General features: G+C 41.6%; 2 protein-coding genes across 4 annotated transcripts; both read right to left on the bottom strand.

Moving 5' to 3' along the window:
- Window positions 1-4,875: 4,875 nt before the first annotated feature.
- Window positions 4,876-7,259, bottom strand: LOC106606854 (complement component C1q receptor). The gene has a single exon (XM_014203286.3). It carries the CDS (start codon window positions 6,721-6,723, stop codon window positions 4,981-4,983), a length of 1,743 nt encoding a protein of 580 aa, XP_014058761.1. The 5' UTR covers window positions 6,724-7,259; the 3' UTR covers window positions 4,876-4,980.
- A 21,565-nt stretch (window positions 7,260-28,824) lies between these two features.
- LOC106609151 (calpain-1 catalytic subunit) lies at window positions 28,825-45,461 on the bottom strand. 3 transcript variants are annotated; one of them, XM_082962155.1, is made up of 20 exons: window positions 45,373-45,461; window positions 45,145-45,266; window positions 43,942-44,197; window positions 43,782-43,851; window positions 42,764-42,882; window positions 42,531-42,664; window positions 42,274-42,448; window positions 41,734-41,808; window positions 39,846-39,931; window positions 39,196-39,270; window positions 38,890-39,050; window positions 38,627-38,793; window positions 36,418-38,266; window positions 34,522-34,561; window positions 33,964-34,401; window positions 33,648-33,712; window positions 31,844-31,912; window positions 31,313-31,744; window positions 31,040-31,092; window positions 28,825-29,806 (listed from the first exon to the last, which is right to left on the bottom strand). In XM_082962155.1, the coding sequence occupies exons 3-12, from the start codon at window positions 44,176-44,178 to the stop codon at window positions 38,765-38,767; spliced, it is 1,161 nt and encodes a 386-aa protein (XP_082818281.1). In that variant the 5' UTR covers window positions 44,179-44,197; window positions 45,145-45,266; window positions 45,373-45,461; the 3' UTR covers window positions 28,825-29,806; window positions 31,040-31,092; window positions 31,313-31,744; window positions 31,844-31,912; window positions 33,648-33,712; window positions 33,964-34,401; window positions 34,522-34,561; window positions 36,418-38,266; window positions 38,627-38,764. The 3 variants fall into 3 exon arrangements, with proteins under 3 accessions (XP_082818281.1, XP_082818261.1, XP_082818287.1); XM_082962135.1 differs by having other exon boundaries at window positions 36,418-38,793; XM_082962161.1 differs by having other exon boundaries at window positions 36,418-38,793; window positions 45,145-45,456.
- Window positions 45,462-58,785: the final 13,324 nt, after the last annotated feature.

Genomic DNA, 58,785 nt, shown 5'->3' with positions numbered 1-58,785 from the left:
AGATATTTCTCTCCGAATTAAAACAGGGGCTGCTAGAAGAAGAAGAAGAAGTTTGGAGAAAGCTGAATTCAAATCTCCCCTGTGGGCACTGCTGAAATCAATATCATTGGACAGACTCTTGGGGAACATTCCTCCTTGGGGAGCATTCCTCGGGAAGGTAACACAGGTCTAACATGACATCGGGTTCATGCTTGATTTGTAGAGACCCTACCAAGTATTTTCCACCCCACTTTAGCTGAGACAGATAGTAAGGTTTTTCTCTATCGCCCAACATTCTCAACATTGTATTTTTTATTATTGGTCTTATATGTTTTTAAAACTATATATATATATATATATATATATATATATATATATATATTAATCAATTACTAATTGCATTGTTTAATTAGCACAATAAAAGTGGGTTCTGACTAAAATGCTAAATATTTTGATTCAGTTATTTAAATTACAATGTGTTGAAATGCGGGGTTTTATTTTTATTATTTTATTTGGAAAGTTTCATCATTACCATACAAAAGTTAAATCATAATTGGTGCTGCTGAATCAACTAGCTAATTAAAAATTGGATTGTAGCACACAGTACCTAAAGCTATAGGAAACAAATCATTTTTCTACATGTTTACGCTTAAGTTGCAAAGTATAGACCTCAGTTAGGAAGAGGTAGTTACTCACTACACCTCATTACTCATTCAGGAGCCAGCTAATATCTAGCTAACGTTAGCCAGCTAGCTAGGAGGATTTACAGTTGAAGTCGAAAGTTTACATACACCTTAGCCAAATACATTTAAACTCAGTTTTTCACAATTCCTGACATTTATTCCTAGTAAAAATTCCCTGTCTTAGGTCAGTTAAGATCACCACTTTATTTTAAGAATGTGAAATGTCAGAATAATAGTAGAGAGAATTATTTATTTCAGCTTTTATTTCTTTCATCACATTCCCAGTGGATCAGAAGTTTACACTCAATTAGTATTTGGTAGCATTGCCTTTAAATTGTTTAACTTGGGTCAAATGTTTTGGGTAGCCTTCCACAAGCTTCCCACAATAAGTTGGGTGAATTTTTACCCATTCGTCCTGACAGAGCTGGTGTAACGGAGTTTGTCGGCCTCCTTGCTCGCACACACTTTTTCAGTGCTGCCCACAAATTTTCTATAGGGTTGAGGTCAGGGCTTTGTGATAGCCACTTCAATACCTTGACTTTGTTGTCCTTAAGCCATTTTGCCACAACATTGGAAGTATGCTTGGGGTCATTCTCCATTTGGAAGACCCATTTGCGACCAAGCTTTAACTTCCTGACTGATGTCTTGAGATGTTGCTTCAGTATATCCACATAATTTTCCTACCTCGTTATGCCATCTATTTTGTGAAGTGCACCAGTCCCTCCTGCAGCAAAGCACCCCCACAACATGATGCTGCCACCCCTGTGCTTCATGGTTGGGATGGTGTTCTTCGGCTTGCAAGCATCCCCCTTTTTCCTCCAAACATAATGACGGTCATTATGGCCAAACAGTTCTATTTTTGTTTCATCAGACCAGAGGACATTTCTCCAAAAAGTAAGATTTTTGTCCCCATGTGCAGTTGCAAACCGTAGTCTGGCTTTTTTATGGCAGTTTTGGAGCAGGTTATGTCGATATAGGACTCGTTTTACTGTGGATATGGATACTTCTGTTCCTGTTTCCTCCAGCATCTTCACAAGGTCCTTTGCTGTTGTTCTGGGATTGATTTGCACTTTACGCACCAAAGTACGTTAATCTCTTAGGAGACAGAACACGTCTCCTTCCTGAGCAGTATGATGGCTGCGTGGTCCCATGGTGTTTATACTTGCGTACTATTGTTTGTACAGATGAACGTGGTACCTTCAGGAGTTTGGAAATTTCTCCCAAGGATGAACCAGACTTGTGGAGGTCTACAATTTTTTCTCTGAGGTATTGGTTGATTTCTTTTGATTTTCCCATGATGACAAGCAAAGAGGCACTGAGTTTGAAGGTAGGCCTTGAAATACATCCACAGGTACACCTCCAATTGACTCAAATGATGTCAATTAGCCTATCAGAAGCTTCTAAAGCCATGACATCATTTTCTGTAATTTTCCAAGCTGTTTAAAGGCACAGTCAACTTAGTGTATGTAAACTTCTGACCCACTGGAATTGTGATACATTGAATTATAAGTGAAATAATCTGTCTGTAAACAATTGTTGGAAAAATTGCTTGTGTCATGTACAAAGTAGATGTCCTAACCGACTTGCCAAAACTATAGTTTGTTAACAAGACATTTGTGGAGTGGTTGAAAAACGAGTTTTAATGACTCCAACCTAAGGGTATTTAAACTTCCAACTTCAACTGTAAGTTAGCCTACATTTACATTTACATTTCCTTCACTCTGTGGTCCAACTCATCTCAGACCATCTAAATTGGGTTGAGGTTGGGTGATTGTGGAGGCCAGGTCATCTGATGCAGCACTCCATCGTCTAGGTATGTCCAAACATTTGACTGGTACTGTGTGTTATTTTAAAACCTTACCTTAACTACACTGCTAACCTTATGCCTTACCTTAAATTAAGACCCCAAAACTTTTAAAACATTTTTTATTCATGAATTTTTACGATATAGCCAATATAGCCATTTTGTGGCTGTGGTAACAGTCACACAGTGTGACCGAAACAGAGATCTACACACATGCAAGCGGCATTTCTTACTCAATACAAAATGTGGATTTAATTTCTTTCTAAATAATCTTAGTTTTTTGGCTAACGTCCGTGTCCACCTGCAATTGGACACGGACATTTATAACATAGACTTTTTACTGAATAGAGAACGAAGAAAGTATTGCCAAGAACAGGTTAGTTAATTGGCAATGTTATGGAGCATCACATATTCTGTAGCTAAGCAGTCAGGCACACTGCTGTTTTTAGGAAGGCAAATCATCAAAGTAAATGGACATCATTTCATTGTAAACAATGTAACAGGGGCCGTAGTTAGCATAGGTATGCTAGTAAGTAGCCTTGGCTTGTGGGAGCAGCTCATAGGCTCCTGCCTTATCTCCTGTTTCTGTAGCATGAGGCAGCTTGATGTACAAGTGCACAGCTTAGACAGGATGCTAGCCTATTGCAGGGCCTTTCTCCCAATCTACATTATCTCCTTAATGTTGAGTACCAAGCAGATACTGAGTTGATCTATATATACAGTACCAGTCAAAAGTTTGGACACACCTACTCATTCAAGGGTTTTTCTTTATTTTTACTACTTTCTACATTGTAGAGTAATAGTGAAGACATCAGCACGGTTTAAGTGTGCCTTGAATTCAATTCAATGTTTTTATTTAACTTTTGGAGTTATTATTTATTGTCAATTGCAGATTCCAAGTGACTTCACTTCCTCAAATATTGAAGGCAGAACTTATCACGCGTGGCTCACTGCCACTGGCATTGACCTTTGGCACACAAGGCGTTTTTTGTTTATTTGTATTCATATTTTAGCATGAATATAATTCTAATCATTCATTGATATGCCTACTTTATTAAAATTTGTCAGTGTAATATCATATTAAAATATTAATATAGAATATTATAAACTGGATGGTTTGAGCCCTGAATGCTGATTGTCTGAAAGCCGTACTATATCAGATAGTATACCAGGGGTATGACAAAACATTTTTATTTTTACTGCTATAATTACGTTGGTAACCAGTTTATAATAGCAATAAGGCACCTCGGGTGTTTGTGGTACTGTATATGACCAGTATACCACGTTGTGCATAAGAACATCCCTTAGCCATGGTATATTGGCCATATACCACACCCCCCCACAGCCTTATTGCTCAAATACAACATTGTATCATATAATTTCAAGTAAATTGAAGACTTGAAGTATTCAAGTAAATTAGGCCTACCAAACATTTCAGATGTAATGAATAACATGCCATCTGTGAACATGAAGCAATTCTTATGACTAGCCTGGTCTCATAGACTAGATGTAACGTCGTAAATGTAAATCTGGGTCAGTCAAATTGGTATGACATGTTACGTTTAGTATAGTTACACAAGACAGAAAGTTACTTAAGGCAAAAAAGAAAAGGTGAGTGGTTGGTCTGGTCGTGGTAGATGGGTGGGTGTATAACGTAAATGTCTAGCAACCCAATGGTTGCTTGTTCAAATTTCATGATGGACAACTCTGGCATTTTTGCTAATTAGCAACTTTTCAACTATTTACTACTTTTTTTTAGCTACATTGCAACTACGAATTATGTTAGCTAACCCTAACCCAGGTTAACCTAACCCTCTTGCTAGCGTTAGCCACCTAGCTTTTTTTTATTTAATTAGGCAAGTCAGTTAAGAACAAATTCTTATTTACAATGACGGCCTACCCTGGCCAAACCCAGATGACACTGGGCCAACTGTGCGCCGCCCTATGGGACTCCCAATCACGGCCGGTTGTGATGCAGACTGGATTCCAACAGCTACTGCAGTGACGCCTCTTGCACTGAGATGTAGTGTCTTAGACCACTGAGCCACTAACTTTAGCCGTTGCAAGTTGGAATTCATAACATATCATACTTTTGCAAATTTGTAAGATATTGTACGTTTTTCAAATTCATAACATATTGTATGTTTTGCAAATTCGTAACATATCATAGGAATTGTAATTCATAACATCTCATACAAAATGGATGATTAACATCCACAAATTAATACAGACCATATGAAACATATCATATCATACTAAATGGAGTTTCTCTGATTTATGTACTTACAGAATATTGGGAAATACTCTGAGACCAGGTTGTTATGATGATTAAATACGATTGTAACCTTTATGAATAATCATATAGAACATGTGCCTTTTTTGAAGCACAGTCAAGGATATCAGACATACTTTAAAAAAAACGTTATTTTATTAATTAACACGTTTTATTTATAACTTCGTAGATAATGCAATGTCAGAATTATATTGTTTTTACATTCCCGAGTTGACACTATTTCACGCCGTGCTTTCAAGTGACCCGTCAATTTTTTCTAACTGAGTCTCTATACCAGAAGCCACCCAACAATAACTGTCAGCAGTGGCGATTTTCTTCCTCGCTTCTCTTTTTGAACGACTACATCGAAACATGACAATAGCAGAGGTTACTGCAATTAGAAGAAGTAGTGGAACAAGAGAAGCAATAATGCAAATAAACAACCACGAGCTGAAAAAAGAGCCATTCTGCGTAATCCAACTCGTTCCAGTGGTTTTGCTGGATGGCTCCTCGCGCGTAATGTCGTGCGTAATAGTGTCTTGAGGTGGTCCGTCGGTGAACTGAGGCTCGTTTTGTAATTCAACCTTAGATATGGTTATAGTGTCAATGGTCTTGTCGTGTTGGTCGTTGTCTCTATAAACATTTGATGTCTCAGCAGTGGAAACAACAGTCACATCTCGAATGCAGGTGATTCCATTAGGGTGTAACCGGAAGTGCTGATAGCAAGAACACCTGAAACTACCAATGGTATTAGTGCATTTGTCCTCGCATCGATTACTGAGGCATTCGTCTATATCTATACAAGTATGACCGTCCTCGGACACAGTGAACCCTGCGATGCAATGGCAGGAGAAGGATCCTTCAGAGTTAAGACATATTTGTGGACATCTCGTTTCAGTGCACTCGTCTATATCGTGGCATTTGCCCTCAACCATTGTGTAGCCTTTATTGCACTTACATGTGTAACTACCTTGGGTATTGATGCAACGATCACCGTCGCAGACATTCATTTGGCATTCATCAACATCGATACAACCAAATTGGTCTTTATCCAATTGGAAGCCGCTTGGGCATAGACAGGAGAACCCCGTTGGTCCTGTTACGCATTGGTATTGACATGGAGAACTGTGACAATATTCCATTAAGTCACAAGATACTCTGTCCTGTCCTAACACATAACCGTCCTTGCATCCACAACGAATACCACCGGTGTCGCTATCAAAGCACACATGATCACATCCACCGTTTTTATAGCCACAACTCTGTTTATCCGCGGCGCAAAACGGACCGGGGTCAGTCCAGCCATAGACACCATCCGTTAATTTACAAATAGAAAAGTGGTCATTGCCATTACATCTTATTTCAGCATATGTTCCAAATGGAAACGCAGTCAAGTTGTTATCCCCATTTAATGGATTTTCTGAGAATGGGAGCTTGTAAATCACTTGCTCCCCTCCTGCCAACAACAAAGGTTTACACATTCCCTTGAAGTAGAATTTGCACGCGTAAAAAGCCTTTTCTTTGCAAGATCCATCCGTCCATTTTAATTCATTGCGACCAAATAAAGAATAGTATACCAATACGCAACGCTCTTCTGTGCAGGTGCTGCGAGGTTCCTTTTCCCAGTTGGAATATTCGGAATTTTCACTTCCAGATATCCACTTAAAACCTCTGAGACGCAAGCCCGTTATAATGCAGTCCCCCTTATGTAATTGCAGTCCGATCCAACATTTGTAGTCCAAATTGCGATGTCTTAAGTCGATCTGTGTAAGGATTGATTGAAGCTCTGCTTCCTCAGCTTTGTCTTTAGTTGTTACCAAGTAACCCCCGTTATCTACACATTTCATACGAGCGTCTTCGAAGCTGACTCTCTCCATATGAAAAGTGAAACAGGCATTGGATGTGCACACGGTTACTTCTCCGCCAGTGTCTGCTCCAATGGCTCCCCAGACAGAGATTTGCAGTAAAAGTAGCAAAAGCATCATTCCCACATAGTCCAACAACAACCATTGATTGAAATATTTTATATGCTACATTTATGCCTTATTGGCAAACGGATGACAAACGAGGCACTCTATTCCCTGCCAAAGTACAAAGTGTTGCGACTTTGAATTGTACATTCAAGCTCCTACATCCTGTTTTCTATATAAACCTAAGACGGATCTTTTTTTTTCTCAGTTGTTTTTTGTCTCCTGCTGAAGCAAGTTCCGTTGTGGAAAACCAAAACAATAGCAGCACCGTCATTGTTTTGACTTGTTATCCAGATGGCTCCCGTGCTGAGTAAACGTAACGTCATCTTCCAGCTGAAAAAAAAAACTATCATCGAACTGCATCAAATAATGCAACCAAAAAAATGAAAGCGCAAAAACATGGCATTTAATAATTTCCCGATGTATTCATTCATATGAAAATAACGATTTGTTTGTAATAATTTGTCATATTACATTTCTTTCATTTTCGATAGTCTATAGTTGTTGATTTGGTTATTAATATAGTTATGTGAAACGACTAATCTCATTTAAGTTGAGAGAAATAAGCCTTAATTTACATTCTAAATGGAAAGACAAAAATGGCTTCCCAAAAAGCAATAATAAAAATGAAAAAAATAGGTTCCAATTTGTGAAAGAGAACTGAGCCCTTTCCAGACAACCTTTTCTAACTCATTTAAAACCTCTGCTGATATGAAAGCCCGGAAAAAGCACAATAGTTCATTTCTAAAACAATAGATAGACAGGATGGGGAAGAGATGCTAGGAAGTTCACACCCATGCAGGTTCATGGGTCAGGTTGTGTAAGTACAGCAAGGGGCCATACAGTCAGGCAATTATTGAAGGCTACTGGTGGAAGCTCAGACAGTCTCACCACCATCTTAAACGCTGTTTTTACCCTTGGCAGACAGGATGGCATTTCTTTTTTTGTTATACCCGAATAACAGATTAAAACCAACCACTGACAGATGTGATTTTGTTCTATAATGTCAGTGGTATTAGCTGTCTTGTTATTGTTATGTGTCCATTATTTTATGTGGTTGAGAAAAGTAAATGCTGATATTTGAACTGATTCCCATCTCGTTTATTATAGTCATTTGAGGTAGCTATCTACTACACTCTTAGAGAAAAGGGTTCCAAAGGGGTTCTTCGGCTGACCCCATTGGAGGACATTTTTGGTTCCAGGTAAAAAAACATTTTTTGTTCCAGGTAGAACCATTTTGGGTTACATGTAGAACCCTCTGTGGAAAGGGTTGTACATTGAACCCAAAATGGTTCTACTTGGAACCTAAAGAGTTCTACCTGAAAACAACCATTTTTTTTTCTAAGAGTGTACCATTGGAGTGATCTTGAGCAGGGTCAGTGAATTGTTCTTTAGTTCCTGTGGTATGTAAATAAATGTGGCTGCAGAGCACTTCCTGTGTTTGTTTAAAGAATAGAAGTGGTACAACTTCAATTGCAGGAAATGGCACAAGAGGCCCTTTCAGCTACTCGACAACTCCAGCTCCACAGTGCAGTCCAATGAGTCTCACTGTCCACAATCGTTTTTTCTTAAAAAAAAATACATTTAAAAAAAAACAGGCATGAATGTGACTGTGCTGCCTGTAAACAGTCCACATCAATTCCAAATGTTCTGTAAATAGGCTTCTATTTTTGAAAGACTAACATCAACCCACATTAAAAGATGCGATGTGGACATGTAGTTGCTTTTATGCCAAAGTTTGAGTTGTATGTTGGCTGTATAGTTCATACAATAGATATAATATTAAGCTCTTATCTCTTATTATTAAATGTATCTTATTATCTCATTGATACTGCACTAATCCCCAGTTTTAGGCAAACTGTGGACATGTTCGAGAGCGTCAAAGCCGTGATGTATCTTGGGTAAATTGTGACTGACTGATTGATCTAAACAAAAATATTGAGTGGTTATTTATGATGCAAAGTGATTTGTAGACCAGTCAGTCTCGAATTGCCTTTAAAGTCAGCAGCGATGTCGAATGCATCATTGGTTTGTGATGACATGATGACACTAGCACCACCTTAACGGCAGCTGAAAAGAGAGGCCTACTGTAGGTGTGTATATAGCCCATGTCGACCATCTACTTAAACTAAGGGCCATCGACACTCATAGATAGTGTCCTCAAAGTGAAACACAACATTTTGGAAACAAGGTGCTCCTCAAGTACGGCAAGAAGTAGTTGCAGAGGTAGTTTAACTTCTCTGGGAAAGGGGGGCAGTATTGAGAAGCTTGGATGAAAAGCGTGCCCAAAGTAAAATGCCTGCTACTCAGGCCCAAAAGCTAGAATATGCATATAATTAGTAGATTTGGGTAGAAAACACTCTGAAGTTTCTAAAACTTTTTGAATGATGTCTGTGAGTATAACAGAACTCATATGGCAGGCAAAAACCTGAGAAAAAAATCCAACCAGGAAGTGGGAAAGCTGAGGTTTGTAGTTTTTCAAGTGATTGCCTCTCCAATATACGGTGTCTGTGGGGTCATATTGCACTTCCTAAGGCTTCCACTAGATGTCAACAGTCTTTAGAATGTTGTTTCAGGCTTCTACTGTGAATGGGGAGAGAATAAGAGCTGATTGTATCAGGTGTCTGGAAAATTGGCATGAGCTCAGTTATGCGTGCGGCTGTGAGAGCGAGCTGCCTTTCCTTTCAATTCTAAAGACAAAGGAATTGTCTGGTTGGAATATTATTGAATATTTATGATAAAAACATCCTAAAGATTGATTCTATACATCGTTTGACATGTTTCTACGAACTGTAATGTAACTATTTTGACTTTTTGTCTGGACTAAACTCGTACGCTTAGTGAATTTGGAATGCTGGACTAAACGCGCTAACAAAACGGAGGTATTTGGACATAAAGATTAACTTTATCGAACAAAACAAACATTTATTGTGGAACTGGGATTCCTGGGAGTACATTCCGATGAAGATCATCAAAGGTAAGTGAATATTTATAATGCTATTTCTGACTTTTGTTGACTCCACAACATGGCGGGTATCTGTATGGCTTGTTTTGGTGACTGAGCACTGTACTCAGATTATTGCAAAGTGTGCTTTCGCCGTAAAGCTTTTTTGAAATCTGACCCAGCGGTTCCATTAAGGAGAAGTTTATCTATAATTCTGTACATAACACTTGTATCTTTTATCAAAGTTTATGATGAGTATTTCTGTAAATTGATGTGCTCATTCACCGGCTGTTTTGGAGGCAAAACATTTCTGAACATTACACGCCAATCTAAAATGAGGTTTTTGGATATAAATATGAACTTTATCGAGCAAAACATACATGTATTGTGTAACATGAAGTCCTATGAGTGCCATCTCATGAAGATCATCAAAGGTTAGTGATTCATTTTAGCTGTATTTCTGGTTTTTGTGACGCCTCTCCTTGCTTGGAAAATGGCTGTGTGGTTTTTCTTGTCTAGGTGCTGTCCTAACATAATCTAATGGTATGCTTTCGCCGTAAAGCCTTTTTGAAATTGGACACTGTGGTTGGATTAACGAGAAGTCTATCTTTAAAATGGTGTATAATACTTGTATGTGTGAGAAATTTTAATTATGAGATTTTTGTTGTTTTGAATTTGGCGCTCTGCTATTTCACTGGCTGATAGGCGGGGTGAGACGCTAGCATCCCACATTTCCCAGAGAGGTTTGAACTTAACAACAGAAGCCCATATAACGTTACGCCGTAGGTGTCTGTGGCGATGCCTGCCCACTTGCCCTTCAGCACAGGAATCATGACTCCCAGCACAGCCTGTACAGTTTAACACCCCTGCCTCTTTTTTACCCCCTCTCGTTCTCTTTTCTCCACTTATCCTGCTTTAGGACGCAGAGAAGATGAAGAAGGTAGTACCTGCACGAGGGTGTTGTGGATGACAACAGACAACGGAAAAGATTGGAGACCCAAGCCAGCCGTCCGCCACTAACACACAAGGTGTGCCACAAGATGGCGCCGAAGAGGATGGCTGACATTTTACATGTGTCACGGCTCCTCCTCTGCAGTGCAGGGGTGGTTCCCCCTGCAGGCAGAGGAGGGTCGTTAGTGATTGCAGCTGGTGTGATTGGAGCCACCTGGGCTCAGGGTATTTAACCAACTGCTCCACTGACCTCTCTCTGGTCTGTCTGGTCTGGCTGGTCTGTCTGGTCTGTCGGGTCTGGCTGGTCTGGCTCCTCTGGCTCCTCGCTGAGCTTCTGGCTCGCTGGGCTTGCTCTCTTTCTCCCTGCTCCTCCAGGTATGATCCGGTTTTGTTTGTTCCTTTGTAGCTGTATTTAGTTTCCACTCAGTCATGTTCACACATACATATTCACGCATCCATGCACCTTACATACACCTTACATTATGACATTTCCACACCTCATTCCTTTTTCTTTGTTTATAGTTAATAGTTTTGATTTATAATAAAGAACGTTTTGAATTGGCCTATACCAGTTGTCGATGTCCTCTCATTTTTGCCACAGGCTATGAGCCGGCCTGTGACACATGCCCCTGACCAATTGTGCTATTTTGTTAGTTTTTTTTGCATTGTTTGTAACTTATTTTCGAACTTATTTTGTACATAATGTTGCTGTTACCGTCTCTTATGACGAAAATAACTTCTCACCACGAACTGGAAAACCCTTTTTCCTTTAACGAGTCCGACGAGAAGGATATATGCTCTCCCGGGAACAGGCCCAAATCCATGTCATTTGTGTGAAGAAAAGACGAGAAAATAGGATGCAGATCGGGCTGCCTTCTGATTATCCGTAGGCGAGCGAGTAAACTGCCACTGTCTTCCGTTCTACTTGCTAACATGCAACATGCAATCATTGGAAAATAAACATGCAATCATTGGAAAATAAAATGGATGACCTACGATTATCCTACCAGTGGGACATTAAGAATTGTAATATCTTATGTTTCACCGAGTCGTGGCTGAACGACGACACAGAAAATATAGAGCTGGTGGGATTTTCCATCCACTGGCAAAACAGAGATGCTACATTTGGTAAGAGAAGGGGTGGGGTTGTGTGTCTTTTTGTCAATAACAACTGGTGCGTGATGTCTAATATTAAATAAGTCTTGAGGTATTGCTCGCCTAAGGTAGAGTACCTTATGATAAGCTGTAGACCACGCTATCTACCAAGAGTTCTCATCTATATTATTCATAGCCGTCTATTTACCACCACAGACAGATGCTGGCACTAAGACTGCACTCAACCAGCTGTAGAAGGCCATAAGAAAACAAGAAAATGCTCATCCAGAAGCGGTGCTCCTAGTGGCCAGGTACTCTAATGCAGGCAAACTTAAATCAGTTTTACCAAATTCTTACTAGCATGTCACATGTGCAACCAGAGGAAAAAAACTCCAGACCACCTTTACTCCACACACAGAGATGCATACAATACTCTCCCCCGCTCTCCATTTGGCAAATCTGACCATAATGCTATCCTCCTGATTCCTGCTTACAAGCAAAAACTAAAGCAGGATGTACCAGTGACTCGCTCAATACGGAAGTGGTCAGATGACGCGGATGCTACACTACAGGACTGTTTTGCCAGCCCAGACTGGAATATGTTCCGGGATTCATCCAATGGCATTGAGGAGTATACCACCTCAGTCATCGGCTTCATCAATAAGTGCCTCGACGTCGTCGTCCCCACAGTGACCATACGTACATACACCAACCAGAAGCCATGGATTACAGGCAACATCGGCATCAAGCTAAAGGATAGAGCTGCCGCTTTCAAGGAGCGGGACAATAATAATTATTTTTTTCATTTTAATTTTACCTTTATTTAACTAGGCAAGTCAGTTAAGAACAAATTCTTATTTTCAATGACGGCCTAATAATTCGGACGCTTATAAGAAATCCCGCTATGCCCTCAGACGTACCATCAAACAAGAAAAGCGTCATAACGGGATAAAGATTGAATCCTACTACACCGGCTTTGACGCTCGTCAGATGTGTCAGGGCTTGAAAACTATTATGGCCTACAAACGGTAACCCAGATGCGAGTTGCCCAGTGAGGCAAGCCTACTAGATGAGCTAAATGCCTTTTATGCTTGCTTCAAGGCAACCAACACTGAAGCATGCACGAGAGCACCAGCTGTTCTGGATGACAGTGTGATAACTCTCTCGGTAGCCGATGTGAGCAAGACCTCTAAACAGGTCAACATTCACAATGCCGCAGGGCCAGATGGATTACCAGGACGTGTACTCAAAGCATGCGCGGAGCAACTGCCAAGTGTCTTCACTGACATTTTCAACCTCTCCCTGACTGAGTCTGTAATACCTACATGTTTCAAGTAGACCACCATAGTCCCTGTGCCCAAGGAAGCAAAGGTAACCTGCCTAAATGATTACCGCCCCGTAGCACTCAAGTTAGTAGCCATGAAGTGCTTTGAAAGGCTGGTCATGGCTCACATCAACAGCATCCTGCCGGGTACCCGAGACCCACTCCAATTAGCATTCCTCCCCAACAGATCCACAGATGATGCAATCTCATTCACACTACACACTGCCCTTTCCCACCTGGACAAAAGGAACACCTATTTGACCCTGTTGGTCATCTATGAACATTTGAACATCTTGGCCATGTTCTGTTATAATCTCCACCCGGCACAGCCAGAAGAGGACTGGCCACCCCTCATAGCCTGGTTCCTCTCTAGGTTTTTTCCTAGGTTCTGGCCTTTCTAGGGAGTTTTTCCTAGCCACTGTGCTTCTACACCTGCATTGCTTGCTGTTTGGGGTTTAAGGCTGGGTTTCTGTACAGCACTTTGAGATATCAGCTGATGTAAGAAGGGCTTTATGAATACATTTGATTTGATTTATGTGAGAATGCTGTTCATTGATTACAGCTCAGCGTTCAACACCATAGTGCCCACAAAGCTCAGCACCTCCCTCTGCAACTGGATCCTGGACTTCCTGATGGGCCGCCCCCAGGTGGTAAGGGTAGGCAGCAACACGTCTGCCACGCTGATCCTCAACACTGTGGCCCCTCAGGGGTGTGTGCTTAGTCCCCTCCTGTACTCCCTGTTCACACACGACTGAGTGGCCAAACATGACTCCAACACCATCATTAAGTTTGCTGATGACGCAACAGTGGTAGGCCCGATTACCTACAACAATAAGAAGGAGGAGGGGAGGAGGGAGGAGAACAGAGAGGAGGGGAGGAGGTCAGAGAACTTGCAGTGTGGTGCCAGGACAACAACCACTCCCTCAATGTGAGCAAGACAAATGAGCTGATCGTGGACTACAGGAAAAGGCGGGCCAAATGGGCCCACATTAACATCAATGGGGCTGTAGTGGAGCGGGTCAAGAGTTTCAAGTTCCTTGGTGTTCACATCACCAACGAACTATCCTGGTTCAAACACATCAAGACAGTCGTGAAGAGGGCATGATAAAACCTTTTCCCCCTCAGGAGACCGAAAAGATTTGGCATGGTCCCCAGATCCTTAAAAAGTTCTACAGCTGCACCATCGAGAGCATCCTGACCGGTTGCATCACTGCCTGGTATGGCAACTGCTCGGCAGAGGGTAGTGCATCACTGGGGCCAAGCTTCCTGCTTTCCAGAACCTATATAATAGGCGGTGTCAGAGGAAAGCCCATAACATTTTCAGAGACTCCTGTCACCCAAGTCATAGACAGTTTTTTCTGCTACCGCACGGCAAGCGGTACCGGAGCGCCAAGTCTAGGATCAAAAGGCTCCTTAACAGCTTTTACCCCCAAGCCATAAGACTGCTGAACAATTAACCAAATGGCCACCGGACTATTTACATTGACCCCCCCCCCCCCCCCCCCCCCATTTCTTTTGTACACTGCTGCTACTCTCTGTTTATTATCTATGCATAGTCACTTCACCCCCACCTACATGTACATATTACCTCAACTAACCTGTACCCCTGCACACTATATACCGGTACCCCCTGTATATAGCCTCGTTATTGTTATGTTATTGTGTAATAGTTTTTTTTTTGTACTTTAGTTTATTTGGTAAATATTTTCTTAACTCTTCTTGAACTGCACTGTTGGTTAAGGGCTTGTAAGTAAGCATTTCACGGTAAGGTCTACACATGTTGTATTCGGCGCATGTGACAAGTAAAGTTTGATTTGATTTGAAATGCACAGGCTGGCTGGGCTACCTAGAACTTTTCATTCCAAATTATTGAGTGAAATTAACCTATCAACATAGTGATGACATACTGTGTACTGTGTGAATAACATTAAACTTTTTTTAAAGGATTTTCTTTTGCAATTTAGTAGAAAACAAAAAAACACAGCTGCCAGACATATGAATAGAAGTAGTGCTTAGGCAAGACATGGGACAAGAATAGAACAACAATGACAGTTAAATCAACAGTAAGTGTTCCTAGTCAGTGTTCACAGTCAGTCTCCGTCCAGACGGGGTAGAAACGGACCCCAAATCTTCAGAAATCTGCTGGAGGAGTTAGTCCTTAAAAAAACGTATATTTTCCAAGTTAATGGTGGTAATCATTTCTGCTAGCCATCTAAGGAAGCGAGGGAGGGGTGTGTGTCTTCCATTCTGTGAGGATTTTTTTTTATAGTTGCAGCCACCGTTCCAAACATCAGAGCCTGTTGTTCCTCATAGGCCGATCTTAGAACAGACTCTGAGCAGCCAAAGAGAGCAAGTTCTGCATCAGGTTCAATGGCCCTCTCATATACCTTTGAATACCAATCAAAGATGTTCCTCCAAAAATTATTAAGTAGGAGGCAGAGCCACAAAGTGGGGATACCTGGGGATTAATTATATTTCATTTGGTTTTGGAGAAATGAAGTATATGCATGACTTTGTATTGTATCAATTGATATCTGGCATTGAAGGAACAAAAGTGAATTCTAGACAGGGCTCTGAGATCTCAATATTTAACTCTTTACCCCAGGTGTTCTTGAGATGACAAGTAGAGGAATCTGTATCGTTGGAGAAAAAGGAGACAAACTGTGAGATGGGGTGTTTTGAGTTGGGAGGGCGCTGTAGCAAATCATAAAACAAATGTTATACAGGAGGGTATCAACATTTTTAATTAGCCCTTTGATATAGTGTCTGACTTGTAAATAACAGAGAAAAAAATGTAAATGGGAGAGATTGAATTGATTACAGACTTGACTTCCATATTTAGCCACAGTGGGGCAACCATGTCCAACTTATCAGGGAAACCCAGTTGCCCTGACATTTGCAGCCCAGTAGTAATGCTTAAAGACGGGTAGGCCTAAGCCGACACTTTCCTTGGGCTTTTGCAAGTAGGTTTTACAAATACGATGGTTTTTGTAACCCAAGACAAATGGCAAGTTTGTCGAGTCCAATGTCTTAAAAAATGAAGAGGTAAGAAACATTGGAAGATTCTGGCAAAGATAAAGGAACCTGGGAAGAGAAACCATTTTTACGGCATTAATGCGCCCCATCATAGAAAGAGGCAATATTCTCCAGCTCTCTATGTTTTGTTTAAGTTTTGCAACCAGCTCACTGTAGTTAAGCTTGAAAATGAGCTTTGGATTTCTAGGTATTTTTAGTCCCAGGCAAGTTAAATGGTATCCTCTATAGCTCACTTTAAATGGTATCCTCTCTAGCTCATTTTAAATGGTATCCTCTCTAGGTCACTTTAAATGATATCTTCTCTAGCTCACTTTAAATGGTATCTTCTCTTGCTCACTTTAAATGGTATCCTCTCTTGCTCACTTTAAATGGTATCCTCTCTAGCTCACTTTAAATGGTATCTTCTCTAGCTCACTTTAAATGGTATCTTCTCTAGCTCACATTAAATGGTATCCTCTCTAGCTCACTTTAAATGGTATCTTCTCTAGCTCACTTTAAATGTTATCTTCTCTAGCTCACATTAAATGGTATCCTCTCTTGCTCACTTTAAATGGTATCCTCTCTAGCTCACTTTAAATGGTATCTTCTCTAGCTCACTTTAAATGGTATCTTCTCTAGCTCACATTAAATGGTATCCTCTCTTGCTCACTTTAAATGGTATCCTCTCCTGTATTCTTTCCCGGTTGGAATTCTTTTTTGCCTCAATTATTTATTCTGTTGTGAAATTTGATTTCAATTCTCTTTTGGCACTATCATCAGGTTTTGGCAGATTGATAGAATCAAAGGCTGATACGTCAGAACCAGAATCATTGGATCTGTAAGACTATAACTCTGAGTAAATTTCTTTGAAGCAGTTTGTTTATCTCTTTAGGATTTGTCAGCGAGATGTCCACCCTAGACCTGATTTGATGGATTGTTCTATTAGCCTGTGCACCCTTTAGTTGTCTAGCCAGCAACCTTTCTGGATTGTCCCCTAGTTCAAATTGTTTTTGTCTCAGCTTTAATGGTAGGTTACTGACCTGAGAACTAAGAATAGCATTGTGTTCATATTGTTGTAGTCAACCTGAGAGAGTGAAGTTCTGTATGTCTCCTCCAAAGCTGGGAGGTTTTATTCTATCTCATCCAGTCGCATGCGATTCCCTTTTTTTTAATAGCAGACTGAAATAATATGACCTCTCATAACCACATAAAAGATTCCCATAGTGTAGAATCAGACACCCCTCCTGTTTCATTAGTCTTATGTACCCTTCCGTTTATGGTACCCGGCTTGGCAAGTGGTGAGGGCTTCGACTGTAGAGAGTGGTGTGCACTGTCAATGAAGAGGGGCTTTGGAAAGTTGTCGTCGCCCAGCAGCTTGGGAATAAGCTTGGACACAAACTCTGTGGGTTTCCCTTGTTCTTTGTCCTCCAAAATCCCCACAAGTTTGATGTTCAAGCCTGCAACTCCTGCCTTCTAAATGGAGAACCTTGGCTTAAAATGTGCATAAAATGTGGTGAGTAGTTGACTCGAGAGAAAGACAACAGCTGAACAGTTTTGAACAAATGTACATTTCTTTAAAAATGAAAGAGCAAGAAAAGAGAGAGTTATATTTAGTTGTATTTTTTTAAACTTTCACTTAGGTAGCTAATGCAGCTAGCTAGTTTAGCCTACTCAAACACCTGGCTCAAACAGAGAAGGATGTTATATTAGCTAGCTGGCTATGGCTATGGCTATAATCAACAATGTAGGCTGTGTGTAGCGGTTGGCTTAAAAAGGTTTTTTCGCCTGGTCAGACAGCTGATGTGTTGTGCACTGAATTCCACAAGCAAAGGGAAAAGGTGACAGGAGGAGAGAGCGTAGATGCGAGAAGGAATTCTACAACGAGCAAAATGTTCATGCTGTTTGTATGTAGCTGCTATTAAAGAGAACTATGTTTGTGTCTGATCAGGGGTGTATTCATTCTGCCGATTCTGTTGAAAAACGGTTCATGAACGGAATGAAACGGGAATAAACATATCTGAATTTGTTCAACAGAAATGCTTGTTTGCAACTGTTGGATTAATGGCTACACCCTAGATCAGATAGATGCAGGCAACAGTGTGCAAGGTTGTATTGAATGTGTCACTGTCTGTCACCTTAATTAATTCATCTTTATCTCGACCTGTGCACCTACGTTGTAAACATTAATTCATAGGCTAGGTTGTAGCAACCTCATGATGGGTATAGGGAATATTTTAGTTTCATGTAGTAGCCTAAACCTATCAATGTTACGTTGAGCTGGATGAATGGAATATGAATGACAGTCATCCAATATGCTGTATTAGAAATAAGGCCATGCTCATAAAAAACATCTTAAACAGGTAGCCTAGTGATTAAGAGCGTTGAACCTTTAACCGAAATGTTGCTGGTTCGAATCCCCGAGCCAACTAGGTGAAAAATCTGTAAATGTGCCCATTAGCAAGGCACTTAACCCTAATTGCTCCTGTAAGTCGCCCTAGATAACAACGTCTGCTAAGTGACTGAAATGTAAATGTCACCGATCGCCACTGGTATTCACAGTCCTGCATCAATAATATGTTGTTTTTCCAACTCAATCTGGCAACATGTGCTTGAACACTGCACATTGTTCACTCTGATGCCATCAGGGGTGCCATTAAAATGTTCTTCCCCAGGGCACGGGACTAGTCCAGCCATGCAAGGCAGAAGTCATAGTAAAACTGCTTGTATACTATTTTGATTACACTCTACCATGGAAGGCTGTGGTGATAACAGACATGTCTCACAGCCAAGAGCAATGTGTGGGCGGTGTTTGTGCACACAATATTTTATAGCCTTTTCAGCAATCTCGGTAGCTAGCAGGTGTACAGTACCAGTCAAATGTTTGGACACACCTACTCATTACAGGGGTTTTCTTTATTTTTACTATTTTCTACATTGTAGAATAATAGTGAAGACATCAAAACTATGAAATAACACATGGAAACATGTAGTAACCAAACAAGTGTTAAACAAATCAAAATATATTTTATATTTGAGATTCTTCAAAGTAGCCACCCTTTGCCTTGATGACAGCTTTGCACACTCAAAACACATTGACTCTGTACCAATACCGCCTGTATATAGCCTCGCTACTGTTATTTTACTGCTGCTCTTTAATTATTTGTTATTTTTATTTAAATGTTTTACTTATCTATTTTTTACTTAACTTCTTTTTCTTAACTGCATTGTTGGTTTTTAAGGGCTTGTAAGTAAGCATTTCACTTTAAGGTCTACACCTGTTGTATTCGGCAGCATGTGACAAATATAATTTGATTTGATTAGATTATGTTGGAGAGGCTTCCATTGTTGTTAGATAGGTAACTCTCGATCGACTCTGTAGCAGGGGATGTAAATCCATAACACGTATGTTTTTCCAGCAGCAGATTATGGTCAAAAATGTAAAAAGCTGCAGTGAAATCTAACAAAACAGCTTCCACAAGCTTCTTATTATCAATGTCTGTCGGCCAATCATCAGTCATTTGCATCAAAGCTGGGACCGAGAGACTGAAAAACAGCTTCTATCTGAAGGCCATCAGACTGTTTAACAAACATCACTAACATTGAGTGGCTGCTGCGAACATACTGACTCATCTCTAGCCACTTTAATAATCAAGAATTGGATGTAATAAATGTATCACTAGCCACTTTAAACAATGCCACTTTATATGATGTTTACATTCCCTACATTACTCATCTCATATATATATACTGTACTCTATACCATCTACTGCATCTTGCCTATGCCATTTGGCCATCGCTCATCTATATATTTTTGTGTACATATTCTTATTAATTCCTTTACACTTGTGTGTATAAGGTAGTTGTTGTGAAATTGTTAGATTACTTGTTAGATATTACTGCATGGTCGGAACTAGAAGCACAAGCATTTCGCTACACTCGCATTAACATCTGCTAACCATGTGTATGGTCTTCCTGTCTGGGTTGGCGCCCCGCCTTGGGTTGTGCCGTGGCGGAGATCTTTGTGGGCTATACTCGGCCTTGTCTCAGGATGGTATGTTGGTGGTTGAAGATATCCCTCTAGTGGTGTGGGTGCTGTGCTTTGGTCAAGTGGGTGGGGTTATATCCTTCCTGTTTGGCCCTGTCCGGGGGTATCATCGGATGGGGCCACAGTGTCTCCTGACCCCTCCTGTCTCAGCCTCCTGTATTTATGCTGCAGTAGTTTAAGTGTCCGGTGTCCTGTGTGAATTTAAGTATGCTCTCTCTAATTCTCTCTTTCTTTCTCTCTTTCTTTCTTTCTCTCTCTCGGAGGACCTGAGCCCTAGGACCATGTCTCAGGACAACCTGGCATGATGACTCCTTGCTGTCGCCAGTCCACCTGGCCGTGCTGCTGCTCCAGTTTCAACTGTTCTGCCTGCGGCTATGGAACCCTGACCTGTTCACCGGACGTGCTACCTGTCCCAGACCTGCTGCTTTCAACTCTCTAGAAACAGCAGGAGCGGTAGAGATACTCTCAAAGATCAGCTATGAAAAGCCAACTGACATTTACTCTTGAGGTGCTGACTTGTTGCACCCTCGACAACTACTGTGATTATTATTATTTGACCATGCTGGTCATTTATGAACATTTGAACATCTTGGCCATGTTCTGTTTTAATCTCCACCCGGCACAGCCAGAAGAGGACTGGCCACCCCTCATAGCCTGGTTCCTTTCTAGGTTTCTTCCTAGGTTCTGGCCTTTCTAGGGAGTTTTTCCTAGCCACCGTGCTTCTACACATGCATTGCTTGCTGTTTGAGGTTTTAGGCTGGGTTTCTGTACAGCACTTTGAGATATCAGCTGATGTAAGAAGGGCTATATAAATACATTTGATTTGATTCGTATGTGACAAATAAAATTTGATTTGATTTCTCAATACACAGTACGTTTGATGATGAGCTGTGCAGTAACTGTCACGTCCTGACCAGCAGATGGAGCTGGTGTAGTAGTTTGGGGGTCAGGACGTGGCAGTCTTGTGTGTGTCCACACTTCCGCTGCGCCTTGGTCGTCCTTTCATATCCACGATGGAAGCCGTGACAGTAACACAGATTTGAAATGTATTTTGCCTCATCCCTCCGTTAGGTTCTTATTTTTCAGAGTAAATAACTCACGGACATTAGAGAAGCTTAACCAAGTTTAATTCTTACCAAAGGGTCGACATAGCTGTATTCAGACAAAAAAACATTTCCCACAATCACTGATATTTAACGGTATTTAACCTTTTCTCCTAGGCTGAGTCTCCTCCTCCACAACCAAACAGCTAAAGCATCTCTGTTGCTAGACAGAACCTTAGTGATATCTGTTCTTCCTCACTTCATCTGACCTGACCTCGACCCCAAAGCGCTCACTCCTCCCCAACTCAAGGCTATCATGGTTATTGATACCAGACTGTGTCTCTTCTCCTCCCAGAGGATCCCTGATGGCTAACAATACACATATCCTGACATAATGTAAACGTTATACATTACCCTCTCTCCCTCAGTGACATACCCTGACATTATATAAACGTTATACATTACCCTCTCTCCCTCAGTGACATATCCTGACATAATGTAAACGTTATACATGACCCTCTCTCCCTCAGTGACATATCCTGACATAATGTAAACGTTATACATTACCCTCTCTCCCTCAGTGACATACCCTGACATAATGTAAACGTTATACATGACCCTCTCTCCCTCAGTGACATATCCTGACATAATGTAAACGTTATACATTACCCTCTCTCCCTCAGTGACATACCCTGACATAATGTAAACGTTATACAGGACCCTCTCTCCCTCAGTGACATACCCTGACATAATGTAAACGTTATACATGACCCTCTCTCCCTCAGTGACATATCCTGACATAATGTTAACGTTATACATTACCCTCTCTCCCTCAGTGACATACCCTGACATAATGTAAACGTTATACAGGACCCTCTCTCCCTCAGTGACATACCCTGACATAATGTAAACGTTATGCAGGACCCTCTCTCCCTCAGTGACATACCCTGACATAATGTAAACGTTATACATTACCCTCTCTCCCTCAGTGACATATACTGACATAATGTAAACGTTATACATTACCCTCTCTCCCCCAGTGACATATACTGACATAATATAAACGTTATACATTACCCTCTCTCCCTCAGTGACATACCCTGACATAATATAAACGTTATACATTACCCTCTCTCCCTCAGTGACATACCCTGACATAATATAAACATTATACATTACCCTCTCTCCCTCAGTGACATACCCTGACATAATGTAAACGTTATACATTACCCTCTCTCCCTCAGTGACATACCCTGACATTATATAAACGTTATACATTACCCTCTCTCCCTCAGTGACATACCCTGACATAATGTAAACGTTATACATTACCCTCTCTCCCTCAGTGACATACCCTGACATAATGTAAACGTTATACATTACCCTCTCTCCCTCAGTGACATACCCTGACATAATGTAAACGTTATACATTACCCTCTCTCCCTCAGTGAAATACCCTGACATAATGTAAACGTTATACATTACCCTCTCTCCCTCAGTGACATACCCTGACATAATGTAAACGTTATACAGGACCCTCTCTCCCTCAGTGACATACCCTGACATAATGTAAACGTTATACATTACCCTCTCTCCCTCAGTGACATACCCTGACATAATGTAAACGTTATACAGGACCCTCTCTCCCTCAGTGACATACCCTGACATAATGTAAACGTTATACATTACCCTCTCTCCCTCAGTGACATATACTGACATAATATAAACGTTATACATTACCCTCTCTCCCTCAGTGACATACCCTGACATAATATAAACGTTATACATTACCCTCTCTCCCTCAGTGACATACCCTGACATAATGTAAACGTTATACATTACCCTCTCTCCCTCAGTGACATACCCTGACATAATGTAAACGTTATACAGGACCCTCTCTCCCTCAGTGACATACCCTGACATAATGTAAACGTTATGCAGGACCCTCTCTCCATCAGTGACATATACTGACATAATGTAAACGTTATACAGGACCCTCTCTCCATCAGTGACATATACTGACATAATATAAACGTTATACATTACCCTCTCTCCCTCAGTGACATACCCTGACATAATGTAAACGTTATACAGGACCCTCTCTCCCTCAGTGACATTGTTAGTTTCAAAGATCTCCACCCGTCTCCCCTTATTAATGCCTGCCACATGTAATCGCTTCCCTGCACTCAAAACATTCTAAGCTTAGTTGCACCCACTATATACCTTCCTCCTATAACCCTTAACTTCTGGTGTAGACCGTCAACCTTAGCACTCCATCAGTGACATGAATAAGTAACATTTCATATTCTCAGAACCTAACACCTCTCAAACATAACATTTTTCAATTCTTCATCAATCCACAGGGATTTAACAGTTTTTACTTATGGTTATTAGTATCTTCATAAATGCGTCAAGTCACCCAAGTCATAGACTGTTTTCTCTGCTACCCCACGGCAAGCGGTACCGGAGCGCCAAGTCTTGGACCAAAAGGCTCCTTAACAGCTTCTACCCCCAAGCCATAAGACTGCTGAACAATGAATCAAATGGCCACCGGACTATTTACATTGACCCCCCATTTGTTTTTTACACTGCTGCTACAGTGTTTATTATCTATGCATAGTAACTTCACCCCCACCTACATGCACAAATTACCTCAACTAACCTGTACCCCTGCACACTGACTCGGTACCGGTACCACCTGTATATAGCCTCCACATTGACTCGGTACCGGTACCCCCTGTATATAGCCTCCACACTGACTCGGTACCGGTACCCCCCTGTATATAGCCTCCACACTGACTCGGTACCGATACCACCTGTATATAGCCTCCACATTGACTCGGTACCGGTACCACCTGTATATAGCCTCCACATTGACTCGGTACCGGTACCACCTGTATATAGCCTCCACACTGACTCGGTACCGGTACCCCCTGTATATAGCCTCCACACTGACTCGGTACCGGTACCACCTGTATATAGCCTCCACACTGACTCGGTACCGGTACCCCCTGTATATAGCCTCCACACTGACTCGGTACCGGTACCACCTGTATATAGCCTCCACATTGACTCGGTACCGGTACCCCCTGTATATAGCCTCCACATTGACTCGGTACCGGTACCCCCTGTATATAGCCTCCACACTGACTCGGTACCGGTACCCCCTGTATATAGCCTCCACATTGACTCTGTACCGGTACCCCCTGTATATAGCCTCTACATTGACTCGGTACCGGTACCCCCTGTATATAGCCTCCACATTGACTCGGTACCGGTACCCCCTGTATATAGCCTCCACACTGACTCGGTACCGGTACCCCCCTGTATATAGCCTCTTTATGGTTATTTTATTTTGTTACTTTTTATTCTTTTTTATTTGAGTTTATTTGGTCAATGTTTCCTTAACTTTTTCTTGAACTGCACTGTTGGTTAAGGGCTTGTAGATAAGCATTTCACGGTAAGGTCAACACATGTTGTATTCGGCGAATGTTTTTTGGATTTAGATTTCAAAATATATATATATATATATATATTTTTTTTTAAGTATTCAGAGCCTTTACTAAGTACTTTGTTGAAGCACCTTTGGCAGCGAATACAGCCTCGAATCGTCTTGGGTATGATGCTACAGGCATGGCAAACCTGTTTTGGGGAGTTTCTCCCATTCTTCTCTGCAGATCCTCTCAAGCTCTGTCAGGTTGGATGGGGAGCGTAGCTGCGCAGATAGTTTTAAGTCTACCCAGAGATGTTAGATCGGGTTCAAGTCTGGCTCTGACTGGGTCACTCAAGGACATTCAAAGACTTGTCCCGAAGCCACTCCTGTGTTGTCTTGGCTGTGTACTTAGGGTCGTTGTCCTTTTGGAAGGTGAATCTTCATCCCAGTCTGAGGTCCTGAGCGCTCTGGAGCAGGTTTTACATCAAGGATCTCTCTGTACTTTGCTCCGTTCATCTTTCCCTCGATCCTGACTAGTCTCTCAGTCCCTGCCTCTGAAAAACATTCCCACAACATGATGCTGCCACCACCATGCTTCACCGTAGGGATGGTGCCAGGTTTCCTCCAGACGTGATACTTGCCATTCAGGCCAAAGAATTCCATCTTGGTTTCATCCGACCAGAGAATCTTGTTTTTCATGGCCTAAGAGTCCTTTAGGTACATTTTGGCAAGCTCCAAGTGGGCTGTCATGTGCTTTTACTGAGGAGTGGCTTCCGTCTGGCCACTCTACCATAAAGGCCTGATTGGTGGAGTGCCTCAGAGATGGTTGTCCTTCTGGAAGGTTCTCTCATCTCCACAGAGGAACTCTGGAGCTCTGTCCAAGTGACCATCGGGTTCTTGGTAAACTCCCTGACCAAGGCCCGTCTCCCACAATTGCTCAGTTGGCTGGGCTGCCAGCTCTTGGAAGAGTCTTGATGGATCCAAACTTCTTCCATTTAAGAATGATGGAAGCCACGGTGTTCTTGGGGACCTTCAATGCTGCAGAAATGTTTTGGTACCCTTCCCCAGATCTGTGCATCGACACAATCCTCTCGGAGCTCTACGGACAATTCCTTTGACCTCATGGCTTGGTTTTTCGCTTCTGACATGCAGTGTCAACTGTGGGACCTTATATAGACAGGTGTGTGCCTTTCTAAATCATGTCCAATCAATTGAATTTACCACAGGTGGGCTCCAAACAAGTTGTAGAAACATCTCAACGATGATCAATGGAAACAGGATGCATCTGAGCTCAATTTCCAGTCTCATGGCAAAGGGTCTGAATACTTATGTAAATAAGGTATTCTTATTTTTAATAAATTAGCAACATTATGGGGTATTGTGTGTAGATTGATGAGAATCCATTTTAGAATAAGGCTGTAACGTAACAAAATGTGGAAAAAGTCAAGGGTCTGAATAATTTCCGAAGGCACTGTATACACTATATTAGGCCCAGTCTTTGGAAATGTAGTTTTCCTAGATATGGCTACTATACTATGATGACTAAATCCAATGGATGTGGATACTGCTTTAGAGCAGATTTCTCCAGGATTAGTAAAGACCGATACATGTTAATAATGCCATTCCTGTGCTGTTTGTAAACACCCTGGTAGGTTAACTGATAACCTGAACCAGGTTAAGTTGAAGATTTTTCTTGAGTGGACAGCTAAATGAATATATGACTAGTCAATATTTAGGTCAACCAGAAAATATTCCTGTCTGTTGATATCCCATACATTATCAAGCATTTCACACATCCTATCCAGATACTGACTGTTAACACTTGGTGGTCTATAGCAACTTCTCACAAGAATGGGCTTTAGGTGAGGCAGGTGAACCTGTAACCATATTACTTCAACAGCCTTTTCCATGAGATCCTCTCTAAATTTTCCAGGAATATGACTCTGAATATGAACAGCAACACCACCCCCATTGGCATGTCTGTCTCTTCTGAAGAAGTTGTAACCATTTATTGCTACAGCTGTATCATAAAAGGTATTATCTAAGTGTGTTTCAGAGATAGTCAGTATGGGAATGTTATCTGTTACAAGCAAGTTATCGATTTCATGAACCTTGTTTCTCAGTTTGGAGTCACTTAGAAATGTTCTTGTTTATGAAAGAAAAGCAAAATTTTTTGGTCCATTAAAATAACAGAAAATTTATCAGAAATACAGTGTAGACATTCTTAATGTTGTAAATGACTATTGTAGCTGGAAATGGCAGATTTTTAATTGAATATCTATCTTTAATGGAATATCTATATGTACAGAGGACCATTATCAGCAACCATCACTCCTGTGTTCCAATGGCACGTTGTGTTAACTAATCAAAGTTTATTATTTTAAAAGGCTAATTGATCATTAGAAAACCCTTTTGCAATTATGTTACAGTAGCATATCTGAAAACTGTTGTTTTGATTAAAGAAGCAATAAAACAGGCCTTCTTTAGACTAGTGATGGTTGCTGATAATGGGCCTCTGTACGCCTATGTAGATATTCCATTAAAAATCCGCCGTTTCCAGCTACAATAGTCATTTACAACATTAACAATGTCTACACTATTTTTCTGATCAATTGGATGTTATTTTAATGGACAAAATAAATTGCTTTTCTTTAAAAAACAAGGACATTTCTAAGTGACCTCAAACTTTTGAACGGTAGTGTATGTTATTGTGGGCTGTTTTTAGCGCTTTGCTGGAATCCTTTATTGTTTTTATTGCTTTACTTGGAGTCTTATCAGAGGTATTGTTGCGGTAATAGTAATAGTGCAGGGTGAACTGCCTCACTGCTAATAGTATAACTCTGGATCATAGGTACATGATTACTACAGACAATAGCTGTAGGATTAACAGAGGCATTCGGGGGAGTTAGAGGGAAATATATTAGGTTACTTACATTATGGCTTCAGAAAGTATTCTCACCCCTTGATTGTTTTCCACATTTTGTTGTGTTACAACTTGGGATTAAAATATATTTAATTGTCCGTTTTTGTCAACGATCTACACAAAATAATCTGTAATGTCAAAGTGGAAGAAACATTCTAGCATGTGTAAAATAAATAGGGAAACAAACCACTAATATACGGTATCTTGATTACATAAGTATTCACCCCCCTGAGTCGATTACAGCCGTGAGTCTTTCTGGGTAAGTCTCTAAGAGCTTTGCACCCCTGGACTGTACAGCATTTGCACATTATTATTTAAACATTTCTTCATGCTCTGTGAAGTTGGTTGTTGATCATTGCTGGACAGCCACGTTCAGGTCTTGCCATAGATTTTCAAGCTGATCTAAGTCAAAACTGTAACTAGGCCACACAAGAACATTCAATGTCGTCATGGTAAGCAACTCTAGTGTATATTTGGCCTTGTGTTTTAGGTTATTGTCCTGCAAAAGCTCTGACGAAGGCCGTTAGGCCGATACGTAAGCTTATTAAATATCAGTGGTACTATCAAGAACAGTGTGCGGTTTCCTTTTTTCATTCATCCAGGTTATTGTCCTGCTGAAAGATGAATTTGTCTCCAAGTGTCTGTTGGAAAGCAGACTGAACCAGGTTTTCCTCTAGGATTTTGCCTGTGCTGAGCTCTATTCCATTTATTTTTATCCTAAAAAAACTCCCTAGTCCTTGCCAATGACAAGCAAACCCATAACATGATGCAGCCACCACCATGCTTGAAAATATGAAGAGTGGTACTCAGTGATGTGTTGTGTTGGATTTGACCTAAACATAAAACTTTGTATTCAGGACACAAAGTAAATTTCTTAGCCAATTTTTTGGATGTTTTACTTTAGTGCTTTATTACAAACAGGATGCATGTTTGTACAGGATCGGTGTCGTGAGATGTGACCAGATGAGATGTGACCAGATGAGATGTGACCAGATGATGTGACCAGATGAGATGTGACCAGATGAGATGTGACCAGATGACGTGACCATAGTGTGGACCTAACGTTATCATCTTCTGACACTAATAATGTCTTTCTTTTAGAATTGTTAAAACATGTACTACTTTTTTTTACATATATTTTATTTAGCCAATCAAGTGTTAATCATGTATTTAATCAATCTTGTTTAGCATCAAACATTGTATCACTCTTGTATGTAATTATCACAAGTATGTCTATATATGTGTTCTTATTGGAACATTGCATAAGATTGTGTTTACCGTGGAGGCAGAGGCTAATGCAGAAACATTGCCTTTAAATTGTAATCATGCTGTAACTTCTGAGATATGGATTGAATAGATCATTTATTCATATTTTTCTTCAAATTAATCAAATGCAAGTATATCATTGGTGCTCAATTAATTGAAGGTACATTTGTTTTATGTAATAAAATCAATTTCGAGATTTTAAGGTTGTCATGAGATTTGGGGTGAGGTCGGTTTGTGAGAAAATGTCAAAAAAAAAAATTGGGGTCCTCAGAAATTCTAGAGGAAAAAAATGGGGGCCCCGCTGAAAACAATTTAATACCACTGGAATAGAACATGTGCTGTGTATGCTGGATGGAAGACTGATGTCAACGTCTGACCCTCATAGAAAAACACTAGGTTCAATCTGATTCTTCATGGATAGAAGTTTTCTCTACTACGTGAGCTCAATCATATTGTACTCTGTTATGTAAACAAATGACAGCACCTGATTTGTTCTGCACTTAAACCAGGAAGCAAGAAAATAACCAAAAACATGAATAAATCCCCACATGGATACGGTATATAGAAAAGTAAATGTAAAGTACCAGGATGTAACCTGTAATGTTTTATAGCCTATAAACCAGTCCATTTACAGAGTAGTGTCATTTACTCACAACCCATCTTGATCACTGTCTTTAAACTGCAGCAGCTTTAAATCATTTACATTTTAATCATTTAGCAGACGCTTTCATCCAGATCGACTTTATAGTCGGTGCATCCATGTTAAGATGGCTCGGTAACACAACACACATCACAGTCATAGTAAGTCCATTTTCCCTCAATAAAGTAACTATCAGCAAAGTCAGAGGTAGTAAGACAAGCGTTAGTGCAAAGAAGGGGCTGTGGGATTAATCAAGATACTCTTTATCAAGTTGAAGTGCAATGAAATACCCAGGAAAATGTAGGATTTGTCCAGCAAAGCACCACCGTAGCACTTTTTCTAATCTTACGATTCTAATTGAAGTCTTCTGACAATCCCCTTTGGTCTGTAGTTTATGCATACATAGTGATGTACATCCACTGAAAAAGGAATACAAAACAGTGTTGAGATTTGAGTAATAACACAATTCATTAGTCATATAAAATTGAAACAGTGAAATGACATCTTAACATATTGAAGTTGCTCTAGATAACTGCATATCAGACAGTTTAATCCAGCAGACAGTGTAATCACGTACTTGTTGGGTGCCCATTCAGATAAGAAAATACTACCTAAACACTAGTGACCTTTGGTTAACATAGAGTTTTATGATGTCTGACATCAAAAGAAGCAAGGCTTTAGGGCATTAGGCTTTTATTCCAGCCGAGCGCAGCCCAGCACTAACACACCTGATTCAAATGTTCAACCAATCATAGTCTTTAGTCTGGGTAATGATTAACTGAATCAGGTGTGTTACTGCAGGGTTGGAGAGAAAGACTTCACAACTAGTACTGCAGGGTTGGAGCTAAAGCCTGCACAACTAGTACTGCAGGGCTGGAGATAAAGCCTGCACAACTAGTACTGCAGGGCTGGAGATAAAGCCTGCACAACTAGTACTGCAGGGCTGGAGATAAAGCCTGCACAACTAGTACTGCAGGGTTGGAGAGAAAGCCTGCACAACTAGTACTGCAGGGCTGGAGATAAAGCCTTCACAACTAGTACTGCAGGGCTGGAGATAAAGCCTGCACAACTAGTACTGCAGGGCTGGAGATAAAGCCTGCACACCTAGTACAGCAGGGCTGGAGATAAAGCCTGCACAACTAGTACTGCAGGGCTGGAGATAAAGCCTGCACAACTAGTACTGCAGGGCTGGAGATAAAGCCTGCACAACTAGTACTGCAGGGCTGGAGATAAAACCTGCACAACTAGTACTGCAGGGCTGGAGATAAAGCCTGCACAACTAGTACTGCAGGGTTGGAGAGAAAGCCTGCACAACTAGTACTGCAGGGCTGGAGATAAAGCCTTCACAACTAGTACTGCAGGGTTGGAGATAAAGCCTGCACAACTAGTACTGCAGGGCTGGAGATAAAGCCTGCACACCTAATACAGCAGGGCTGGAGATAAAGCCTGCACAACTAGTACTGCAGGGCTGGAGATAAAGCCTGCACAACTAGTACTGCAGGGCTGGAGATAAAGCCTGCACAACTAGTACTGCAGGGCTGGAGATAAAGCCTGTACAACTAGTACTGCAGGGCTGGAGATAAAGCCTGCACAACTAGTACTGCAGGACCAGAGAGTTGAAAACTCCTGATATATTATGAACTGGTCTTTACCTCATTGTCTCGAAGAGATATGGCCCCTCCATTATTGAGTTCTCTGAATATTTCTGTTGAGAGGAGCATGAATGACATTGTTTGCTATTTAGATTAAACAGACAAACGAAGTCATTTTTAAAAAAGAGTATCCTTTAAGTTCCGCTAATAAACATTGAAAAAGTAGAATTATATATTGTCTTCTGAGCTATTCCTCTAACTATAAACACTACAAATCCAGAAATGGAAAATAAGAAAGCCTCTGAAATGAAAGTGGTCCAGTTGTGGACTTACTGGCCATGCGATCCATGCGCAGGACGAGGCTAATGAAACTCTCCAGGCTGATGTTTCCAGAAGATCCACCGTAGCGCAGAGCAATCAGGTTCAACAGGTTATCACTCAGCCTGATCCCTGTGGAGGAGAGACAGGCCTCACCTCTATTTTACAGGTATTTCACAGGTATTATGCATCAAATGGACTGCTGTTTAGTCGTAACGGAAGAGGTAACTTTAATCCATCTGGTCCTGCTAATTGACAGTCCTAACTCTTCAATCATGTACTGATGTCAATGAGCTGATTTTTACATTAGCAGGTACTGTGATATCAGGTCAGTGGCAGGCTCTGTTTATTGGTCTAGCCAAAAGCACCTGAAGCCATGATTGCGTTTCTCAGTTGACTCGATGACAACATTCCAGAATGGTCCACATCTGAACAGAAGAAGATATCCTGGACAATGTAACAAAATATTTTCAGGTAATTTGTACATGAATTAGTAATTATATAGTTGTTTTCCCTTTTTTTCAACAGACTTGCTAATTAATTTACCTTGTACATGGTAACTTTTCTCCATAGACGTAGAAATTCATCACTGTTCAGTCTTCCAGTGATTGATGTCTGGAGAAGGAAAGGTTAAGGGAATCTCCAAAGGCAGAAAATTATATGTCTTTACATTTTGCCCTGTAATGAGCTAAAGCAATATGTTTAGCTATGTGGTTCTCAATCCTCTCCTCTGGACCCCAAGACATTTCACAATTGTATTGTAGCCCTCAACTAGCTCACCTGGTTGACCTAGTCAAGGGCTTGATGATTAGTTGACAAGTTGAATTAGGTGTGCTAGCTCTGGAATAGATCAAATACATGGAACGACAGTGGGGAGGTTTGAGAAGCACTGTAGTATAATGAGATAAAGCCATATGTTCAACACTGTAGAGGAATGAGATAAAGCCATATGTTTAACACTGTAGTGTAATGAGATAAAGCCATATGTTTAACACTGTAGTGTAATGAGATAAAGCCATATGTTTAACACTGTAGTGTAATGAGATAAAGCCATATGTTTAGCTATGTGGTCTGTTTAATGTTGGTGGAACTATTTTTGCTGTCTTTTCCCTCTCCAATTCAGTTTGTTGCTAGGATTGTAAACTAGTGTTCAGATTATATGAACATTTAACATAAAGTATTTTTTGGGGGCCAGCAGCATACCACCCTACATCGCACTGCTGGCTTGCTTCTGGAGGTAAACAGGGTTTGTTCTGGTTGGTCCCTGGTTGGGAGACCAGATGCTGCATGAAGTAATGTTGAAGGGCCAGTAGGAGGCCCCCTTTCTTCTGGTCAAAAAAAAAATAATAAAAAATATATATATATATATATATATATATATATGTCCCAATACTCCAGGGCAGTGATTGGGGACATTGCCCTATGTAGGGTGCTGTCTTTTGGATGGGACATTAAATGGGTGTCCTGACTATCTGTGTTCACTAAAGATCCCATGGTACTTATAGTAAGAGTAGGGGTGTTAACCCTGGTGTCCTGGCTAAATTCCCAATCTGGCCCTCATACCATCATGGCCGCCATCATCCCCAGCTTACAATTGTCTCATTCACCCCTCCTCTCCCCTGTAACTATTCCCCAGGTCATTGCTGTAAATGAGAATGTGTTCTCAGTCAACTTACCTAGTAAAATAAGGGTGACATTTTTTTATATATATATATTTTTATACCTGGTGCTAACATGCAATCTTGGTCTTGATGTTGTCCACATTCTGATTGTGCCCACATTTTTAGATATGCGTCTACACATGGTATTAAAATGTGTCTCTTATCCATCCACTGTGTCCACATTGTGACCAGATTTCCTGGTCCCTCCTTGTATGCAAATTATTTTATGGAAATTCTTTCAAAATGATATGCATTTACTTATTTTAAGACACATTGATGGTGCCACCTGTCAACAATTTTAGAATGCGAGATAATAATGATACCAATTGTTTTACTGTCCAGATCCATCTACATTTAAAATATCCAGACAAAGTTTGCCTGTCTCCGGAGAAGGTCAGGTAGATCTGATCAATATCAGATCACAATGATTATTTTCATCTTCTACACCTGTCTACTAATATGGTTACAATCGGGATGTAGACACAATCAGAACAAAGGATAGATGTTAGCACTCGGTATAAACAGGTCTTATTAAGAGTCATTGCAATAACTTCTACATTCACAGATTATACTGTCGGATTGGAGTGTTCAACAGTGTGCTCTTGTAAAGTACTGTTCAGGGTGTTTCACAAGAGAAGACATGTGTTCATCATGGGATGGGAGACTGTCACTGAGCTTATTCTGGATACATCCATTAGGGCCACCATGCTTCGACAGGACTCCAAGCTGAAGCCTGGTGTTTTCTTTGCATATCCTGTATAAAAAAAGTGGCACGTAAAAACATCATACAGATACCTCATTGCTCACCATCCAACCAGCTGTGTAGTGGAGGGTAAATGCAAGTAAACACAGTTTACCCACCTATTGTTTTTACCACTACATCACTGACACCATCCCTATCCTTGTGATCTCTCATCAGCATTCATGTCTCTCTGTTCAATCTCCTAAATTTGGTCATCATGTACTTGGAATCTCCATATGATAATTGATTTCTTCTCTACATACCTTGGAGGAGATTTTCATCCAGACTTCTCTGAAGCTGTTCAGCATCCACCTCCTCAAACTTTTCAGTGAAAACAGAATTTGTGTTATTGATTTTTTTGTTTTAATAGTTTAAAGATTGTTAGAAACTAGTAATATTCTCAAATGGTATACATTTTTCTATGGTTGTGTGTTTTAATTTTACATCGTGGTTCATTAGCTAGAGCATAGCTCTTGCAATGACAGATTTGTGGGTTCGATTCCCACGGGGGACCAGCACAAAAAAAAACATGGAAATGTAGGCACTCACTACTGTAAATCGCTGTGCATAAGAGCGTCTGCTATATTGTAATTCTTCGTTTTGTGTTGAAATGAAATAAACTCTGAACTTGCCTGATCAGAATATTCCCGAAATAGAGTTCGTTTGTTGCCCATATCTTCTCTATTGTCAGTAGGTGTGAGCTAAAAAATTAAATATGTTGTTATAAGATATCAAGAAAGGAAGATAAAAAAGCAACACCAGAGAGATAGAAAAACATCAACTCAAATATGACGGATGAAATACTCTTTGCCTTAAAATACCTTTGGGGTTTCCTCCATATCTTGGTCATTGGAATTTTCACTAAGAAAAAAAAATGAAGACTGTTTTGTTTCTGTTAGAAATATATACATTATAGTGAGACTAAATACACGATTCAAGCTCATCGCGGGTTCCCCACAATGCAGATTTTAATGGTAATGTTATCACGTTCGCAGAGATTGCATTCAGGGTAAAACGCTGCAGATGTCAGCTCAATTGGAAATTACTTTCACATGGCGTATTATCAACATACTCGATTGAATCCCGGATTTAATATCTTCTACGATCACTGACTAGGGATCGTAGTCAGGGATCGTCAGAAGAATAGAATTGAACTTAGCTGAATAAAATAGAATAAAATAGAAAGGATATTTTTCCCATTTCTGGGCGAGTGCGTATAAGAAGTGCCTATGTTCAGCACAAAAGTGATCATTTGAAATAAAGTAGGTCCATATGCTACATTTTGAGTTATTTAGCAACTTTAGTTGTGAATGATACAAAACTCAGAATGTCTTAGAAATCCAAACATATATGGGCTGCATGATGCAACTATAGACTATTGATGACTTTAGAGCAAAAACAACTTCAGCTTTGTTCCATACTGTTTGGATTTTTTTTTTTTTACCGTTTGTTGATCGGTTAATCTGTCGGTTAGACGGCAGCAAAATTAACAATAAAAATCATATAATATAAAATAATGGCAAACCTACAGCCTATGGCAATGCGCATAGCCAAATAACATACAGTAGGCCAACTCATATTCTGTTCTTCTGAAATACATTTTGTTCATATCATAATGTTTCTTTAGACCTACTTAAAATAAATAAAATATGTATTGTGATGGTGTGTATTGAATTGATTTATTCGATTTTTCAAAATGTAGTTGCTCCAAAATCAAGCATCAGCGGCTTGTTTGCGTGGAGGCCTGGAGATGTTCAATGTGTTTGTTAATTAACAGTCAATTACTATGAGACCTTCATACATTTACATGACAATAACCGTCTGACAGAATGTCGTAGTTTCAGGCTGATGTACTGCCCCAAGCTCACATTGCAAAGTTGTGGGTGACGCGCTGACAGCCTGCCTAGCTTTGACTATAGCATTATATGCACTCGAATGGTGAATGGGAGGCACATGTTAATTACCAGTTGAGATTGAGAAATAAAAAATAGCTATTTTTAATAGTGGCCGTCAAAATAGTTTTTAACACGCATTTATAATTGTTATTTGTTGAATAAAAAGAACCCCAATGGGCACAGACATCAATTCAAAGTCTTTTCCACGTTGGTTCAACTTAATTATCATTGAAATTACGTGAAAACAAAGTTGATTCAACCAGTGTGTGTCCACTGGGACGTTTCACTAAAATATCAGCTTTTTTAAAAATAGGTGATGAGCCATTCCGCTCCGCAAACTAGGCTCTGTATGTTGTGTGCGTGTGATAAATAAGATACATGACGACTAATGAAAAATACACACCGGCCAATTTAATTCTACAAAATTATGAAAATTAACCTATAGACCAATAAACATGACCGGTCAAATGCATTTTCAGTGACTAAAAGATTAACCGTTAACATCCCTATCACTGATTGTAAAAAATATATATAAATATAATTCCTTACCTGTGAAATTACTCAAAGGTATTAGTTCACCCAAGTTACAAAATTACATATTGGTTTCCTTTCCATGTAAGAAGTCTATGGACAAGGTAAAATAGCAATCCATGCTTTGGTTTATTACAAGTCAATATCCCTGATATTAGTATTTTATAACTTGGATGAACTTTTCCTTTAAGTAATGTCACAGGTCAGAAATTATATATATATATATTTTTTAAATCAGTGATATGGATGTTAATGGTTAATATTAATTAGGAAACGGGGGACTGTGCTTACTGGATGTGCGTCTCCGCCTTGGAGAGGATGGACAGGATGAAGGAAGCGGTTTCATTGGGTTTGAAGGATGATGGCACGATCAGGTATTCGCCAGGTTTCAGCCTGCATAAGAGCATCACTGTTCGAGCATTCAGGAAGTTCTTGGTTTGGGCGACAGGTGCATTGGTTTTGAAGAAGGAGGCAGGAAACTTCCCCCTCTGTCCTTTGAACTGAGATCACAATAAAATGAAGGAGGCAGGAAACTTCCCCTTCTGACCTTTGAACTGAGATCACAATACAATTAAGGAGGAGCTAGGAAACTTCCCCTTCTGCCCTTTGCACTGCTTATTTGGGCGTGTCTACATCATTTGGGGTGTGTATCCCTTGAACTGAGTTAAAGAGGCTAGCTAGCTAACAAGCAAAAACAACCTGACAAAATGGACATTATACAGCACCTCAAACAATTTTCTAAGTTGGATTTCCAAGGAAAACTTGGTGTAGGCTAATTCAGAAAGGGAGACCAACACCTGCACATCCTGAACTTCATCAGAGGTAGGGACAGAAAATCTTAATTAACAGGAGTGGTATGACTGAAAAGACTGCCTGTGTGGCTGCACTACCTACCAGTAGGCACCTGTAGTGTTTCCCCTGCCTGTTCTTCTCAACCGGGGCCAACAGAGTTTCTAAAACTACTACTGCGACCTCAACAACCTGACCAATGCCCTCAAATACAAAAAAATGGGCATTGCACATCCATGGTCGGATGTGATACAGGTTGGATTCAATCCAGGGACTGTAAATACAATGTTGATCCATTTGGAGTTTTCTCCTATCACAGTCATTAAACTATGGAACTGTTTTAAAGTCACCATTGGCCATGTCAACTGAGTTAGGAAGGACACCTGTATCTTTGTAGTGACTGGGTGTATTGATACACCATCCAAAGTGTAATTAATAACTTCACCATGGTGAAAGGGATTTTCAATGTCTGCCTTTTTTTGCGAGGCATAGGCAGAAACTCAAACAGGATGTACCAGTGACGAGAACCATTCAACACTGGTCTGACCAATCAGAAGCCACGCTTCAAGATTGTTTTGATCACACAGACTGGAATACATTCCGGTCAGCCTCAGAGTACAACATCGACCAACACGCTGACTCTGTGAGTGAGTTTATAAAGAAGTGTATTGGAGATGTTGTACCCACTGTGACTATTAAAACCTACCCTAACCAGAAACCGTGGATGGATGGCGGCATTCGCGCAAAACTGAAAGCGTGAACCACCGCAATTAACCATGGAAAGAGGTCTGGAAATATGGCTGAATATAAACAGTGTAGTTATTCCCTCCGCAAGGCAATCAAACAAGCGAAATGCCGGTACAGGGACAAGGTGGAGTCGCAATTCAATGGCTCAGACACGAGACGTATGTGGCAGGGTCTACAGGAAACCGCGGACTACAAAAAGAAAACCAGCCACGTCACGGACACCACGCTTTCAGACAAACGAAATACCTTCTTTGCCCGCTTTGAGGATAATACAGTGCCACCATCGCGGCTCGCTAACAAGGACTTTAACCTTTATTTAACTTGGCAAGTCAGTTAAGAACAAATTCTTATTTACAATGATGGCCTACTCCGGCCAAACCCGAACAACACCGGGCCAATTGTGCACTGCCTATGGGACTCTCAATCACAGGTGGATGTGATAAGCCCTGGATTCAAACCAGGTACTATAGTGACAGCTCTTGCACTGAGATGCAGTGCCTTAGACCACTGCACCACTCAGGAGTCCTAGCTAGAGCAACACATTATTTTCTTAATTCTGTATTTGTGAAAATTATGTGTTAAAGTTACTTACTTGGGCAGGTACCTGTTAGAAAGGTAAAACAAAAGACAATTAAATAGCAGCCACAATAGCATATTTGTTGAATTTCATCTTCTGGAATATAATACATGTAGGTTTGCAAATGGGCGTATTTGCATTGAGAACTGAGCACTGGCAATCCCATCCCAGCGCTGGCAATCCCATAGGAGGAACTTACAAAGAGATCTCCACTGCTGATATGACAGTTTATGCCACCATAACAGTACTACCTGTAACACAATCCTCTGAGGAAGCACGTATGTTTGCTTCAATCTGTGAGATGTGTCTGGATCATATCTTTGAATGTTTATCTATGTATAACAGTTGAGTTAAACTATTCAGCAATAATATAAGGTGTGGATTGACCTCGAAGATGTTGATGCCCATGTGGACACTTTTGACCAGGCGTCGGTTTCTCTTGTCTGGCTTCTGCATCAGAGACACAAGCATGTTGTTGTCCCCCTGTGTCTCAGAGAAGTCCCTGTCAAATCCCTCAATCTTCACTCAATACTGGGGATTGGTCCAGAAACTGTCTGGGAGACGAGACAATATGGATATTTTGACTTGTAGTTTCAGTAAATGTCATCATGTACTGCGTAGAATTCCGTGTCAATCAAAATAAGATTTACCTCGGAATTGAAGGCAACCACCAGCAGTGGTCCCTGCGACCCATCTGCCATCATGGAAAGAAGGCGTCCAATGACCTTCAGAGTTGCCGTCAAGAAAATCAGGGCACAGACAGCAGATAGTCACATCTGAGAAGTGCTGACAAAAGTTTTCCATTGTCATCCTGAGAAGACAAAACGAAAATTGTGAATTGGTGTGAATTTAAACATGGGTATAGATGCGTTCTGACCACTGTACTGTATGTGTTAGTCACTTGCAACAAAATATTGACATGGTCTGCAAACACAATTCTACATTATATTGTTTACCAGAATTCCCCATCCTCCTCCACTGACAGATACATCTTCCGATCGGCAGGACTCACTGTTTGCCACATGGAAGACCTGATAGAAATACAAAACATCATGTCAATGGTTCGGATTGGGGTGAGGATCCTAGTTACTTAGTGGTAGTTACTACAGAGTCTAGGTCGCCAAGAGACAACAATGTAAAAGCTTTAACACCTTTGGCTGCTGGTGGGTAACTCCTGAATACTAGCCATGTAAAAGGTAAGGGAGATCAACTGACATGTCATAAAGACCTGTTGAAGCCAATGGATGTGATTACATGTCACAGTCAATTAGAGCTAAAGCCATTCCACTTTCAAATTTGGCGTCAGGATCATTATCATGTAAAGATATTCATGAAAATGTAACAGTGATGTTGACAGTGTTATAGCTAATGTTGTGACGACAAAAAATAACATAATATATACATTAAAAAGTATTATTATTAATATTGTAATAGGGCAAATACCTTTACCTGTAGCAGGAATTTCACCTGGTGAAATGGTACAGGCTACAATATACCGTATATAGACAAAGTATGTAGACTATAGCAAAACAGAACAATTACACATAATGAGAAACTATCCAATAAGCAAATGGACAGTTATTGATTGTGAATATTTATTTCTTACTTATCGCTCCAGTCTCCCTTCCACTCTCCATAGCCCCAGGGGTTGAAGAGGCGGATGAGATTCACTGGCCTGCCTTGGCTCATGATCTGTGGGAGAAACCAACATGAACAGCAGCTGTAATCTCAGAGCAGGAAAACAAAGGTAATGGGCTGGATATGAACATGCGTCCCCAATGGGAGAAACCAGCATCTTAAACCATTAGACCAAGAGGAATTCCATTGTGGGCTGAAGGCTGACACTGATTCTGAAGTCGCGGCGACCTCATCACTAGACAATAAGAAAACTCATTTACACTACACAAGGATAGGATACATTTTCGGTCACGGTAGAAATTATACCACAAATCCTCTCCCAATTCCCTTCAGGTAGAGCTACAGTAAATATACTGAACAAGCTTGTAATTTACACTGAACAAATATATAAACGCAACATGTATAGTGTTGGTCCCATGCTTCGTGGGCTAAAATAAAAGATCCCAGAAATATTCCACACACAAAAAGCTTATTTCTCTCAGATATTTGTGCACAAATGTGTTTCCATCCCTGTTAGTGAGCATTTCTCTTTTACCAAGATGATCCATCCACCTGACAGGTGTGGCATATCAAGAAGCTGATTAAACAGCATGATCATTACACAGGTACACCTTGTGCTGGGGGACAATTAAAGGCCACTCTAAAATGTGCAGTTTTGTCACACAACACAACGCCACAGAAGTCCCAAGTTTTGAGGGAGGGTGTAATTGGCACATATGTTCATTTCTCTACCATAAACTGCCTCCATCGTTGTTTTAGAGAATTTGGCAGTATGTCCAACCGGCCTCACAACCGCAGACCACGTGTAACCACGCCAGCCTAGGACTTCCACATCCAGCTTCTTCACCTTCGGGGTCATCTGAGACCAGCCAATGGGTGAGCATGGCTCCCAAGTGGGTGGGCTTATGCCCTCCCAGGCCCACCCATGGCTGCACCCCTGCCCAGTCATGTAAAATCCATTGAATAGGGGGTAATTTAATTTATTTAAATTGACTGATTTCCTTATATGAATTGTAACTCAGTAAAAAAAATGAAATTATTGCATGTTGCGTTTATGGACACACCTACTCATTCAAGAGTTTTTCTTTATTTTTACTATTTTCTACATTGTAGAATAATAGTGAAGACATCAAACTAGGAAATATCACATATGGAATCATGTAGTAACCAAAAAAGTGTTAAACAAATCAAAATATATTTTATATTTGAGATTCTTCAAATTAACCACCCTTTGCCTTGATGACAGCTTTGCACACACAATATATTTTGATGTGTTTAACCCTTTTTTGGTTACTACATGATTCCATATGTGTTATTTCCTAGTTGTGATGTCTTCACTATTATTCTACAATGTAGAAAATAGTAAAAATAAAGAAAACCTCTTGAATGAGTAGGTGTGTCCAAACTTTTGACTGGTACTGTATATATTTATTTAACCAGGTAAGTTGACTGAGAACACATTCTCATTTACAGCAACGACCTGGGGAATAGTTACAGGGGAGAGGAGGCGGGATGAACGAGCAAAATGGAAGCTGGGAATAATGATTAGGGAACTTAGCCCGGTCACCGGGGTTAACACCCCTTCTCTTACAATAACTGCCATGGGCTTTTCAGTGACCAAAGACATCTGTTTTACAGCAACCTACACAGGGAAACATGCACAATCACTACCCTGGGATATACATGTTTTAACCAGAGGAAAGGAGTTCCTCCTCCTGGCCCTCCAACACCACTTCTAGCAGCATCTGGTCTACCATCCAGGGACTGGCCAGGACCAACCCTGCTTAGCTATAGCCAAAAGACATCAGCTACAAAGCTTTTCTCACAGATTGTTATTGGTTTGTTCTGTACAGTACCTGTAGAACTCCTGTGATGGTGTAAGCATGACCCCTCACTAATCCGTTGGGTGCTACCGTATTCGCTGATGTTTCCTACAAGAGACAGGAGATCATTTGGTATTATAGGTAAAGTAATTGGATCATAAACAGAACAGAGGTTTCGGTTACAAAATAATGACACGGCCTAATATGAACACAGCCATTCAGACTTTCATCTCTTCTCTATTTACAAATTAAATGACACATCTTAACTTGAACTATGCCTAACAACTCATATTACAACAGATCTTAACATCATTGCATGATTTATGTGAACTCTGAGATACACATGCATTTCTCAAATCAAATCAAATTTTATTTGTCACATATATATGGTTAGCAGATGTTAATGCGAGTGTAGCGAAATGCTTGTGCTTCTAGTTCCGACCATGCAGTAATATCTAACTAGTAATCTAACCAAACAATTTCACAATAATTTCTGACACTACTATTCTGCTCTACTAACTGATTTGTCTAAAGGGTCAACATGGTGTTTCCGAGGATGGTGGTGCTGCTCACCCCTTGAGGTGTGTTACACCCCATCAGAGACTTGAACTTGGCAGCTCTGAACAGGAGGTCCCAGAGATTTGGTGGAGTTTCAGCGAGCTTGAATGTGATGTGAACCCCTCCAGTGAAGTCCATCATAGCCTCTGAAGGGGTCCCTGCATTCATGTCTGCGTAGGAGCCACACACTCTGCCAGAAGAAGACAGGCCATTAAGGTCGACAATGAAGAGGTGTTAAACTGTCCTATAACCAACTGATTTGGCTCACATACTTGGCGTAGGCTTTCTCCATCAAGGCGGGCCAAAACTCATTGGGAGTTTTCGAATGGACGAAAATGAGCCTGCCGTCAACTGTTGGTAGCATGTCATCGATCACAACGTCCACCCACCTCCCAAACCTCCAGAACTGAAAGACAGGACGAGAGGACAATGATTCGGTAATGCTTTATTTGGATAGTCCATCTGTCCATCACAACGATAATGTACTGAGCGTGAGGTTATTTACCCTGAAGTGGAATATTCCGCAGTAATCATCTTTAAAACTCTGCTTTAGAGGTACTACTTGCTCCAGGATGTGCATCTGAAATGTCAAAGCCCCAACGGAAGCAAGAAACCAGCAATTTGCTAAAAAAAAAGACATTACACATTTGAGTACATCATGACATTTGCAAGGGGCATGGTGTGAAATATACTGAACAAAAATATAAACGCAACATGCAATCATTTCATTATTTTTTACTGAGATACAGTTCACATAAGGAAATCAGTCAATTGAAATAAATTCATTAGGCCCTAATCAATGGATTTTACATGATTTGGCAGGGGCGCAGCCATGGGTGGGTCTGGGACCGCATATGCCCACCAACTGGGGAGCCAGGCGCAGCCAATCAAAATGAGTTTTTCCCGACAAAAGAGCTTTATTACAGACTGAAATACTTCTCAGTTTCATCAGCTGTCCAGGTGGCTTGTCTCAGACGATCCCGCAGGTAAACAAGCTAGATGTGGATGTCCTGGACTGGCGTGGTTACATGTGGTCTGCGGTTGTGTGGTCGGTTGGACATACTGCCAAATTCTCTAAAATGACTTTGGAGTTGGCTTTGTTAGAGAAATGAACATTAATTTCTCTGGCAACAGCTCTGGTGGACATTCCTGCAGTCAGCATGACAATTGCACACTCCCTCTTGAGACATCTGTGGAATTATGTTGTGTGACAAAACTGCACATTTTAGAGTGGCCTTTTATTGTCCCCAGCATAAGGTGTAATGATTATGCTGTTTAATCAGCTTCTTGATATGCCACATCTGTCAGGTGGATGGATTATCTTGGCAAAGGAAAAATACTCAGTAACAGGTATGTAAACACATTTGTGCACAAAATGTGAGAGAAATAAGGTTTTTGTGCGTATGGAACATTTCTGGGATCTTTTATTTCAGCCCCCTAAGCATGGGACCTACACTATACATGTTGCGTTTATATTTTTGTTCAGTATATGTTGAAGCTTGCTTATAACCAAATCCACTTACCAATACTTCCTTGCCCAAAGTCAAACCTTGAAAATCCACTAATGATGAAATCTGGATTTTGGGCAATTTTCTAGAAGAGCGAATACACACGTTACAACTATTAACAATATTTATACATGTATTATAATGTGTGTAGATTTGAATAAAGACTTGAACATACCGCTGGTCTCAGCCACACCACTCTACCCATGTCGTCAGGGGAAAGTAGCCCTTCACCAATGGAGTTGTGGTCTGGTGGGAACATCTCATCAATGTACCTCACCCTCCTGTCCAAACAGTATTGCTTCAGCTGCTTGAAGTCTTGGTTCCTGTGTTTCCCAGCGTTGGCAAGGCTCCCAACACCATCTTCTTTGTAGCGCTCTTGCATTATACTCATACACACACCGGGAGGAGGCATGGTGAAGTGTATTCGGGATCTGTTAGCAGGGCGAAATACAACTCTGAATGAACAGGTGAAGCTGACATATAAATAACATCATGAAGTGTTAATGACACGTAACAAACAGATATGGTGAATTACTAAATTCAATAGTATTATTAAAAAGGCTATCCTTCAGCATTTTGTAGGCTGCTTTCAATAGTTTTGCAAAGTGTGTTATTCATGCAATACATATTTACATACAAATCAAAACTGTATAAAAAAATAGTGAAACATGGTAACGTGTAGAAAAATATATATGTACAGGAGGGAGCTTCACCAGTTAAACCTGTAATACTCCTGGACTCCTTGAAAATATAATACAAAACTAGAAATGGTTTCACAGGCCCTTCATTGATAGTGAAGGGAATGTTGGCAATTGACGATCTGAGCAATTGAAATGATGGCTATTTCCTTTGGCTTTGACTTATGATTCCAAAAGCTAACTAGGTAATGTTACACACATGATCTTCTATCATACTAACTAGGTAATGCTACCCACATGATCCTCTATCATAATAACTAGGTAATGCTACCCACATGATCTTCTATCATAATAACTAGGTAATGTTACTGTCATGATCCTCTATCATACTAACTAGGTAATGCTACCCACATGATCTTCTATCATAATAACTAGGTAATGTTACCCACATGATCCTTTATCATACTAACTAGGTAATGTTACTGTCATGATCCTCTTTCATACTAACTAGGTAATGCTACCCACATGATCTTCTATCATAATAACTAGGTAATGTTACTGTCATGATCCTCTTTCATACTAACTAGGTAATGTTACCCACATGATCCTCTATCATTCTAACTAGGTTAAATAAAACAGTATTTTTTCCATTTTAATTGATTCAATAATTGCAAAACAAAAATGTTCATGTCTGATGCACCTGTGCACTGTAAAAACATAACAAAGCATTAATAACATACCTATAAGCATCTGGTTCTGTAGCTGGTGTAGTGTCTGGTCCTGCAGCTGGTGTAGTGTCTGGTCCTGCAGCTGGTGTAGGGTCTGGTCTTGCAGCGATATGGTCGTTTGTGCTCGTATGTCTCTGCGTTTAAATGTATTATGTACTTTTTATTTTTAAGCACATGACCAAATTGATTTCCCCCTGGTGAGATAATTATGTTGATGTAATCTAATCTAAAGTTTCTTACCTTAGAATATCTCTTTTGTACTCTGGGTTTTCAGCATTCTGTAAACCAATTCAGTTCAAGATATTATCTTATATACCTGCTAGCTTCCGAAATTGCTGACGTATTGCACTGTACGGTTGGCTATAAAATATTGTGTGTACAAGCACCGCCCACACATTGCTCTTGGCTGTGAGACATGTCTCTTATCACCATTCCATTCACTCAGCTCAACGTAACATTGATAAGTTAAGGCGTGATACTCAAATTTCCCCTATACCCATCATGAGGTTATTACAACCTAGCCTATGAATTAATGTTTACAACGTAGGTGCACAGGTCTAGAGAAAAATGTATTATTAATCAAGGTGACAGACAGTGACACATTCAATACCACCTTGCATACTCTTCCTTGCATCTATCTGATCTAGGGTGTAGTCATTAATCCAACAGTTGCAAACTAGAGTTTCTATTGGACAAATTCAGGTATGTTAATCCCCATTTAACTTCGTTCGCATCCGCTTAAAAAATGTTTTTCAACAGAATCAGCGGAATGAAAACACCCATGATCGCCCAGTTAAATTTAATAAGCCACATACAAACAGCATAAACATTTTGCTTGTTGTATAATTCCTTCTCGCATCTACTCGCTCTCCTCCTCTCACCTTTTCCCTTCGCTTGTGGAATTCAGTGCACGTTCACATCAGCTGTCTGTGACCAGGCGAAAAAACATTTCCAAGCCAAACCTTCATATCATAACCGCTAACCGCTACACACAGCCTACATTGTTGACCATAGCCAGCTAGCTGACATAGCATCCTTCTCTGTTTGAGCCGGGTGTTAGAGTAGGCTAAACTATCTAGCTGCATTTACTAGCTAAGTGAAAGTGAAACATATAAATAAAGCTAGCTCTGCTTCTTAATTTTTAAATAAATGAATTTGTTAAAAACTGTTGAACTATTGTCTTTCTATTGTCAACTGCTCACCACATTTTATGCACTGCAGTGCTAGCTAGCTGTAGCTTATGCTTTGAGTACTAGATTCATTCTCTGATCCTTTGATTGGGTGGACAACATGTCAGTTCATATCGCAAAACAATGTGTTTTAATCAATAATTCGGTGACATGAATATATTATAGTTTAGTTTTATCTAAAAATTATAAATGTTCACTATTATTATTTTTTATAAAATTCACTGAGGAGGATGGTCCTCACCTTCCTCCTCTGAAGAGCCTCCACTGTTGGTGTTAGATTCTCCCTCATTCTACATTTTGTATTGGAGAAATGGAACCGCATTAGGTGCGCTGTTTAGAAAGGTGTTTTCTTGCATTTTGTTAAATGTTGGAAAATTACATTTTATTAGCTGCTTCATTACAGGAGTTGCATGTTCAATAACAGGCTATAGGCTTTTGACTGTAACATGCTGACTAGACCGGGCACGCGCGTGCGTCTGTGCTCCAATGCCTCATCCGGCTCGTCAGGCTCCCATGCCTCATTCGGCTCTACAGGTTCACGTGCCTCATCAGAAGCGGCCGGCCCACTCCTGGTCCTCGGGACCGTCCCTCTGGTCGGCGTCAGGGAGGGGGGTACTGTCTCGTCTACTCCTGCTCCCCCTCTCTGGGGCTCGACGTTGCCAGTTTACTCGTTATTACACACACCTATCACCATCGTTACACGCACCTGCGCCTCATGAGACTCACCTGGACTCCATCACCTTCCTGATTACCTTCCCCTGTATCTGGCACTCCCTTTGGTTCATTCCCCAGGCGTTATTGATTCTTTTTCTGTGTTTTATGTCTGTACGCTACTCGTATATCTTGTTATGTTTCATTTATTATTAAATTCACTCCCTGGACTTGCTTCCCGACTCCTAGCGTACTCGTTACATACTTGATGACCAGGAGGAGGTTGAACAGAGAGACATGAGTGCTGATGAGATCACAAGGATAGGGATGGTGTCAGTGATGTAGTGGGAAAAACAATATCAAATCAAATTGTATTTGTATTTGTCACATGCGGCGAATACAACAGGTGTAAACCTTACAGTGAAATGCTTACTTACAAGCCCTGAACCAACAATGCAGTTAAAAAAAATACCTAAAAAAATAAGAATGTGAAATATCCAGAAGATATTTTCGGTCATAAGAGACGGTAGCAGCAACATTGTGCACAGAATAAATAAATAAAAAATAAGTTACAAACAACGCAAAAATAAATAAATAAATAAATAACACAGTTGGTGGGTAAACTGTGTTTACTTGCGTTTACCCTCCACTACACAGCTGGTTGGATGGTGAGCAATGAGGTATCTGTATGATGTTTTTATGTGCCACCTTTTTTATACAGGATATGCAAAGAAAACACCAGGCTTCAGCTTGGAGTCCTGTCGAAGCATGGTGGCCCTAATGGATGTATCTAGAATAAGCTCGTGACAGAGTCTCCCATCCCATGATGAACACATCTTCTCTTTACAAGAGCACACCGTTGAACAGTCCAATCCGACACTAAAATCTGTGAACGAATGTATGAGTTTTGCCAGTCATTGCATTGATTGTGTCTACATCCCGATTGGGACCACATTAGCAGACAGGTGTAGAAGATCAAAATAATCATTGTGATCTGACATTGATCAGATCTTCCTGACCATCTCTGGAGACAGGAAAACATTGTCTGGATATTTTAAATGTAGATGGATCTGGACAGTAAAACCATTTGTCTTAAAATAAACGCATATTATTTTGAAATAATTTACATTCAAGGAGGGACCAGGAAATATGGTCACAATGTGGACACAATGGACAGATAAGAGACAATTTAATATCATGTGTAGATGCATATCTAAAAATGTGGGCATAATCAGAATGTGGACAACATCAAGACCAAAAATGCATGTTAGAGCCAGGTATAAACAAGGCTTTATGTTAAATGTTCATATAATCGGAACACAGATAACAAACTCAGCAACAAACTGAATTGGAGAGGGAAAAGATAGCAAAAATAGTTCCACCAACATTAAACAGACCACATAGCTAAACATATGGCTTTATCTCATTACACTACAGTGTTAAACATATGGCTTTATCTCATTACACTACAGTGTTAAACATATGGCTTTATCTCATTTTATTACAGTACTAAACATATGGCTTTATCTCATTACACTACAGTGTTTAACATATGGCTTTATCAGCTACAAGACCATGGTGCTTACCTACGGAGCTGTGAGGGGAACGGCACCTCCGTACCTTCAGGCTCTGATCAGTCCCTACACCCAAAGAAGGGCACTGCGTTCATCCACCTCTGGCCTGCTCGCCTCCCTACCTCTGCGGAAGCACAGTTCCCGCTCAGCCCAGTCAAAACTGTTCGCTGCCCTGGCACCCCAATGGTGGAACAAGCTCCCTCACGACGCCAGGACAGTGGAGTCAATCACCACCTTCCGGAGACACCTGAAACCCCACCTCTTTAAGGAATACCTGGGATAGGATTAAGTAATCCTTCTAACCCCCCCCCCACACACACACAAAAAAGATATAGATGTACTATTGTAAAGTGATTGTTCCACTGGATATCATAAGGTGAATGCACCAATTTGTAAGTCGCTCTGGATAAGAGTGTCTGCTAAATGACGTAAACGTAAATGTAAATGTTATCTCATTACACTACAGTGTTGAACATATGGCTTTATCTCATTACACTACAGTGTTAAACATATGGCTTTATCTCCTTACACTACAGTGTTGAACATATGGCTTTATCTCATTATACTACAGTACTAAACATATGGCTTTATCTCATTATACTACAGTGCTTCTCAAACCTCCCCACTGTCGTTCCATGTATTTGATCTATTCCAGAGCTAGCACACCTAATTCAACTTGTCAACTAATCATCAAGCCCTTGACTAGGTCAACCAGGTGAGCTAGTTGAGGGCTACAATACAATTGTGAAATGTCTTGGGGTCCAGAGGAGAGGATTGAGAAGCACATAGCTAAACATATTGCTTTAGCTCATTACAGGGCAAAATGTAAAGACATATAATTTTCTGCCTTTGGAGATGCCCTTAACCTTTCCTTCTCCAGACATCAATCACTGGAAGACTGAACAGTGATGAATTTCTACGTCTATGGAGAAAAGTTACCATGTACAAGGTAAATGAATTAGCAAGTCTGTGGCAAAGAGGTAAAACAACTATATAATTGCTCATTGTAATTTTTCATGTACAAATTACCTGCAAATATGAATAATTTATTACATCGTCCAGGATGTCTTCTTCTGTTCAGATGTGGAACGTTCTGAAATGTTGTCATCGAGTCAACTGAGAAACGCAATCATGGCTTCAGGTAACTTTTGGCTAGACCAACAAACAGGGCCTGCCACTGACCTGATATCACAGTACCTCCTTACAATGCCTAATGTAAAATCAGCTCATTGACATCAGTACATGATTGAAGAGTTAGGACTGTCAATTAGCAGGACCAGATGGATTAAAGTTACCTCTTCCGTTACGACTAAACAGCAGTCCATTTGATGCATAATACCTGTGAAATACCTGTAAAATAGAGGTGAGGCCTGTCTCTCCTCCACAGGGATCAGGCTGAGTGATAGCCTGCTTGTCACGACTTCCGCCGAAGTCGGCTCCTCTCCTTGTTCGGGCGGTGTTCGGTGGTCGACGTCACCGGTCTTCTAGCCATCGCCGCTTCATTGTTCCATGTGTTTTGTCTTGTTTCCCCGCACACCTGGTTTACATTCCCTAATCACACTACATATATATTCCCTCTGTTCCCACCATGTCTTTGTGTGGAATTGTTTTGTTACGTGTTTTGTATGACGTGCCAGGCTGGTTTTTCCCCGGGTACAATGTTTAACCCAAAGTATGTTTAATTGTTAAACATTTGCATTTGGCTGGAGGTTTTTAGACGCAGTTGCGTCCGTCTGTTGTTGCTGCTGCCAAATAAAGTGTGCGCCTGATCACAACTCTCTGCTCTCCTGCACCTGACTTCTATACCAGTAGCGCACAACCTGACAGAATTCCACACCATCCATGAAGTCAGCAGGAGCAGGTACCCCGGTCCGAGGGTTCGAGGCTGCAACATCTCGGCGCTACAATGGATTGCGTTGTCCAGACCATGGACCGCTGGGAGAGACAGGGAGTCTCTCCAGTGCCTCGACCAGCACAACCGGGGTTACCACTACCCGTCCCTCCTGTATCCAGTCCTAGTGGGATACGTCTCGCCCTTCCCAGGGAGTATGATGGGACGGCAGCACGGTGCCAGGGGTTCCTATTACAGCTGGACCTAAACCTGGCCACCGTTCAACCGGCTTCCTCGGGAAGGGAAAGGGTGTCCGCCCTCGTCTCGAGCCTCTCGGAGAGAGCTCTGGAGAGGGCAAACGCTGTGTGGGGAGAAGGAGATTGGACCACTTTGAGGAGTTCACCCGCCGCTTTCGGGCAGTCTTTGACCATCTGCCCGAGGGTAGTGCGGCGGGTGAACGTCTCTTCCACCTGAGGCAGGGGACGAGGATCGCCCAGGAGTTCGCCCTGGAATTTCGGACCTTGGCCGCTGCAGCAGGATGGAACGACAGGGCCCTCATCGACCACTACCAATGCAGCCTGCGCGAGGATGTCCGTCGGGAGTTGGCCTGCAGGGATGCCACCATCACCTTTGACCAGCTGGTGGATCTGTCCATTTGGTTGGATAACCTGCTGGTCACCCGCGGACATCCAGAGAGGGCTCTGTCAGTTCCCGCTTACAGCACCCCCGCTTTGGTGCCAATGGAGCTGGGAGGGGCTGCGCTCAGGGAGGCCGGAGGAGGGGCCTTCACATGCACCATCTGTGGCCACAGAGGACACACTGCCGGTCGGTGCCGGGTTGGTGCCTCTGGGAGTCGAGGCAGTAGGCAGGGCTCTCTGGCGTCACCCCAGGTGAGTCTGCACCACTCTCATCCAGAGCCCTCTGTTGTTCACCTGTTTGTGCATGTTTTTACCCTGAGTTTTCCCCGCATTCCCAGCAGAAGGCGCTCGTCGATTCAGGCACGGCTGGGAATTTTATCGACAGAGCATTCGCCCTTAGTTTAGGCATCCCCATTGTTCCTGTGGTTAGACCCTTCCCGGTACACGCTCTGGATAGTCGACCATTCGGGTCCGGGTTAATTAGAGAAGCCACCATCTCCCTGGGCATGGTGACGCAGAGGGGTCACGAGGAGAGAATCAGTCTCTTCCTCATTGACTCTCCTGTTGTTTCCCATGGTACTAGGCCTTCCCTGGTTAGCTCGTCATGACCCCACTATTTCATGGCAACAGAGGTTTCTCACGGGGTGGTCGCGAGAGTGCTCGGGGAGGTGTGTAGGGGTTTCCGTTGGTGCTACCACGGTGGAAAGTCCAGACCAGGTCTCCACCGTGCGCATCCCCCCGAATATGCCAAATTGGCTCTGGCCTTCTCCAAAAAGAAGGCGACTCAATTACCACCCCATCGACCGGGGGATTGTGCGATAAATCTCCTGGTAGACGCCGCACTTCCCAGGAGTCATGTGTATCCCCTGTCACAAGCGGAGATGGCAGCTATGGAGACATATGTCTCTGAATCCCTGCGTCAGGGGTACATTCGGGTCCTCCACTTCACCCGCCTTCTCGAGTTTATTTTTTGTGAAGAAGAAGGAGGGAGGTCTGCGCCCGTGTATTGACTATCAAGGTCTAAATCAAATCACGGTGAGGTACAGTTGCCCGCTACCTCTCATCGCCACGGCGATTGAGTCAATGCACGGGGCGCTCGTCTTCACTAAACTGGATCTCAGGAGTGCTTACAACCTGGTGCGTATCCGGGAGGGAGACGAGTGGAAGACGGCGTTCAGTACCACCTCAGGGCATTATGAGTACCTCGTCATGCCGTACGGGTTGATGAATGCTCCATCAGTCTTCCAATCCTTTGTAGACGAGATTTTCAGGGACCTGCACAGGCAGGGTGTAGTGGTGTATATCGATGACATTCTGATATACTCCACTACACGCGCCGAGCATGTGTCCCTGGTGCGCAGGGTGCTTGGACGAATGTTGGAGCATGACCTGTACGTCAAGGCTGAGAAATGCCTGTTCTTTCAGCAGGCCGTCTCCTTCCTAGGGTATCGCATTTCCAACTCAGGGGTGGAGATGGAGAGTGACCGCATTTCAGCCGTGCGTAATTGGCCGACTCCCACCACGGTAAAGGAGGTGCAGCGGTTTTTAGGGTTTGCCAATTACTACCGGAGATTTATCCGGGGTTTTGGCCAGGTGGCGGCTCCCATTACCTCACTGCTGAAGGGGTGTCCTGTACGTTTGCAGTGGTTGGCTGAGGCGGACAGGGCTTTTGGACACCTAAGGGCTCTGTTTACCTCGGCTCCCATGCTGGCCCATCCGGATCCCTCTTTGGCGTTCATAGTGGAGGTGGACGCGTCCGAGGCTGGGATAGGAGCCATGCTCTCTCAGCACCCGGGCACGCCACCGAAGCTCCGCACTGAAGCTCATCCCGACGGAGCAGAACTATGATGTGGGGCCCGGGAGCTGTTGGCTGTGGTTAAGGCTTTGAAGGCATGGAGACATTGGCTAGAGGGTGGCTAAACACCCTTTTCTCATCTGGACTGACCACCGCAATGGGAGTACATCCGGGCAGCGAGGAGACTGAATCCTCGTCAGGCAAGGAGGGCCATGTTTTTTACCCGTTTTGTGTTCACCCTGTCCTACAAACCAGGTTCCCAAAATGTGAAGGCAGATGCACTGTCCCGGCTGTATGACACATAGGAGCAGCCCATGGCCTCCTGCCTGGTAGCGCCGGTCGTGTGGGAGCAGGCGTTACGTACAGAGCCCGCTTCCCTCCAGTGTCCCGTCGGGCATCTGTACATTCTGTCTGCTGTCCGTGACCAGTTGATCTACGTCACCCTCCTCTGGTCATCCGGGGATCGGTCGGACGGTGCGCTGTCTGAGTGGGAAGTACTGGTGGCCTGCCTTGGCAAAGGACGTGAGGGTTTATCTTTCCTCCTGCTCGGTTTGTGCCCAGTGTAAGGCTCCTAGACACCTGCCCAGAGGGAAGCTACATCCCTTACCCATTCCACAATGGCCTTGGTCACACCTGTCGGTTGATTTTCTGACCGATCTTCCTCCCTCACAGGGAAACACCACGATCCTGGTCGTTGTGGATTGTTTCTCTAAGTCCTGTCATCTCCTCCCTCTGCCCAGTCTCCCTACGGTCCTACAGACTGCGGAGGCCTTGTTTACACACGTCTTCCGGGCCACTGCGGTGTGCCTGAGGATATAGTGTCTGATTGAGGTCCCCAGTTCACTTCGAGAGTCTGGAGGGCGTTCATAGAATGTCTGGGGGTCTCGATCAGCCTTACCTCAGGTTTTCACCCCAAGAGTAATGGGCAGGTGGAGAGAGTGAACCAGGATGTGGGCAGGTTTCTGCGGTCCTATTGCCAGGACCGGCCGGGGGAGTGGGCGGCGTTCGTGCCCTGGGCAGAGATGAGGCAGAACTCGCTCCGCCACTCCTCCACCAACCTCTCCCCCCTCCAGTGCGTATTGGGGTACCAGCCGGATCTGGCGCCGTGGCATCAGAGTCAGACCGAGGCTCCTGTGGTGGACGACTGGTTCAGGCGCACGGAGAAGACATGGGAAGCCGCCCATGTTCACCTCCAGTGGGCTGCGCTGCGCCAAAAAAACAGCGAGGACCGTCACCGCAGTGAGGCCCCGGTGTTTGCACCGGGGGACTGGGTCTGGCTCTCGACCCGAAACCTGCCCCTCCATCTGCCCTGCCGGAAGCTGGGTCCGTGGTTTGTAGGGTCATTTAAAGTTCTGAGGAGCATGAACGAGGTGTGTTACAGGTTACAGCTTCCCCCCCGACTACCAAATTAACCCTTCCTTCCATGTGTCTCTCCTCAGGCCGGTGGTGGTTGGTCCGCTCCAGGAGTCTGAGGTACGGGAGGTTCCTCCGCCCACTCTGGACATCGAGGGGGCCCCGGTGTACTCCGTGCGGTCCATCCTGGATTCGAGGTGTGGGTCGAGGGGCCTTCAATACCTTGTGGAATGGGAGGGGTACGGTCCGGAGGAGAGGTGCTGGGTTCCGGTTGAGGATGTGTTGGACCCTTCAATGCAGCGGGAGTTCCACCATCTCCGGCCGGATCGCTCTGCGTCTCACCCTACGGGTCGTCCACAACTGAAATGAAGTTGGACCACTTTTTTTAAATGACTTAGTTTGTCTGTTTAATCTAAATAGCAAACAATGTCATTCATGCTCCTCTCAACAGAAATATTCAGAGAACTCAATAATGGAGGGGCCATATCTCTTTGAGACAATGAGGTAAAGACCAGTTAATAATATATCAGGAGTTTTTCAACTCTGGCCCTGCAGTACTAGTTGTGCAGGCTTTATCTCCAGCCCTGCAGTTCTAGTTGTGCAGGCTTTATCTCCAGCCCTGCAGTACTAGTTGTGCAGGCTTTATCTCCAGCCCTGCAGTACTAGTTGTGCAGGCTTTATCTCCAGCCCTGCAGTACTAGTTGTGCAGGCTTTATCTCCAGCCCTGCAGTACTAGTAGTGCAAGCTTTATCTCCAGCCCTGCAGTACTAGGTGTGCAGGCTTTATCTCCAGCCCTGCAGTACTAGGTGTGCAGGCTTTATCTCCAGCCCTGCAGTACTAGTTGTGCAGGCTTAATCTCCAGTCCTGCAGTACTAGTTCTGCAAGCTTTATCTCCAGCCCTGCAGTACTAGGTGTGAAGGCTTTATCTCCAGCCCTGCAGTACTAGTTGTGCAGGCTTTATCTCCAGCCCTGCAATACTAGGTGTGCAGGCTTTATCTCCAGCCCTGAAGTACTAGGTGTGCAGGCGTTATCTCCAGCCCTGCAGTACTAGTTGTGCAGGCTTTATCTCCAGCCCTGCAGTACTAGTTGTGCAGGCTTTATCTCCAGCCCTGCAGTACTAGTTGTGCAGGCTTTATCTCCAGCCCTGCAGTACTAGTTGTGCAGGCTTTATCTCCAGCCCTGCAGTACTAGTAGTGCAGGCTTTAGCTCCAACCCTGCAGTACTAGTTGTGAAGTCTTTCTCTCCAACCCTGCAGTAACACACCTGATTCAGTTAATCATTACCCAGACTAAAGACTATGATTGGTTGAACATTTGAATCAGGTGTGTTAGTGCTGGGCTGCGCTCGGCTGGAATAAAAGCCTAATGCCCTAAAGCCTTGCTTCTTTTGATATCAGACATCATAAAACTCTATGTTAACCAAAGGTCACTAGTGTTTAGGTAGTATTTTCTTATCTGAATGGGCACCCAACAAGTACGTGATTACACTGTCTGCTGGATTAAACTGTCTGATATGCAGTTATCCAGAGCAACTTCAATATGTTAAGATGTCATTTCACTGTTTCAATTTTATATGACTAATGAATTGTGTTATTACTCAAATCTCAACACTGTTTTGTATTCCTTTTTCAGTGGATGTACATCACTATGTATGCATAAACTACAGACCAAAGGGGATTGTCAGAAGACTTCAATTAGAATCGTAAGATTAGAAAAAGTGCTACGGTGGTGCTTTGCTGGACAAATCCTACATTTTCCTGGGTATTTCATTGCACTTCAACTTGATAAAGACTATCTTGATTAATCCCACAGCCCCTTCTTTGCACCAACGCTTGTCTTACTACCTCTGACTTTGCTGATAGTTACTTTATTGAGGGAAAATGGACTTACTATGACTGTGATGTGTGTTGTGTTACCGAGCCATCTTAACATGGATGCACCGACTATAAAGTCGATCTGGATGAGAGCGTCTGCTAAATGATTAAAATGTAAATGATTTAAAGCTGCTGCAGTTTAAAGACAGTGATCAAGATGGGTTGTGAGTAAATGACACTACTCTGTAAATGGACTGGTTTATAGGCTATAAAACTTTACAGGTTACATCCTGGTACTTTACATTTACTTTTCTATATACCGTATCCATGTGGGGATTTATTCATGTTTTTAGGTTATTTTCTTGCTTCCTGGTTTAAGTGCAGAACAAATCAGGTGCTGTCATTTGTTCACATAACAGAGTACAATATGATTGAGCTCACGTAGTAGAGAAAACTTCTATCCATGAAGAATCAGATTGAACCTAGTGTTTTTCTATGAGGGTCAGACGTTGTCACAAGTATCTTCGTCTTCTGACGATAATGCGAAATCGTCATCGGAAAAGGTAGACCAATACGCAGCAGGTGTGCAGTTGTTCATTTTGAACATTTAATTAAATCAACACGAATACAAAAACAACAAACAAGAAAACGAACGATAAACTGACAGTCTGCAAAGCATAGGCTCAACACAGAACAATCACCCACCCCGAACCACATAAAACAAATACCCTCTGCCACGTCCTGACCAAACTACCAAAACAATTAACCTTATACTGGCCAGGACGTGACAGACGTTGACATCAGTCTTCCATCCAGCATACACAGCACATGTTCTATTCCAGTGGTGGAAAAAGTACCTAATTGTCATACTTGAGTAAAATTAAGGTACGTTAAGGGAAAGTTACTTAAGTAGAAGTGAAAGTCAGCCAGTAAAATACTACTTGAGTAAAAGTATTTGATTTTAAATATACTTTATCAAAAGTAAAAGTAATTACTAAAATATACTTAAGTATTGAAAGTAAAAGTTAAAATAATTTTAAATTCCTTATATTAAGCAAAGCAGACGGCACCATTTTTTTGTTTTAACATGTTTCGGATAGCCAGGGTCACACTCCAACACTCATACACTATTTACAAAAGATGCATTTGTGTTTAGTGAGTCCGCCAGAACAGAGGCAGTAGGGATGACCACGTAATCTCTTGATAAGTGTGTGAATTTGGCTATTTTCCTGTCCTGCTAAGCATTCATAATGTATCGAGTACTTTTGGTTGTCAGGGAAAATATATGGAGTAAAAAGTACAATATTTCCTTTAGGAATGTAGTAAAGTAAAAGCAAAAGTTGTCAAAAATATAAATAGTAAAGTAAAGATACCCCAAAAATCTACTTAAATAGTAGTTTAAAGTATTTTTACTTAAAATACTTTACACCACTGGTGCTATTCCTTCATTCTTCTATTCATCTTCTCCTTATTCAATACTACCTCTGTTCACTGTTCAGAACTATTCAGAATATACTACACTGTCACCATGTGGCTTACCTGAAGAACTGCAAGCAGAACAGACTGCGTAACAGTGAAGTGTGCTATACAGAAATGTATTGTATTATGTTTCAACACTTTACTATCCAATAATGTGAGCTGAGCACCGATGGTATATTTGCATTTTATTAATTTGAAGAAAAATATAAATAAAGGGCTCTATTTAATCCGTATCATGGAAGTTCAGTATTACAGCGTGATTCAAATTTAAAGGCAATGTTCTCGCTTTAGCAGAGAATTCGTGGTAAACACTGCATATTTTAGCTCAATCAGAATGTACCTTTATATTTCTATTGGGCAGCGATAGTGATTGAATAGAGCCCTAACTTTACATAGGTCATATTTGTGGCCTAAGTACAAGGACAGGTGTACATACTTCATTAATTTTACATTCCTTGACAACAGATCATTTAAATATCTAAACATGTAAATGTGCAATCTTATGCAATGTTCCAATAAGAACACATATATAGACATATACTTGTGATAATTACGTACAAGAGTGATGCTAAACAAGAATGATAAACAATAAATGATTAAAACATGATTGGCTAAATAACATATTTGTAAACTTGGTTATATAAGTAGTACAAGACGATTCAACAATTGTAAAAGAAAAACAGGTTGTCGCTGTTAGTTTCAGAAGATGCTTGGCCCAACACTATGGTCTCATCATCTCGTCTCACATCATCTGCAGCATGACGGTGACCAGTGCCAGACAGAGAGAGATGGCTCCCAGGTCTTTCACAGGATGTGCTCCTCCAACACCACCTGAGAGGTAAAATCATTTTGAGACACTTTAATAGAGTTCCCAGCAATGGAATTATCCTGTGTAATTTATCCTATGTAATTATCGTTTGTAATTATGCTATGTAATTACCCTGTAACACTTGAATACATTATTCAGTTAATGTTAATGTCCACTCTCACCTTTTTATATGTTCTAACAGAAAATTATTAGCAGTGACAAGAACTTATAGTGGACTTGTTAGAAGATAATTCTATCAGTAGTCTTTAAAGGGGAATTCCTTAGTTGAAACAATAACAACGAGACGACAACCCGCCTCTGTTCTGGGATGGGCCATGAAGAAATGTAACCACTCTCAAATGTATAGGCTGAGCTATGGATGCAAGGACTGACCATCCATGATATCAAACTTATTGTTTTAACCATGTTATGAGGCTATAACAGTGTTTGTTTACATTTACAATATTTACAAATATTGGAGCAAAACAAGCTTATATTTTAGGTCCTCATGGAGTGTGACA

The sequence above is a fragment of the Salmo salar genome, chromosome 01, assembly GCF_965601325.2.
Source record: "Salmo salar chromosome 01, fSalSal1, whole genome shotgun sequence".
Classification (NCBI taxonomy): Eukaryota; Metazoa; Chordata; class Actinopteri; order Salmoniformes; family Salmonidae; genus Salmo; species Salmo salar.
This window is presented reverse-complemented; position numbering and strand designations above follow the sequence as displayed.

Excerpts from the sequence above, each read along its gene's own strand:
- LOC106606854 (XM_014203286.3), bottom strand. The coding sequence starts at position 6,723 with ATGATGCTTTTGCTACTTTTACTGCAAATCTCTGTCTGGGGAGCCATT.
- LOC106609151 (XM_082962135.1), bottom strand. The coding sequence starts at position 44,178 with ATGCCTCCTCCCGGTGTGTGTATGAGTATAATGCAAGAGCGCTACAAA. Across the intron at positions 43,852-43,941 it reads TGGTGTGGCTGAGACCAGCG|AAAATTGCCCAAAATCCAGA; the intron begins GTATGTTCAAGT and ends TCGCTCTTCTAG. Across the intron at positions 38,794-38,889 it reads TGGTTGCCTTCAATTCCGAG|ACAGTTTCTGGACCAATCCC; the intron begins GTAAATCTTATT and ends CTCGTCTCCCAG.